At 37.3% G+C, this 72089-nt stretch overlaps 3 protein-coding genes across 14 annotated transcripts in view; all 3 read right to left on the reverse strand.

Annotated features, from left to right (window-relative positions):
• Window positions 1-28396: 28396 nt before the first annotated feature.
• Window positions 28397-35256, reverse strand: LOC306848420 (tumor necrosis factor receptor superfamily member 14-like). 2 transcript variants are annotated; one of them, XM_079382961.1, is made up of 9 exons: window positions 35144-35256; window positions 32388-32788; window positions 32144-32269; window positions 31905-32060; window positions 31676-31763; window positions 31408-31595; window positions 31262-31314; window positions 30287-30330; window positions 28397-29726 (listed from the first exon to the last, which is right to left on the reverse strand). In XM_079382961.1, the coding sequence occupies exons 2-9, from the start codon at window positions 32503-32505 to the stop codon at window positions 29666-29668; spliced, it is 834 nt and encodes a 277-aa protein (XP_079239087.1). In that variant the 5' UTR covers window positions 32506-32788; window positions 35144-35256; the 3' UTR covers window positions 28397-29665. The 2 variants fall into 2 exon arrangements, 1 of the variants encoding a protein (XP_079239087.1); XR_013782241.1 differs by having other exon boundaries at window positions 28403-29726; window positions 29816-30330; window positions 35144-35232.
• Window positions 35257-43738: 8482 nt separating this feature from the next.
• On the reverse strand, window positions 43739-56251 carry LOC306848165 (tumor necrosis factor receptor superfamily member 5-like). 2 transcript variants are annotated; one of them, XM_079382539.1, is made up of 8 exons: window positions 56095-56251; window positions 53099-53410; window positions 50342-50467; window positions 47146-47301; window positions 46906-46993; window positions 46641-46829; window positions 45790-45829; window positions 43739-45576 (listed from the first exon to the last, which is right to left on the reverse strand). In XM_079382539.1, the coding sequence occupies exons 2-8, from the start codon at window positions 53223-53225 to the stop codon at window positions 45562-45564; spliced, it is 741 nt and encodes a 246-aa protein (XP_079238665.1). In that variant the 5' UTR covers window positions 53226-53410; window positions 56095-56251; the 3' UTR covers window positions 43739-45561. The 2 variants fall into 2 exon arrangements, 1 of the variants encoding a protein (XP_079238665.1); XR_013782210.1 differs by having other exon boundaries at window positions 44438-45576; window positions 45918-46829.
• A 7215-nt stretch (window positions 56252-63466) lies between these two features.
• The window catches only part of LOC306848167 (mitotic spindle assembly checkpoint protein MAD2B-like), an 8693-nt gene continuing 70 nt past the window's right edge, over window positions 63467-72089 (reverse strand). The window contains exons 1-10 of one of the 10 annotated variants that reach the window (XR_013782211.1): window positions 71860-72089; window positions 71592-71710; window positions 71388-71459; window positions 71188-71288; window positions 71006-71100; window positions 70821-70894; window positions 68459-68551; window positions 67905-68083; window positions 67123-67260; window positions 65192-65365 (exon numbers count right to left, since the gene is read on the reverse strand). The exon at window positions 71860-72089 is cut by the window's right edge and continues 49 nt beyond it. Coding sequence is in view for 8 of the 10 variants with exons in the window: in XM_079382541.1 (XP_079238667.1) it covers window positions 63584-63779; window positions 64007-64088; window positions 64447-64599; window positions 64691-64816; window positions 65192-65318 (684 nt within the window). In the remaining 2 variants the exon portion in view is untranslated. Of the gene's footprint in view, window positions 63780-64006; window positions 64089-64446; window positions 64600-64690; window positions 64817-65191; window positions 65366-66105; window positions 66198-66711; window positions 66839-66990; window positions 67261-67315; window positions 68084-68458; window positions 68552-70820; window positions 70895-71005; window positions 71101-71187; window positions 71289-71387; window positions 71460-71591; window positions 71711-71859 lie in introns of those variants that run through there. The other 9 variants (XR_013782212.1, XM_079382544.1, XM_079382546.1 and 6 more) reach the window with 9 other exon arrangements.

Below are 72089 nucleotides of genomic sequence, written 5' to 3' on the forward strand. Positions count from 1 at the left end.
TGTGTGAGAAATTTGAAAATATCTGCATTTAAGTATATAATAATTAGTCAAAGGAATACATAAACAGAAATGTTATCGTAGTGACACGCCCCTCTGTGACGTCATCCCAACATGGCGGCCTACTTGAGCCGGTTGCACCATGTGTCTCTCCACGTCTCAAACGTGGAAAAAGTTGCTCACGAGCTCGTGTCCCGGTTCCAGTTTAACGTGTTCGCGGCCCGACTGACAGACCGAGCGAAGCAGCTCGCGCTCCGCCGGGGATCCGCCGTGTTCGTGGTTAACGAGCGGCAGAGCGACGCGCCGCGGAGGTTGAACGGACATCAGTCACGTGAGCACCGGGATTCGCAGTGTCTGTTTGGAGCCGACGCGCACTATCCGGTGGACACGGTGAGTAACGTGTGCTTCGAGGTGGAGGACGTGCAGAGCGTGTCTGCTGCGCTGCGGGATCGGGGTTCGTGCGAGTTTCTCCAGCCGCCCACCGAGCTTCAGGATGACCGCGGGCTGCTCCGCTTCTCTATCGTCCGCTCGCCGGTGGGTAACGTGTGCCACACGCTCATAGACCGCTCTCAGTACCGGGGGCTCTTCCTGCCGGGCTTCCATCAGGTCGACTCGGGCTCCCAGACCGCGGGCCGCTCGCAGTGTCCCATCACGCACTTTGACCACATCACCTTCGCCTGTCCCCGCAGCAGACCGCGGTCAAGTGAGCCGCCATCCGTGAATACCCGGTCAAGCCAGCCGCCACCTGGATTCTGCTGCACGTCTGTTTGTAGTATTACGGTACGGAGACATGAAGCGGCCAAAAAGCTGACGAAGACCTATATTTCAGCGGTTATGAATTAAATGTGCCCCAAAACACAAAAGATAAAATATACAGTTATATTATGTTCAAATATATTATACTGTGGAGTTTTCCGTAAAAATAAAGTCTGCTAAAATACATTATAGCATTGATTATTTCCTACTATTTTCTACATGCATTATTCAAATTCCATCAGAGTTAATACGGAAATGTCAATAAATTATTTTTCAGAACGACCAAGTCTCTATCTGTGTAAACTTTCACTGGGTTTTACTGTAGAATTTGGAAGAAAATGAATGGCAAAGTCTGTCACAATGCATTATAGCACTCCTTGACATTTAGACAGGCATTATTCAAATTCCTTCAGAGTTAACAATAAAATTGGAATGAATTCTTTTTCAGGACACCCAAGACTCTGTCTGTGTCAACTTTCACTGGGTTTTACTGTAGAATTTGGGAGAAAAATAAAGACAAAGTCTGTCAAAATATACAGGACATTGATCATTTCCTGCTTTTTCTAATGGCATTAATACAATTCCCTCAGAGTTGACATGACATTTTCTATAAATCCTTCGTCAGGATAAACATGGCTCTGTCCATGCCAAGTTTCACCAGGATTTACTGTACATTTTGGGAGAAAAATAAAGACAAAGTCTGTCAAAATATTTAAGACATTGATCATTTCCTGCTTTTTCTAATGGCATTAATACAATTCCCTCAGAGTTGACATGACATTTTCTATAAATTCTTCTTCAGGATAAACATGGCTCTGTCCATGCCAAGTTTCACCAGGATTTACTGCACATTTTGGGAGAAGAATAAAGACAAAATCTGTCAAAATACATTATAAGGGTGATATTTCCTGCTTTTTCTAATGGCATTAATACAATTCCCTCAGAGTTGACATGACATTTTCTATAAATTCTTCTTCAGGATAAACATGGCTCTGTCCATGCCAAGTTTCACAGAGTTTTACTGTAGAATTTGGGAGAAAAATAAAGACAAAGTCTGTCAAAATACATTATAAGGGTGATATTTCCTGCTTTTTCTAATGGCATTAATACAATTGCTTCAGAGTTGACATGACATTTTCTATAAATTCTTCTTCAGGATAAACATGGCTCTGTCCATGCCAAGTTTCACAGAGTTTTACTGTAGAATTTGGGAGAAAAATAAAGACAAAGTCTGTCAAAATACATTATAAGGGTGATATTTCCTGCTTTTTCTAATGGCATTAATACAATTCCCTCAGAGTTGACATGACATTTTCTATAAATCCTTCGTCAGGATAAACATGGCTCTGTCCATGCCAAGTTTCACCAGGATTTACTGCACATTTTGGGAGAAGAATAAAGACAAAATCTGTCAAAATACATTATAAGGGTGATATTTCCTGCTTTTTCTAATGGCATTAATACAATTCCCTCAGAGTTGACATGACATTTTCTATAAATTCTTCTTCAGGATAAACATGGCTCTGTCCATGCCAAGTTTCACAGAGTTTTACTGTAGAATTTGGGAGAAAAATAAAGACAAAGTCTGTCAAAATACATTATAAGGATTATATTTCCTGCTTTTTCTAATGGCATTAATACAATTGCTTCAGAGTTGACATGACATTTTCTATAAATTCTTCTTCAGAATAAACATGGCTCTGTCCATGCCAAGTTTCACAGAGTTTTACTGTAGAATTTGGGAGAAAAATAAAGACAAAGTCTGTCAAAATACATTATAAGGGTGATATTTCCTGCTTTTTCTAATGGCATTAATACAATTGCTTCAGAGTTGACATGACATTTTCTATAAATTCTTCTTCAGGATAAACATGGCTCTGTCCATGCCAAGTTTCACAGAGTTTTACTGTAGAATTTGGGAGAAAAATAAAGACAAAGTCTGTCAAAATACATTATAAGGATTATATTTCTTTTTCTAATGGCATTAATACAATTCCCTCAGAGTTGACATGACATTTTCTATAAATTCTTCTTCAGAATAAACATGGCTCTGTCCATGCCAAGTTTCACCAGGATTTACTGTACATTTTGGGAGAAAAATAAAGACAAAGTCTGTCAAAATACATTATAAGGATTATATTTCCTGCTTTTTCTAATGGCATTAATACAATTGCTTCAGAGTTGACATGACATTTTCTATAAATTCTTCTTCAGAATAAACATGGCTCTGTCCATGCCAAGTTTCACAGATTTTTACTGTAGAATTTGGGAGAAAAATAAAGACAAAGTCTGTCAAAATACATTATAAGGGTTTATATTTCCTGCTTTTTCTAATGGCATTAATACAATTCCCTCAGAGTTGACATGACATTTTCTATAAATCCTTCGTCAGGATAAACATGGCTCTGTCCATGCCAAGTTTCACCAGGATTTACTGCACATTTTGGGAGAAGAATAAAGACAAAATCTGTCAAAATACATTATAAGGGTGATATTTCCTGCTTTTTCTAATGGCATTAATACAATTCCCTCAGAGTTGACATGACATTTTCTATAAATTCTTCTTCAGGATAAACATGGCTCTGTCCATGCCAAGTTTCACCAGGATTTACTGCACATTTTGGGAGAAAAATAAAGACAAAGTCTGTCAAAATATTTAAGACATTGATCATTTCCTGCTTTTTCTAATGGCATTAATACAATTCCCTCAGAGTTGACATGACATTTTCTATAAATTCTTCTTCAGGATAAACATGGCTCTGTCCATGCCAAGTTTCACCAGGATTTACTGCACATTTTGGGAGAAGAATAAAGACAAAATCTGTCAAAATACATTATAAGGGTGATATTTCCTGCTTTTTCTAATGGCATTAATACAATTGCTTCAGAGTTGACATGACATTTTCTATAAATTCTTCTTCAGAATAAACATGGCTCTGTCCATGCCAAGTTTCACCAGGATTTACTGTACATTTTGGGAGAAAAATAAAGACAAAGTCTGTCAAAATACATTATAAGGATTATATTTCCTTCTTTTTCTAATGGCATTAATACAATTGCTTCAGAGTTGACATGACATTTTCTATAAATTCTTCTTCAGAATAAACATGGCTCTGTCCATGCCAAGTTTCACAGATTTTTACTGTAGAATTTGGGAGAAAAATAAAGACAAAGTCTGTCAAAATACATTATAAGGGTTTATATTTCCTGCTTTTTCTAATGGCATTAATACAATTCCCTCAGAGTTGACATGACATTTTCTATAAATCCTTCGTCAGGATAAACATGGCTCTGTCCATGCCAAGTTTCACCAGGATTTACTGTACATTTTGGGAGAAAAATAAAGACAAAGTCTGTCAAAATATTTAAGACATTGATCATTTCCTGCTTTTTCTAATGGCATTAATACAATTCCCTCAGAGTTGACATGACATTTTCTATAAATTCTTCTTCAGGATAAACATGGCTCTGTCCATGCCAAGTTTCACCAGGATTTACTGCACATTTTGGGAGAAGAATAAAGACAAAATCTGTCAAAATACATTATAAGGGTGATATTTCCTGCTTTTTCTAATGGCATTAATACAATTCCCTCAGAGTTGACATGACATTTTCTATAAATTCTTCTTCAGAATAAACATGGCTCTGTCCATGCCAAGTTTCACCAGGATTTACTGTACATTTTGGGAGAAAAATAAAGACAAAGTCTGTCAAAATACATTATAAGGATTATATTTCCTGCTTTTTCTAATGGCATTAATACAATTGCTTCAGAGTTGACATGACATTTTCTATAAATTCTTCTTCAGAATAAACATGGCTCTGTCCATGCCAAGTTTCACAGATTTTTACTGTAGAATTTGGGAGAAAAATAAAGACAAAGTCTGTCAAAATACATTATAAGGGTTTATATTTCCTGCTTTTTCTAATGGCATTAATACAATTCCCTCAGAGTTGACATGACATTTTCTATAAATCCTTCGTCAGGATAAACATGGCTCTGTCCATGCCAAGTTTCACCAGGATTTACTGTACATTTTGGGAGAAAAATAAAGACAAAGTCTGTCAAAATATTTAAGACATTGATCATTTCCTGCTTTTTCTAATGGCATTAATACAATTCCCTCAGAGTTGACATGACATTTTCTATAAATTCTTCTTCAGGATAAACATGGCTCTGTCCATGCCAAGTTTCACCAGGATTTACTGCACATTTTGGGAGAAGAATAAAGACAAAATCTGTCAAAATACATTATAAGGGTGATATTTCCTGCTTTTTCTAATGGCATTAATACAATTCCCTCAGAGTTGACATGACATTTTCTATAAATTCTTCTTCAGGATAAACATGGCTCTGTCCATGCCAAGTTTCACCAGGATTTACTGTACATTTTGGGAGAAAAATAAAGACAAAGTCTGTCAAAATACATTATAAGGATGATATTTCCTGCTTTTTCTAATGGCATTAATACAATTCCCTCAGAGTTGACATGACATTTTCTATAAATTCTTCGTCAGGATAAACATGGCTCTGTCCATGCCAAGTTTCACCAGGATTTACTGTACATTTTGGGAGAAAAATAAAGACAAAGTCTGTCAAAATACATTATAAGGATGATATTTCCTGCTTTTTCTAATGGCATTAATACAATTCCCTCAGAGTTGACATGACATTTTCTATAAATTCTTCTTCAGGATAAACATGGCTCTGTCCATGCCAAGTTTCACCAGGATTTACTGCACATTTTGGGAGAAGAATAAAGACAAAATCTGTCAAAATACATTATAAGGGTGATATTTCCTGCTTTTTCTAATGGCATTAATACAATTCCCTCAGAGTTGACATGACATTTTCTATAAATTCTTCTTCAGGATAAACATGGCTCTGTCCATGCCAAGTTTCACCAGGATTTACTGCACATTTTGGGAGAAAAATAAAGACAAAGTCTGTCAAAATATTTAAGACATTGATCATTTCCTGCTTTTTCTAATGGCATTAATACAATTCCCTCAGAGTTGACATGACATTTTCTATAAATTCTTCTTCAGGATAAACATGGCTCTGTCCATGCCAAGTTTCACCAGGATTTACTGCACATTTTGGGAGAAGAATAAAGACAAAATCTGTCAAAATACATTATAAGGGTGATATTTCCTGCTTTTTCTAATGGCATTAATACAATTCCCTCAGAGTTGACATGACATTTTCTATAAATCCTTCTTCAGGATAAACATGGCTCTGTCCATGCCAAGTTTCACCAGGATCTGTCAAAAATGAACCCTTTTTTAAAAACAACTGTAAAATAACGACATCTACAGGTTACTACGAGTTAGAACGATTTTCTTCAAAGTGTTAAGAAAAAATTTGAGTTATAACGTAATGGAGGACTAAACCTTCAAAAACAATAAAAAACTAAATACACAAATACATAAGTGAATACATCAATACATCAATATGGTCCTGCATAAATAAATATATAAATAAACATATATATGTATTTTTTTCCTTCTGATTTTCCCGCCTTGTTTGTTCTAAATTATTTATTGGGTGGTGATTATGGAAATTAAGCGTTGTCAAGCATTTTCATTAGTCCAAACTTCTGCTGTGATTGGTTAACTGCTTTAAGGCGGTCACTCTGAACAGCATAAATAGCACATAGTAGACTATATCTGGTTTCAACGGTGTTTGCTGGTCTCTGGTAATTGCAAGTTTAGCTCCTTTATTTTCGCCCATCTGTACGTTAATGTGCCAGGCACTTTCACATCGGTCAGCCAAAGTTTTAGTTTAACTGATAAGTTTTTTGGTGGGGAAATCAGTGTTGCATTTTGCCAATTATTTATTAATTATTGTTTTATTTAAAATATTTATTTTTTCATTCATTCAAGCTATTTTATATGCAGGAACATGTGGGTTTATGTAAGCTACTGGTTATTTATCTTTTGTTAGTGTCTATATTAATTAATTGCTTTTGCAGGTTTCATCCTGCAGTAGGCTACAGTCTACTCCAGTTCTCACCTAATTCAAGAATGAGTACACACAGGTCAGCATCCAGTTAACCAAACTAAAACGCTCTGTTTATTATACACAACTGAAGTGTACATATTGCAAAACATAGCCTACATATGTTCTAATGCTGTTTTTTTGGTATGTATTTTTTAAATCATTATTATCAATAATTTCATAGTTGTATATTAATTTAAGCAAAAACAAATCTCAGTTTCAGCAATGCTGACCCGTCCCTTTGCGCCACCTGGTTCTGCTTTCGCTTTTAGCGAAGGTTTTAGCCAGTGACAGGCAATAGGGTGGCAAAGATGCAGAGCAGTTATATGACTAATGGAGCCTGGGATATTGCTGATAAGCAACATGCACATGAATTATTGACATTGTACCGTTTTGCAGATCTTCATTTAGGTCACCATAAATGTAATTATTTTTACTTCTAGTTCATTGAAATAGTATATCCAGTATATATTTAACTGCATTTTGAATTGATAGTCCAAGCACGTTATTTGCAGTATTAAGCCATATGACACACATATGTGTGTATAATTTCTTTAATTTCCTATGTATTTTGATTCCAGAATCTGCACTTTCAGCACATTTGGAAAGGCAAGTGTTAAATTAAACACACAACAGCCTACTTTAAAAAAGTGCATCCCCTCATGAAACCATTGCATTGCTTTTGTTTATCAAATCTATTTTTCAGATGGAACACAATTTACCGTAGTGTCATGCAGTATTTGCTTTTGTGTTTAATTTCAAAGGCACGGAGAACTTCGAGAAATCTTGAAGATATTATAGCAAGCACAAATAAATTTGTTGTACCTGGGACCAAAATAAATGCCTACAGTGTTCACAATGTGGCTGGCTTTTGGTACAATGTTTGCAAAGATTTGCAAGTGCCAAATACACTTGCAAATCGCAAAAAAATTCTTCAGGCATCCCTACTTTTGAAGGTAATTTGTTATTAGATTGACTTGAAAGACTCAACAATGCTCTATATTAGTAGAGCATAGCGTCACTGTTATCTCACGCATGAACACTTAATTTGTGGAAGAATTCTAGGGGTTCAAATAATTTTTCTTCACATTTCTATATGTTTGGTACAAATATATGGTCTTGTTTCATGTTAAAATGTGCCCCATACACCATGTTTACCACTGTTTACCAACCACTGGCACACCTATTGGCTCAGGGCCTTATTTGTCTTATTTTATTTTTGTATGTGTCTTTTATCGTCAACCTATATTTTTACAATTAACTATGCTTTCATTTTTTTTTCATTAAACATTCATACAACGTTTTCAAGCCTACTTTAAACCATTACAAAAGTGAAATTTCCTTAATTTTTCTATAGAGCCCCTCTGCAGTTGAGAGTCCTTTAGAAGAGACGAATGTCAATGTTGAGGAGAGACCTGTTGGGGAGAATATTGGTACTGTGGTAAGTTAAACTGTTGGTTAAGGTTTTGGCGGGGTGGGGTGTCTCCACCAGACCTTATTGTGAGTAATTTCCTGCTCCTTTTCATTTATTTATTTGCTTATTTATTAAGGATATTATTGGCTGCATTCAGCTTTCAATATTAAATCGACAATATTAAATCAACTAACAATCACAATAAGCCTATAATCATGAATGAACTGCGTTATCTCTTCAGTGAGCAAATGAAAAACGAGCTTTGAAGGCGCAGTGGAGTTCAGCGACCTATGGTAGATTTTCCTTGATTGATGTTTCAGCCTGCGAGGTTTTAAACATTCATTCCTTAAATGCAACTCACACGAGCTCGTAATGTTGCTGTCACTATCATCATCATCATCATCATGGGAAAAGACACAAAAGCGAACTTCTAAGATAAATCAGACTTTATTAATGAAACTGAACATCAGGGCTACATTCTAGATCTTCATTTTTCATTTACGCGCTGAAGCCATTCGCCTGAGGTTGCAGTCATTGGATAAATTCAGATATACACGTTAACGAAATCGTTACACTGACCATTTGAATTTTCATCTGCTGACACTGTCATAGGTGTTGATTTAAATGCCATTATTTTTATTTCTCCTTTCTGGCCTTTTGGTTTTCAAAGAATTGTTTAACTTTGCTAGGCTATACCTTAATAGTCGCTATTGCCTGTGCATTTATTTGCAATTGTTTGGTAATTAAGAATTAATACTCTTTTTGGGAAATCTTTCAAATACTTAGGATGACCAAGATGCTGGAGACAGTGACTTGTCTCCATACCAAAAAGAGGCTGAATGTCCATCTGTCAAAATGGTGACTTTTTATCTTTGTGTGCTATCCATTTGGTGTACTTTGTTTAACATTGTTTTAGAAGTGACCCCACTCTCTTTCTCTTGTCAGGATGTGTGGGAGACTTGCGGCAGTGACGTTGTCTGTAGTCCTTTAACAGGCGACTTGGAATCAAATTGTGGTTCCACAAGTGAAAAGGTTGACTGCACTTGTTCTATTAGATGTAACAAAATGTATTTAATTCAGAATACTATGACACATGTAATGAAGTCAATACTTTGGCATGTGAAATCTAAATCTGTTATCCTTTGCAGAGTAGGCTAATTGTAATGTGTGAGGAATATAACTTTTTTTCTCTCTCTCTCTCAGTATTCAAGATTCAAATATAGCTTTATTTCCATGGTGACAGAAATCTTTACATTGCCAAAGCTTTAATAACACTATACAATAAAAATAAATAATAATAATAAAATAATAATGAAAAAAAGAAATCTAGAGTAAAATATAATGGAATACAGATAAAATGATTTAAAACAATTATAGATATAAATATCTTATAATATTTATAGAAGTGCCTCTAGGCGTCTGTCCCATGCTACAAAGTTATTTGGATAAATTAAATATCTAAAATATAAAAATCATGAAAAAGAAAAATAGTAGGGTACAACGGGGCTAAAGGCGCCTTTGATATTATTATTTTCATCTAAATCACTAGATGCAGAGTCGATCCTCCCTATAGGCAGAATACACAAGCTGCGTAGGGCCCCTGAAACACCAGGGGGCCCCCTTGCTCTCAGAGAGGTTTTAATTTTAGTTTCGTTTTTGAGTTTGGCCAGCGGTTATTGAAAACATGAATGATCATTTATTTCAATGCAGTGCGCTGTCACCCTCTCTACGTAAAAAATCAGTCAAAACATGTAACGTGAATGTCGTACAGTCTCTTGCTCAAAACTAAAAAAACGAGTTGAAAACGCACCAAGCCGCGGAAGAGATACTGTTTCTCGAGTGCTTTCCACGAGCGCGATTCACAACAAATGCGTTACATCCATTCTTTCAAACCCCCCCCACCCCCCCCCCCCCATATTTTAATGACAGTATATTTATTGAACAAAAATTATTTTTTATTTTTCTAAATAAGCAGAAAATAGTACAAACTTTGCACAGATTGTTTTGAACAAGCATTAACTTAGACATTATACAAAATAGCGAAATACATTATTTTAGCTGAAGTATTTGTATCAATACCGTGGGCTTTTTACCCTGTGTGTGGGGTAAAAGGCACCCCTTGCCACCTCATACATTTATAAGATTTTGAAACAAAATACACAACTTGAAGAATTTGTTTTCACACAAAATTTGTTGCTCCATTATTGTTCAATACAATGTAATTTTTTTTCTTTCTGCAATTATACATTTTAGGCGCAGTGAATAGTGCATTTTTTATTAAGGTGGGCCTTTTGCCCCGTTGTACCCTACTGTAGAAAAAGTATTCTTATTTGGTTTAGTAATTAATTTAGGTCTGTGTTGGGGTTCTCAGGGGAATTTACCTCTTTAACATATGGCCAGTTGTGAAGGCTTTTATTTCCTGACACACAAACCTAAGCTGTAGTTTGAATTTCATATGAACACAATGGAATGCCAGCTATTGAACATGGGAGAAGGACATAAAGGACAATAGAAAGTGAAGGAAAATAAAAGACAGAAGTAAGCTTTAGATATCAGAAATGTGTGTAAACTTTTTATGTATTTTAGTTCTTTTCCTCTATTACAGACTTGGGAGAAGGAATTCCCTCAAAATGTATCCCCTTCAACACACACCAGTGAGGAAGAAAAATGCTTCACATGTGCTTTGCCAGCTCAGCCCTGTTTCTTTTTTATAGAACAAAAAGAATGGCAGGCACTAAGAAAACACCAGTATGGCCGACTTTTTCAAGGTCTTCAATGGACCAACATAATTGCCAAGGGCATCAGGTCTGTGCATCCATACTGCAGCTTCGGGTTTAAGCGGCACAGTGTCAAAACCCTGCTCTCACAGAAACCAGGACCAGTTTTTACATGTGTGGGCTACTGCCGGTTTACAGATTGTCCAGTGAGAGCACATGTTGAAGTCACTGATGAGTGCACCCTAAAGGCAACAGTGGTTTTCTCTGGAGGTGATGTGTGTCATAACACACACGAGCTCAAGAGAAGGCCAGTGCGTGCAGATGCACGTCAGTTCACAGCAGAACTCCTACAAACGAAACTCCCTAGGAGTTTATACTTGGAGTCTATGCACAAGCTTCCTCAAATGGTCATTGATTCTGGTTGCAGGGACAATGCGCCATCCAAAGACGTGCTAAAAAACATCACTTGGAGTGAACGAAAACAAAAACGACCACATTTTGATGAATTCACCAGTTTAAAAAAAATCATTGATGAGCAACCTGGCACGGACAATGATGTTCTACAGAAGGTTTTGATGCAGCCGAAAGGGATAATGCTGTGGTCGAGGAAGACACTATCTGTATTTTACAAGAGGTCTAAGGAGGATATAGTGTATCTGGATGCAACAGGGAGTGTGATTCAAAAAAGTGCACAAAATCCACCATATTATGTGTATGAATTGGTGGTAAGAAATCCATCCAGGGGGGCTTCACCTTTACCTGTTGCAAGCTATGTTACATGTGATCACACAACAGCATCCGTCACATACTTTCTGCAGTCTTTCCAAACAGACCTTATCAGAATGTATGGAACTGGGGCAAGCAAAAGGCCAGTAATGATTATATGTGATGGCTCCCTTGTGCTTATGCACTCCATATCCATTACATTCTGCAGAACAGGTCTGGAGGATTTACTGCAGAAATACTTCCTGCTGATCACAGGACAACATCCTGCAGATACATTTGACCTCCCCATTCTTCATAGATGTTTAAGTCACATCATGAAGAATGCCAAGGATCTATGCAAAAAACAGTAAGTACGTTTTGGAGTGTAATTTACTCTTTGAAAATAAATTTACTCTTTGAAAATAAATTTACTAAGATAATAATGTTGTTCTTGATTGCTTTCTTTGTAGGATTCCAAACCATTACAAGCTAGCAATGCATGTATTTGGCCTCCTTACGTGCTGTTCAACGCTTAAAGAAATGGATGAGGTGGTTTGTAGTTCTGCAGTCCTTTTTTGCAGTCCTTGCAGTGGAGCAAATATACAAAAACACTACAACAACTTACAAATGCTCATGCAGCAAAGAGGGAGCTTTGAACATGAGAAAGACGTCATTGCTGAAGACTACAGGGTATTAAAAATAATGTTAATATTACAAGACCTTTTTTTCAGCACACAATCTCACAGCTATAATGCATACAGTATACTGTGTAATAAAAACCAACCAGACCTGCTAAAGCCTTTGGTTGCTAAATATTATGTGTGCTGAGTAAACAAGTGGGTTAAAGTTAAGTTTCTGTCTATGAGTTATCCGAGTAAATTAACACCGGTCAAGGACGTATCATGCATCTTAATTCAGGTCAGGCAGGCATAGATGAGCCACATTACTGTTAAACAGAATAAATTAAGAATTAACACACATTTGACATTTCTACAATTGTGAATATTGATTTTCAGCATGATGTCGGAACCACACCCCTCATGACTTATTTCCAGGTGACAATCAGTAATGCATCTCTTGATCTTGATGGCCCATCCAACATCTATTACGCACCAGAATTCATTTCTGGTTTGGCCAAATACTTCCTCCCGTATGCCACCCTGTGGTCTGGTATGATGCTAGGTAAGTTTAACTCATGTTAATACATTTCATTGATTTAAGACAGGTACTTATTAATCAGTACATCAATACAGCATTTGCTTACTTTCACAATTCTTAAATCACTTTTAGGAGATCTAGGACGTCATGGGACAAGTCCAGTCTACCAGAACTTGAGTAAGTTCTATAAGAAAGTCAGACAGTCAAAGAAACAGGTAAACTGTTACAAGAAGCATCTGCTATTTTTCTTTTAAAATCATGTTATACTTGTTCTTAGAATGTCAACAGATAAAAGATGTGCAATAATGTTTCAGAACTTCACTCAAGATAATCATACGCAGGGGATAATGGAGAAAAGCCAATGGGACCTAAAAAAAATTAGGTTCCAACGAAAAAGGCTAAGAAGACTTGATGACTTCGTTCAAATTTATCAAAAGATGCACGATGCGCTGATTCTGGAGTATCAAGATGTGGAAAGATGTAGGAAGAAAGTATGGAATACTTTCTGTTTTTTGATTGCTACTTTAACCTGCTCACATTTAAAAAAACAATATACGCTTGAGCAAATAAAAATGGGCATTTATGTTTTAGTCTGTGTTTGTGTCTGACAACACATCTTTTTATAAGTCTTTTCGAGTGGATCTGGAAGTCTGGAGGAAAGGTCGGAAGCGCAGAGGAGTTTATGTTTCACCTTTAGTGCTGGACCTGTCACTCAAGGTAATTATTAAAAGATGTTTTAAATGACGCAGAAATACACAAAAGCATGTGTTGTGATTTTTAATATTTCTAAATCCTAATTGGTCTACAGTAATTTTTTTTCTCTAAAACCAATGTATCCAAGATGTTTTAAATCTGTTGTAGCTATTACTGTCTGACTTAGTAAGCTAAGTTTTCATTTTTAGGGGTCTATTTTGTAGTTATGCTTTGTTGGGAAAAGTTTTTATTTTTTAAACAGAAAACAAGAGACGACTCTGCACAGCCACGTTTACCAGATGAACAAACTGAAGTATTCATGCAAACACAGGTGTTTATTAAAAAAATGTGATTTTAGATATATAGAATAGAATGTCACCTTATTCCTGCCATTTTTATTAACAGAGTTCAGAAAACATGACCACATCTGAAGCTCCAGCCACATTAAACACGACAGAGCATCAAGAGGAAGACAGAAGTACTCAAAGAACCAATGATGTACAATCACAGGTGAAGTTAAATAAAATTAAGGATTGTCAGCAAAATGCCTGCACTGATTGTTTTGGATGTGATGTAGAATCTTGGAAAAAAAACATTATCATTACTTTTATAAATTTTTCCAGGATTGTTTCTGACAGTAAATCCAACATTATATCACAGCACATTAAGTCTACATAACTTAATTCTGTCATGTACTTATGGAAAATCTATAGCAATATGTTTTCTTGACCCTCAGCTAACTGAATTATGGGAGAAAAACGACACAGAAGTGGTTGTTTCGAGGATCCCCTCTCAAATAAGAGGGAACAATTCCATCATCCACCACTCTGAGCTCCGATCACTTAGACCGCACAATTGGCTCACCGGTGAGGTATGTAAGCCAAATGGTACTGCAGCATGATCATGTAGTCACTGAAAAGTCGCAGTGACGTAATCATCTAAATGCATTAATGAAATAGGCTACCTATGTTATGCTGCCCTCATAACAGTCATTTCAATTTAATTATTTGTAAAAATTTGTTTTTAAATGCTTCCAAATTTGCAGACTGGGGAATCCAAGTTTTAATACCAATGCCAGTAAATAAGCCAATACATAATCAATTTGTCTGTGCACCTAACCATGGTCATAAGTGATAAAAAGAATGTAAAAAGAAAACAATTTATCATGAGGGACTTGCCTTTGCATCCTGGCTCGTGCTCTGTCAAGTATAGTGGCATCCAGCTGCCTGTCTCTGGAGTTAATGGTTGGAGCTTGTTCTAGTCCATGTTTAGATACTGGGATATGATTTGGGTGTGGTTGTTAATGTAATGATTTCTGATATGCTGTCTCTCTAAATATTAAATGTGATGTTAGATAATCGAGGTCCTCTTGCATCACACTGTGAATCATCTTCATTTGGAAAAAAACATCTACATAATGAACCATTATACAGCGGGTGTGATCCTCTCTGGAGACAGAAAAGCAGTTAGGTGTCAGAGTTTACCGAAGGTAAGATTTATTTGTTTCTACAAAGGGTGAAGAGTTTGATAATGTACACTATGATGAAGCAAAACCAAAATTAATGTAAATGATAAATGTTAACAATGTCTTTTGTGTTTATCATATTCTTACCATAATTTTTGTGTAACAGGTTATCTTTAATGACTACAAGGCCATTGTGTCTTTTATTAACGTACAAAATAGGCACTGGAAGTTTCTGGTTAGTTTATATTTAACAATTTATATTTATGTACATTCACTTTTGTTTCTGTAGTTGTTAATATTTGTGGAATTATGCTATTTTTCTTGTGGTTACAGTACATCAATGCAACAGAAAGCAGAGTGTACTTAGTTGACCCATTACACAACTCTGCAGAGCAGGCAGAATCGGACCATGCTGCCAATAAATTCAAGTACTTATGCAATTTCAGCTATTAAACCTAATCATTTACATTGCATTACATCTATCTATGTATGCTATTAGTCAACAAAGGATTGTGGATGTAGACAGATGGAATTTAATTAGGCTATGGTCAAAACAGAAACACAAATAACAAAATCTTAATTTTAAAATCATCTGGGGCTCAGTGCAAAGAAACTGATATGGTCAAAAAGTAGTGTTTTTCTAAAACCGTATACATTTTAGATTTTAGTAATTGGATATTAAATATAATATGCAAATTAACATTTTATTCTCACACAGTGAATACTTTCAATTGAGGACCATCCGCCACCGCAAGAGAGACTGGGCTGATGTTAAGTTCAGTGGAGCTGTCATGACACATCCAGTCCAGCAAGATGGAAGTAGTTGTGGTGTGATCGTCATCATGGTACAATAAGATTGTCAGAATGCAACTATTTCACTAAATATCAATGATCTGAATCAATTCAGCATTTGTATTTGAAGTCAGTTTTGTGCATATTGTGCATGGTATACGTATATTTGGACAAGAGCTATTTACATTGGATAATTGTTACCTACTAATATAAATAGTGTAAATCACATATGTTTTTAGATGGCAAAGGCTGTGATGGAGGCTTTTCCAAAACTGCCCAACATGGAATTTGGCACCACAAAAAAAGAAATGGCGCTGGAACGTAGAGCTTTGGCACTGACAATCCTTGAAGCATCAGGTGTGTGGCAGTTTTTCATATGCATTTTTACTGCCATATTTAAATACTCAATCTAAAAATTGCTTTTCCATTTCCATCAGTGTTTGATGCAGAGCAAAATTGCTCTATGTGTTCAGTAGCCAAACTATCAAGTCCAGGGCCTTCCATGACTGACTGGGTAAGTTGTTGTTTTTCATTTTGTTCATTTTGCACTTGTTGATTGATTGAAGGGTTTACATTTTGTGACTTTAATAGAAAATGGACATCAGCCAGGAAACAAGGGTATTGAAAGACTGATAATGACATGCCACCATACATGCAATCCAAATGGAGTCATAAGTTATCTTGTTGTTTGTCTCTCTGCATCCACTCTTCACTATTTCAAACACAAACCTAATAGTGTACAGAGGTGATCGTGATGAGTTTTTAAACTGGGTATGCCATCTAATTTATTAGAAATGCATGACAAACACAATAAATAGCAGGCATCAATTTAGGGCTACTGCCAGAAGTAGCCATTAAGTGGCAGTGTGTACCCTAATTCTCTCTCTCTGTCACACACATACACACACACACACACACACACAAACATGCAAAAATACTAAGTTTTGCAAGTTGATTAGTTTGCTCCGGCATCTTGCTAAATAACTTGTACATTCAACATTTGTCTACGTCAAAAAGGCTTTCAGTGTTTTCAGAGAATCTTTTAAGCAGTTGTTAAATTAATATTAAGAAGTAAAGAATGGCAGCCAACTGCTCTAAATAATAAATTAAAATCTGTGACCATGATAGTACAAATGTAACATTTGGTGAAACAATAGTAAGCAATTGTACTAAAGGTGTTGTATTTGTCCCTTTACAGATACAGTGCGACAGCTGTAATCGGTGGTTTCATACTGAGTGCCTCCAGATGAACACACAACAACTAGAATTTGCAAAAAAAGCAGCCTGGGATTGCTGCTTGTGCGAAGCTTAACTTTTTTTCTTTCTCTTTCTCTCTCTCTCTCGCTCTCGCTCTCTTTTGTTAGCACAATTAAACTGCACACTTTTTGTCTGTTTTGTATTTGTTTTTTGGCTCTTAAAAATAAATTTTGACAGATTCTGTAACACTCTCACAGTCATCTTGAAGAATCCATTGGAAATGTCACGTCAACTCTGAGGGAATTGTATTAATGCCATTAGAAAATGCAGGAAATGATCAATGTCTTAAATATTTTGACAGACTTTGTCTTTATTTTTCTCCCAAATTCTACAGTAAAACTCTGTGAAACTTGGCATGAACAGAGCCATGTTTATCCTGAAGAAGAATTTATAGAAAATGTCATGTCAACTCTGAGGGAATTGTATTAATGCCATTAGAAAAAGCAGGAAATATCACCCTTATAATGTATTTTGACAGATTTTGTCTTTATTCTTCTCCCAAAATGTGCAGTAAATCCTGGTGAAACTTGGCATGGACAGAGCCATGTTTATCCTGAAGAAGAATTTATAGAAAATGTCACGTCAACTCTGAGGGAATTGTATTAATGCCATTAGAAAATGCAGGAAATGATCAATGTCTTAAATATTTTGACAGACTTTGTCTTTATTTTTCTCCCAAAATGTACAGTAAATCCTGGTGAAACTTGGCATGGACAGAGCCATGTTTATCCTGACGAAGGATTTATAGAAAATGTCACGTCAACTCTGAAGCAATTGTATTAATGCCATTAGAAAAAGCAGGAAATATAATCCTTATAATGTATTTTGACAGACTTTGTCTTTATTTTTCTCCCAAATTCTACAGTAAAACTCTGTGAAACTTGGCATGGACAGAGCCATGTTTATCCTGAAGAAGAATTTATAGAAAATGTCATGTCAACTCTGAGGGAATTGTATTAATGCCATTAGAAAAAGCAGGAAATATCATCCTTATAATGTATTTTGACAGACTTTGTCTTTATTTTTCTCCCAAAATGTGCAGTAAATCCTGGTGAAACTTGGCATGGACAGAGCCATGTTTATCCTGACGAAGGATTTATAGAAAATGTCATGTCAACTCTGAGGGAATTGTATTAATGCCATTAGAAAATGCAGGAAATGATCAATGTCTTAAATATTTTGACAGACTTTGTCTTTATTTTTCTCCCAAAATGTACAGTAAATCCTGGTGAAACTTGGCATGGACAGAGCCATGTTTATCCTGACGAAGGATTTATAGAAAATGTCACGTCAACTCTGAAGCAATTGTATTAATGCCATTAGAAAAAGCAGGAAATATAATCCTTATAATGTATTTTGACAGACTTTGTCTTTATTTTTCTCCCAAATTCTACAGTAAAACTCTGTGAAACTTGGCATGGACAGAGCCATGTTTATCCTGAAGAAGAATTTATAGAAAATGTCATGTCAACTCTGAGGGAATTGTATTAATGCCATTAGAAAAAGCAGGAAATTATCAATGTCTTAAATATTTTGACAGACTTTGTCTTTATTTTTCTCCCAAAATGTACAGTAAATCCTGGTGAAACTTGGCATGGACAGAGCCATGTTTATCCTGACGAAGGATTTATAGAAAATGTCACGTCAACTCTGAAGCAATTGTATTAATGCCATTAGAAAAAGCAGGAAATATAATCCTTATAATGTATTTTGACAGACTTTGTCTTTATTTTTCTCCCAAATTCTACAGTAAAACTCTGTGAAACTTGGCATGGACAGAGCCATGTTTATCCTGAAGAAGAATTTATAGAAAATGTCATGTCAACTCTGAGGGAATTGTATTAATGCCATTAGAAAAAGCAGGAAATATCATCCTTATAATGTATTTTGACAGACTTTGTCTTTATTTTTCTCCCAAAATGTACAGTAAATCCTGGTGAAACTTGGCATGGACAGAGCCATGTTTATCCTGACGAAGGATTTATAGAAAATGTCATGTCAACTCTGAGGGAATTGTATTAATGCCATTAGAAAATGCAGGAAATGATCAATGTCTTAAATATTTTGACAGAATTTGTCTTTATTTTTCTCCCAAAATGTACAGTAAATCCTGGTGAAACTTGGCATGGACAGAGCCATGTTTATCCTGACGAAGGATTTATAGAAAATGTCACGTCAACTCTGAAGCAATTGTATTAATGCCATTAGAAAAAGCAGGAAATATAAACCCTTATAATGTATTTTGACAGACTTTGTCTTTATTTTTCTCCCAAATTCTACAGTAAAAATCTGTGAAACTTGGCATGGACAGAGCCATGTTTATTCTGAAGAAGAATTTATAGAAAATGTCATGTCAACTCTGAAGCAATTGTATTAATGCCATTAGAAAAAGCAGGAAATATAATCCTTATAATGTATTTTGACAGACTTTGTCTTTATTTTTCTCCCAAATTCTACAGTAAATCCTGGTGAAACTTGGCATGGACAGAGCCATGTTTATTCTGAAGAAGAATTTATAGAAAATGTCATGTCAACTCTGAGGGAATTGTATTAATGCCATTAGAAAAAGCAGGAAATATCACCCTTATAATGTATTTTGACAGACTTTGTCTTTATTTTTCTCCCAAATTCTACAGTAAAACTCTGTGAAACTTGGCATGGACAGAGCCATGTTTATTCTGAAGAAGAATTTATAGAAAATGTCATGTCAACTCTGAGGGAATTGTATTAATGCCATTAGAAAAAGCAGGAAATGATCAATGTCTTAAATATTTTGACAGACTTTGTCTTTATTTTTCTCCCAAAATGTGCAGTAAATCCTGGTGAAACTTGGCATGGACAGAGCCATGTTTATCCTGAAGAAGAATTTATAGAAAATGTCATGTCAACTCTGAGGGAATTGTATTAATGCCATTAGAAAAAGCAGGAAATGATCAATGTCTTAAATATTTTGACAGACTTTGTCTTTATTTTTCTCCCAAAATGTACAGTAAATCCTGGTGAAACTTGGCATGGACAGAGCCATGTTTATCCTGACGAAGGATTTATAGAAAATGTCATGTCAACTCTGAGGGAATTGTATTAATGCCATTAGAAAAAGCAGGAAATATAAACCCTTATAATGTATTTTGACAGACTTTGTCTTTATTTTTCTCCCAAATTCTACAGTAAAAATCTGTGAAACTTGGCATGGACAGAGCCATGTTTATTCTGAAGAAGAATTTATAGAAAATGTCATGTCAACTCTGAGGGAATTGTATTAATGCCATTAGAAAAAGCAGGAAATATCACCCTTATAATGTATTTTGACAGACTTTGTCTTTATTTTTCTCCCAAATTCTACAGTAAAACTCTGTGAAACTTGGCATGGACAGAGCCATGTTTATTCTGAAGAAGAATTTATAGAAAATGTCATGTCAACTCTGAAGCAATTGTATTAATGCCATTAGAAAAAGCAGGAAATATCACCCTTATAATGTATTTTGACAGATTTTGTCTTTATTCTTCTCCCAAAATGTGCAGTAAATCCTGGTGAAACTTGGCATGGACAGAGCCATGTTTATCCTGAAGAAGAATTTATAGAAAATGTCATGTCAACTCTGAGGGAATTGTATTAATGCCATTAGAAAAAGCAGGAAATATCACCCTTATAATGTATTTTGACAGATTTTGTCTTTATTCTTCTCCCAAAATGTGCAGTAAATCCTGGTGAAACTTGGCATGGACAGAGCCATGTTTATCCTGAAGAAGAATTTATAGAAAATGTCATGTCAACTCTGAGGGAATTGTATTAATGCCATTAGAAAAAGCAGGAAATGATCAATGTCTTAAATATTTTGACAGACTTTGTCTTTATTTTTCTCCCAAAATGTACAGTAAATCCTGGTGAAACTTGGCATGGACAGAGCCATGTTTATCCTGACGAAGGATTTATAGAAAATGTCATGTCAACTCTGAGGGAATTGTATTAATGCCATTAGAAAAAGCAGGAAATGATCAATGTCCTGTATATTTTGACAGACTTTGTCTTTATTTTTCTCCCAAATTCTACAGTAAAACCCAGAGAAAGTTGACACAGACAGAGTCTTGGGTGTCCTGAAAAAGAATTCATTCCAATTTTATTGTTAACTCTGAAGGAATTTGAATAATGCCTGTCTAAATGTCAAGGAGTGCTATAATGCATTGTGACAGACTTTGCCATTCATTTTCTTCCAAATTCTACAGTAAGACCCAGTGAAAGTTTACACAGATAGAGACTTGGTCGTTCTGAAAAATAATTTCTTGACATTTCCGTATTAACTGTGATGGAATTTGAATAATGCATGTAGAAAATAGTAGGAAATAATCAATGCTATAATGTATTTTAGCAGACTTTATTTTTACGGAAAACTCCACAGTATAATATATTTGAACATAATATAACTGTATATTTTATCTTTTGTGTTTTGGGGCACATTTAATTCATAACCGCTGAAATATAGGTCTTCGTCAGCTTTTTGGCCGCTTCATGTCTCCGTACCGTAATACTACAAACAGACGTGCAGCAGAATCCAGGTGGCGGCTGGCTTGACCGGGTATTCATGGATGGCGGCTCACTTGACCGCGGTCATTTATTGGAGGAAGAGGGGTTTCAAACAGAAGTCAGTCATACAGAATCTTATCGGATGCCGGTGGTTTTTGTCCAAGTCACATCAAAGAGTGGAGGAAATAGACCACATCCGTCACACTTCAACTACAGCACGCATTTCACGAAGTAGCTACACATTTTAGAACATAATGCTTAGAACTTTGCAGTCAAAACTGTTCAAGTCCAGCAGCTGTCAATGCATACCAGAGTAGAGTCTGGACGGTGATGTCCAGAGATGTTCTGAAGCAGAACAGCATCGTATAGTCCCATATTCAGTTTTGATTTTTATTAAATCATTAAAACTGTTCTCTTATTTCCGTTACAATTACATTTAGAAGTCTTCTATTTATTCAGATTTGAGTCACTCTTAGACTCTTTATCGTGTATATTTAGGCCACTTTGCCATCGTAATTGTGGTGTATTTGAAGTAATGTGTATAGTAATTACTTGATTGATTGTTTGGCATCAAGCCAGTATTTAAGTCATGTGATGTGTTGCAGTGCATGACGGATGTGTTCACCGAAGTAAAGTATGTTGATGGCATTGGTTGGTGGTTTGCTTCGTTAATATATAACATAAACTGGCGACGAGGAAAAGTTATGTGAATGTGAAGAAGTATGGCCCAAATTGGAAGACTGGATGAGTATAAACCAGAAAATGAATCCTGGTCTGCATATATCGAGCGAGTGGAACTGTTCATGACTGCTAATGATGTGGATGATGCAAAGCAAGTAGCGACGTTGCTTAGTGTTATGGGAGCTTCTACGTATGGATTGGTACGGAATCTGGTTCAACCTCAAAAACCAAAGGATAAAACTTTTAGAGAAATTGTTAGTATCCTGCAGACCGATTTTGAACCAAAGCCATTGATAATCACTGAACGCTTCCGATTTCAGCGTTGTGTACAAAAATCCCATGAAACGGTGTCCCAGTATGTTGCTGAACTCAAACAATGTGCGTCGAAATGTGATTTTGGTGCAAGTTTGGACGAATCCTTACGTGATCGCTTTGTGAGCGGAATTCAAAGTGAAGCATGCCAACGGAGATTGCTTTCGGAGGACGCGCTCACTTTTGTACGAGCATGTGAAATTGCTCAGCATGGAAACAGCTGATCGGGACACGCAACATCTGAGGAGAAGAGAGGATTCAGTGGCAACGGTGCATAAGGTAAATGAGAAAATTATCCACCACCAGAAATATGCATGCTATCGTTGTAAAGGCAGAAATCATAATGCCCAGGAATGTTATTTTAAGAATGCTAAATGCCATCATTGTGGAAATACGGGCCATATAAAAAAAGCATGCAGAGTAAAAGAGAAGTCACATGTGAATAAATCTCAGGAGCAACAGAATAGGCATAAAACTACGGCCTATATGTATGCTGAGGAGCCAGAACTGGAAATGTCCTCGCTGTTAAGTGATACGGAAAAACAAACGTTCCAGGTGAATTTTACTGTGAATCAGCAGGATTTATTGATGGAAGTTGATACAGGAGCGGCTGTGAGTATAATTTCACATGCAAGATATAAGCAGTTATTCGCTCATGTGCCACTGGAGGGAGCTCGAGTAAAGTTAAAAACCTATACAGGTGAAAACATTCCAGTTTTGGGCCAATTCACAGTTACTGTGCAATATGAAGATCAAGTAAATGAGTTGCCGCTAATTGTAGTGGAAGGAAATGGACCAAATTTGTGTGGTAGGAATTGGCTCCAGAAAGTTAAGTTGAATTGGAAAGCAGTTCGATTTGTGAGTCAAACTAAACAGCCTGGGTCTATTCAAGAAGTGCTTGAGAAATATAGTGAAGTTTTTAAGAATGAATTAGGCACTCTAAAGGACATTAAAGCTACCATTTCAGTGAAACCAGATGTTTCGCCTAAATTTCATAAAAGTCGCCCTCTACCTTTTGCTATGAAGGAACGTGTGGAGAAAGAAATTGATCGATTGGAGGAAGCAAATATTATATCTCCAGTCAAATTTAGTGAGTGGGCTGCTCCAGTCGTCCCTGTGATTAAAAAGGATTCTACAATTCGTTTATGTGGGGATTATAAAGTCACCGTTAATCAAGCTGCCAACACGGAAGTGTATCCTTTACCACGAATGGAAGAAGTCTTATCTGCTCTCAGTGGAGGGAAGGTGTTTTCTAAGATTGATTTAGCTCAAGCATATCAACAGGTTTTGCTGGATGATGATTAAAAAAAATATACAACAATTAATACACACAAAGGACTCTGTTTATAATCGTTTGGCATTTGGCATTAGCTCAGCTCCTTCTATTTTCCAGCGGATTATGGAAAATTTGATGAAAGATCTGAAAGTTGTTGTATATCTGGACGATTTGCTTGTCGTGGGTAAAGATGAGCAAGAACATCTAGCAACCCTTGGTAAAGTTCTACAGCGTCTCCAGAACTCGGGATTAAAAGTAAAACAATGCAAGTGTGAGTGGGGGCAGACACGAGTTGAATATCTGGGGCATGTGATAGATGGAAGAGGAGTGTATCCAACAAAGGACAAGGTGAGGGCTATTCAAGATGCACCAGCACCTGCAAATGTGAAAGAACTACGAGCCTTTTTAGGCCTGGTAAATTATTATGGACGCTTTGTACCACACCAGAGCACCGTGCTTGCTCCACTGTATAGGCTGTTGAAAGAGCAAGTGGTTTGGCTGTGGGGAAAGAAAGAACAATGTGCGTTTGAGGAGTGCAAAGACCTGTTGACCAGTGACAAAGTGTTAGTGCACTATGACCCTTAGTTATCTTTGACTTTGGCATGTGATGCTTCATCTTATGGAATTGGTGCGGTGCTGCAGCATACGATGCCAAATGGTGAGGAACATCCTATTGCATATGCTTCCCGTACCTTGTCTCCTGCGGAAAAGAAATATTCACAAATTGAGAAAGAAGCATTGAGTGTCATTTATGGAGTTAAGAAGTTCCATCAATATCTGTGGGGAAGATCATTTAATCTGATGACTGATCATAAACCTTTAGTGACTTTGTTTGGAGAACATAAGCACTTCCCAACGATGGCTGCGGCTCGCATTCAGCGTTGGGCTATTATCTTGTCAGCTTATGATTACCACATTTGTTATCGGAAGTCGGAAAATCATGGGAATGCTGATGGCTTGTCAAGAGTTCCTTTGCCTGAAATTACGGATGTGGGCACAGAAGCTATTTCAGCACATATCAATTTCTTTCTGACTAATCATCTGCAAGAGGCCCCTCTTAATGCATTACAGATCGCTAGAGCAACTAGAACGGACCAAAAGCTTTCTAAAGTTTATCAGTATGTAATGGAAGGCTGGCCGAGTGAAGTGGCAGATGATTTGAAAGTGTTTCGCACTAAAAATGACGAATTATCAGTAGAACAAGGATGTGTGTTATGGGGGACACGAGTGGTTGTCCCATTCAAATTTCAGAAATCAGTGTTGCATGAAATTCATTCAGGACATCCTGGCATTGTTAAAATGAAAGCTTTGGCTCGTAAATATGTGTGGTGGCCAAAAATTGATTTGGATGTGGAAAGAAGCTGTAAAGAGTGTGCAGTTTGTCAACAAGAACAACGAATGCCAAGTCAAGTTCCTCTTCATCCGTGGGAATTTCCGGGAGAGTGTTGGAGACGGTTGCATATAGATTTTGCTGGTCCTTTCCTGAATAATATGTTCATGCTTGTAGTGGATGCTTTTTCCAAGTGGTTAGAAGTCTTTCGTATGTCGCAAATTACTTCGCAAGCTACAATTACCAGATTGAAGAGATTATTTTCTGCATATGGATTACCTGAACAAATAGTAACTGACAATGCAACTACATTTACTTCTGATGAATTTCAAAGATTTGTGAAACAGAATGGTATTTTGCATACTACTGCTGCACCCAGACATCCAGCCACCAATGGATTGGCTGAGAGGTATGTCCAGACATTTAAGATGGGCATGAAAAAACTGAATAATGAACAAATGTGCATTGATGATAAGCTATCTTTATTCCTATTGCGCAATCGTACCACCCCAAATTGTACCACAGGTCAGTCACCGTCTGATCTGTTTTTGAAGAGACATGTCTGCACCAGATTGGATTTTCTGAAACCAAACATTCAGGAAACTGTTCGCAGAAAACAATATTTGCAAAAAAATCTGCATGATTATCAAGCACGAGACAGATCTTTTGCTGTGAATGAATCTGTTTCCTTGCGTAATACAGTGGGAGGAGATCCAAAGTGGTTATCTGGAGTGGTTGTGCAGCAGACTGGACCTGTGTCTTACAAGGTGCGTGATTCATTATCGACCACTGTTTATAGACTGCATGGTGATCAGCTGAGACCACGCCTTTCTTCTGCTTCGGAGACTTATGATGAACAACTGATGTCACGGAGCTCAGGGGAGACTCAAGAGCCCGAAAAAGAGATGATTGAAATCAGCAGCTCAGGGTTGGTTGAAACATCAACAACTGTATGTGAGCCTGAACTACCAGTTGAACCACCTGAATCCCTGGTTGCAAGCCCAGTGGGTCTGCGACGTTCTAAACGGACTATTCAATTACCACAATGTTTTAGAGACTGAGTAGAAATAAATTAATGTATGGGATAATGTGGTGTTAATTTTAAGGGGAAGGTGATGTGGTGTATTTGAAGTAATGTGTATGGTAATTACTTGATTGATTGTTTGGCATCAAGCCAGTATTTAAGTCATGTGATGTGTTGCAGTGCATGACGGATGTGTTCACCGAAGTAAAGTATGTTGATGGCATTGGTTGGTGGTTTGCTTCGTTAATATATAACAGTAATCACTTAAATAAAATGAATTAATGAATATAGCTGCACATTTAAATCTTGCCCTTTATAGCGCCAAAACCCCGTCACTCAAGATTCATCACATCTCACCAACATAAAAGATGGTAAATTGATTGACAAGTCTCTGTTAAACTGAACCAATTAGGGTTGCGTTAGACTATGGAAAAATGAGTTGATGACTGCGCTACACATTATTTTACTGTGATACTTTGAGTTTGAACATATAAAAATATGATTAAAGATAAAAGCGAAGAAAAAAGCAGCTTGGGCGGGTTTTAATTTTTTAAAAGCAGCCCAAATTTTGTCAACCCGCCCAATGCGCTATTCTGGCGGAAAGATCCCCCTAACCGCTTCACTAACGCTAGGTGGCGAGAGTAGCCGCTTGGAGTCGGGCGGAATTAATTTGACAGCTAATATATTATGTCTGTCTTTAAAAGGACAGCAACAAATTAAATTGTCATCTATATTTTGAGTTGTTGCTCCCTTGATCTAATGTAGTCCAGGCTTCTTCTGGGACGATCTGTTAATACAATTAACCCCACAGCAAGTCATTATGACAGTGAAATAATCCCGACACGGCAGAAATGCTAAGATTAGTGGCTGGAATTTATTTATTTTTACGATAAATTAGCTGAGGTAACGTGACGGCTAACAGACAGCAGACACACGGCTAATGACCACAGCAGCGGGAATCCACCTGTGACTCAAACGTGGGCACACCCTTAATTATGCAGAACTTTAAGGATTAATCAACTAAACGGACGAGTTATAAAAAAATTCACCCCCCTCACAGTTGTCATGAAGGGCAAAATTAGCTGTATAGACCAAAACACATTCAGACACCAGGCTGTAAACACGTTTTTTTCTGCTGTAAAAGTTGGCATTTTAACATGGAGGAGATACAGATTTGACTCACTTCTGACACCAGCCTCAAGCGGCCAGTCAACGAATTGCAGTTTAACTCACTTCCGTGTTGGTTTCAAGAGAGAGACGGGGAGGTTGCCGCTTGGTCGAACACTTATGTGTAAATCGTCAATCACTGACAGACACAGAGCTATTTCAGTTTGAGTGAGTCCCTGATCAAAGTAAAAGCGAATACGATCTGCGATGATGCTGCTTCTATAGCATTTTCTCATGCCGAATACACAGAGAAAATTAAGTCGTCGTGATAACGACAAAACAACTTTCGTTATGTCCAGATCACGAGAAAATTAAGTCGTGATCACGAGAAAACAAGACAGAAAAATTATAATAATGCATGGCCGCTTAGAACTTCTGTACACATGTCCGTTTATAACCCTAATATTTCTCCCCAGAATGAAGGTCTGTTATTGTCTTATTTGGCAGGGACATGAATAATAATGAGCTCTGCTCTGATTGGCTGTTTCACAGTGCTGCTCAATGTTGAGCTCTGCTCTGATTGGCTGTTTCACAGTGCTGCTCAATGTTGAGCTCTGCTCTGATTGGCTGTTTCACAGTACAGCTCATCAGCAAGAAGGAAACACAGGGAGGAGAATATATATTTAAATACTTTCTCTCGCAGTTATATCGTCGGGTAATTATACTGTATATAAAACGCGGGCATCAGGGAGCCGTTATTAATATGCGAGGCATTGAAACTGCTTTTAATGTTGCTTTCACACCGAGCACGAAACGAATGTTCGCCTTCTACTAATTCACGCCTGCACGCTAAGTGGTGCTGCTGATCACTAATGCATTTTTCCTCAGATATGTATCTGCGTATATGGATTTAATATCTAAATTAAGATTAACAAAATTTGGTTCTACACCAGAAACACAAGCTATCTATAATGCTTACAAGAGTAGGCTACATCCTAAAATATAATTAGAAGTACAATTCGCATCAAGCTACACTTGAAAATGTATTTAATTTATTAATGTATTTGCTTACCCACTTTAAACCATCACCGAGTGCTTGTAATGACTTCTGATTGTGATTTATAGTTGATTTTGATTCTATAATACGCAGACACATGCACACTTGTATGTTTAATAACGCTACACTGTTAATATTAGTCATAAACATCCTTTATTGCTATAAAAAATACCATGAGCTGCATACAAAACACATACAGAAAATATATCGTCATAATCATGTCTATTTGTATTCATATTTCATGTGTAGAAAAATGTTTCACTCAATTTTTTTTAAATACGGAAGATCTAGAGAGTGAACGCGCTGACTCATAACACTCACGTACGTGGAAGAAAACAGACAAGATCACATGATTCAGTGGAGAATTATTCGAAATTATATTCTGTATGAAGAACATGTGAGAATAAATCTGTTCTCAAATACCAATGATAACAAGAACTCAGTATCCACTCCGGGATACTCTTCTTCGTTGTTTGTTTACACTAGTTTTCGAAACAACGCCACCATTCTCACCCTTTTGTGCAACAGCAGCTGCTCCGGTCACGTGATCCTAGCTCAAATCTTATTGGACGGCCCGTGTTTTCGCTTTGCGAAACTGAAAAGATTCGTCGGACTGGACGAATTTTTTTTTTTTTTCGCTTTTTCGGTGCGTGAATGTTCGCGGTCTGTGTGGAAGCATCCATAGGAAGCTATTGTTTTATTCCAGCGCGTCATCGCGGGCGAAATTCGTTTAACTTTTTCACGCTCAGTGTGGAAAGGCCTTAACAGGCTAGCGCTAGCAAGGAGCTAACCATGTCCCTTTAGTGGCTCGCGTTATTTTAGTAGAATGCGTTATTTGCTTTCAGTGCCTTTCTGAATACAGACACCAACCCATCCCTGCACTTCACATCCTCTGCACAGCTTGGAACATCTGCCATTTTCGCTGTTGTCCTCGCTTGTTTCTTCACAATACCTGCAGAGCTTCTGATGATTCGGCTGTGCAGGTTCTGCATGCGGCTGATTTAGAACTAGGGTGGATTTATGCAAATGTTGGTTCCATGCTGCTTTGCTAAAGCTGTAAGACATCCGGGATCCAATCGGTTCACCATAATGATGATGCAGTGTTTTCCATCTTCATTTGAGTTCCAATGTCATATAAGTTCAACCAATGGAAAGTGGATCTCAGGTATGATGGGTGGATATAGTGGGTAGGGACGAAAAAGACTTGCTTTACAGTGAGAGCGTGCTTGCATTGGATTGATCGCTCAGATTGACAACTCTTGCATTTGCCATTTACCACAGAAGAAAAGCGGTAATTAAGATGAAGCCTTTTAGATTTGCTCATCAGCTGTTTATGGAGTCTTCAGGTTATTTGGTAGAACTTTTGAATTCCTTAAGACCAAGATTACATTTCTTTTAATATCAGGTCACACATTTCATGTCTCCACTTGAAACAGAACAGGCAGCTGATTGATGTAAAGGGCTGAAATGACAAAATGACAATTTTGTGTAATGTGCTGCTTTAAAGGTGTATCAAATTTGCATGTTTAAATTTTGCTGGTTCTTACTTACCCAAACAACTGATATGACGACTTAATCCGCGAATAATTATTTTCCATTTATGCATTTGGCAGATGTTAACACATTCATATAAAGTTCAAATTCAAGTTATTGCTGCTCTCTCTGCTCTCATCCATGCTAGGTTGCATGGATGCACAGGGAGTTCTTTCCCAGAACGGAACCATACCACCAATCCAAACTGTATGCTAATTGTCAGTCATCTTTGGCGATAGTGGTCCTGACAGAAATATTACTGATCTGCATCTGTTATACTAGCATCAAGGCTTTACTGAAATATTCTAGCAAAGCATAATGGTAGCATTCAAGAAGGCAAAATCAAGTTATTTTATTGACTTTACTGAATTTATTCATTTATTTTTACTTAGCAAATAAACATATTTAATACCTGCTAAAAAGCCTGTTCTGAAATTTGGAGACTGTTCTATGCTAGAGCAAGGTTTTGTAGAAGTAGAAGGCTCTTACCTACTAGTGTTGAATATAAGAGGAGTCACTGAGTCTGGTGATGTCTGTGAATAGTTAATTTAATTAAAAACAATTCAATTTGACACATAGCACAATACCAGTATGATATCACTAATATCTATATAGAATTTTTGCAGGGGTTTTCCAAATTTCTTTACTTTGCTTTGTGCACTCATGTTATAAAGGAGTGCTTTGCCGGCTGTGATGGAATCTGTGGGTTTACAGTTTGTTTGCAAAGCATACATCACACTGTGTTTACAATATAATCTGTGATAAAACTGGTTTTACCCAGACTGAAATGTTGCAGTTTTTGCAATAAATTTCAGCTGCTCATTTCTTTCATTTGGAACTATATATAGAATAATGGGTGCTATGGATAGCCTTGTTATCTAGAAGGGTCAAGTTTCTGAACACCAAACAAATGCAAAAATCAACTCTTTTATCCCATAATAACATGTAAAGTTTGTTTGCTAGTGTGGCGAGCCGGCCAATGTGGTATCAACGTCGCCTAGGAAACAGCACTTGCACAGCAATCACTGTGGAGTGCGTGTTGATTACCGACACCTGAATCCCATCAGCAGCACAGTTTTTAAGCAGAAGGAAAGAGGAGGAAGATGAGCTTTGACTCCAGAGCAAGACTAATGCTGTGTTCTGGTTCTATTACAGAGTCAAGCTTCAGCATGTCACCCCACTCATATGGATACTTTGCTACTCAACTAGGATCTACTGCACCGGAGCACATCAGTACACCGTTTCACAGTATACCTGCTCTTTTCGTTCAATAAACCGCCCTCCGGGGAATTTATTGCACTTCTGTTGTCTGTGTGATCACTCTCCAAGCTACACTTGTGATATGACCCTTTTAATGCACTAAATTGTATTTTTCCCCCCTAAATGTTTAATACTACTACTATTAATAATAATTAAAATATAAATAAATATGATATAATGCGCTCAGTTTAATTTTTCACTTACTGGTTCACACTGACCATCATGCTCTGGTATTGGCACTGAGCAAAAGTTTATACCTAAAACAGAAAAAAAAGTATATTATCACTTGCACAACCCCTTAACATTTTATTTTTATACATATATATTTTTTGTAATAATTATAGTCTTACTTCTGTCAGAAGCCTGTCTCTTCTGTTTTAATTTGCAATATATTTTTATCCCAACAGCAGTCACCAAAGCACCAACAATGACTCCAACAACAGCTCCAACAATGATAGTAATTGGAACTGACTTCCCACATTCCACATCAGATGACATTGTTCCTGGTTTTAATTCTTTAAGGCCTTTAATCTCACAACTATAAATGTGAACATTGTTAGAATATCTGGCAATATTAGAATATCTTTTAACACTTGTGAATCTATGTTAATCACTCACTTTGAATGTGGTTGACAGGCAGTGAAAGAGCCATTAGAGTAAGTCCCTTCTATGCAGTTACCACATACAGTATCAGTAAATACTGTTCCTGTAAAGATATTAAGATAATGACTGTATTAATGAGAGTTTGTCATTACAAGTATTACTGGTATTGTTCTTTCTGAGTCAACGTTTTTAGAAAAACTTGTTCTTCCACTCTATGGCCATTGTTTCTCTGTGTTATATTCACCTGTTTTTTTGACATATTGTCCAGGGTAACATGCGGAGTGCTTCACAGCAAATCTACAGCTGTCTTTCTTTCGCTCAGTGCAGTAGAATCCCTCCAATGGCTCACAAATAGTATCTCCAGAGCGTGTGCAAGTTTTCTTTGTTCTTAGACCTAGTCCTGTGAAAAAAAATGCTTTCTTATTTAAACAAATATACTAGAAGTAATTTCTGTATTTTAAATCTTCATTTTGAAATACATACCTGCATCACACACAGAGCAGGGAAAGCATTTATCCAACCCGTTGGGTTCATCAATGTAAGTTGAAGCAGGACATGGAACACAAGTTGTGCTTGTGTCTACAGTACAATGCCAATACACATGGTTCCCTAAAAATGTTTTAAAAAAATATCTTTGAAGGGACAATTCATGGGAGAATTAAATATTACTATAAAAATATTATTTTTTGTTCTTTGGGTCACACTACACTGCTGCTAAACAATGTACCTGGTGCACACATGGGACAGCATTCTCCATGTATCTCATATTCAGCATGAGCACACGCACTGAAACACTTTTGGAAGTTCAAAGCAGCAATGAATAACATGATCCATAAATTGATCATGTTCACAAAGTGCAAGAAAGGTATATTTGAATGCAGTCAAATGTTTCTTCTCCAGACTTCATAAGCTCTGTTATGGGTTCAACAAAACATTAGATGAAGTAGTGGATTTTTGGTCATAGATACATTGGTTTCTCTCCGCCTTGTGATGCAATTAAGCTCTGTAGGTTCAAACTTGAGAGCAGCGAGGTTCAGTTCATCAACATATGAAGGATGGTTGAGGTAATGAATTTGAAGCCCTCATCATCTGTGGAGTCTTCAAGTTCACTGGTAAATCATTCAGATCCTAAACACCAAGATTAGATTTCTTTCAGTTTAATTACATTGCATGTTTCCACTTGAAACAGTTGATTTATGCCAGGAGCTGATATAATGGGTGCATCTCAATGAGCTCTATAGTTCAGTGCACTGATCAGGGTATCAGCCATTTTAAGGGCTGTGTCAATCACAAAATCCTCCCAGTGTACTGTAGTGTTTGCTCCCTGAAAAAACCCACTGCAAAAACCAGGGAGCATCAGTGCTCACTATGCTCCCTTACTGAAAATTACATCACATTTCTGAAGCGTGAAACATAAAATGGCAAAAAAGGCATGAACCAACTCAACAAATATAATAACATGTGATAAAAGATGTGAGAAGACAAATATTTTTTTCATTAGCATAAACACACATTGCTAGTTAGGTAATGAACACAGTTAACACTTATAATTCATATTTAACTGAAACGTTGTTACGGACGCGCGTGACAATGTGGTTGGGCTTTATTGTGGAGCGTGGTCAAACAGGCATGGTCAACAACAGCAAAAAAAAAAAAATAGCAGAAACAAAGCAAAAGAGTAATCCAGATAGACAAGCAATGGTCAGGATAGGCAACAAGCAAACGTAAAAAACCAAGAGACGAGTCCAGAGTAAAAAAACACAGACAGGGCAAAGGGCGAGGCAAGGCACAGGGCAAAACAAAGGCAAGGCAAGGCTAGGAAAACAGGGAACAACGCTCAGAAATAGAGTGAGTAAACCAGACTTTTATATGGTAAGACCGATGAGGTAACGACATACAGGTAAATGCAATCAGTGATGAGTCCGTGCTAAGGATTATTGGGAATGTAGTCTGTGAAAGTGTGACAACAGTCTGGGGTGGAGTGCCATCTGGTGACCATCAAGAGCACTCCAGCAGGTAATTGTAACAGTTGTAGGGATATGTAACAACACTTTGTTTAAAGAGCATAAAATGAAGAAGAAAAAAAAGATATAGGTTCTGCTTTTTGTTTATTACCAATGTCTGTTGACATTGTAGTCATGTTGCTGGAAATTGAGTAATTATAGTCCCAATGTGTAGTGAGTCAGGCTCCTCATCTGCGCCTGGTTTCATGTCCATGACATACTGATTCACAAGCAGTGTTGCCAATTTAGCTATTTTGTAGCTAGATTTAGCGACTTCCCTGCCCCTTTTGAGACTTTTTTCAAAATTTTAGGGACAAATATAGCAACTTCTTGGACAAACCTTATCTAAGTTCTCATCTTGACCACTGATCTATATTCATCTTTATATAGTGGCATTTAGCTACCAGTTTTAGTTGAAAGCAGTTGGCAACAGTGTTCGCAAGCTAGGGAGCTAACTGAGACACACCCGATAAAATGACAGTGTTGTGTAAAGTGCTGCTTTAATGGTGCACCTAGTTTACATTTTTATGTTTTGGTCCTAAACAACTGATATGGTGATCTAAGCCCAGAATGATTGCTTTACATTATTCCCTTTGGCAGACATTTTTATTCAAAGCAACTTGCATTGCATTCAGGTAGGCCTACACATTTTATCAGTAGGCCTACTGGGAATCGAACACATGATGTACTGTTTGAACTAGGCTCAAATAAAAAAGGGAGGGCAACTACCACTATGAAATATGTCTAATATCACAATTAAAATTAATTTTGAAAAAGGGCAGGGTCTCAAGACTGAAAAAAAAAACTGATCAAAGCAAACATAAAGGTATTTATAAAAAGGTTTCATTTTCACCTACAAACACTGCGGAAAACACCTAACTCTCAGGTGTGCTATTGTAAATAAAGTAGGCCACACAAGTGCTCTTTGTTTCATTTACTGAGAAATCATATTATCAGTACCAAAAAAACAAAACAAAACAAGAACTCTGTTCTCTGTTAACTTTCTATTTCATTTCAGAAAACATAGGATTAACACTTTGAGACCATGTCAATATTGCTTGATACAACTGTAAAAAATAACAAGTTAATAAATTAATTAATTAATCACAGTTACTCTAAATCACTTGAGACAATAAGGACAACTTTAGATTTTAAAATAATAAATGTATTTTATAATAATGAATAAATAGCTATAGGTTAATGAACGACTTAACTTGAAACAAGCCAAATAAGTATAATCTACTTTTTAAGTTGAACATGTTCAATTTAGTATTATGTATTAAGAGTATTTACATTTTAATTTATTTTCCTCATATAAAGAATTGCGATAGTCTGCGTTACGAGACAAAGCCGAACCTTAGTAAAAACCCGAACCTTTATACAGAATATTTACTCTATGAACTATAAGCAAGTAATCAAGTAGTCACAACATGTTAAAAAAAAAAAAAACACACACACACACACAAAAACAAGATCTTACCGCGGAAGTTAGTGTAGTACGGATATGAATTCTTTTGAAACGAAGGAAAAATCCTGCTTCCTGGTTTATGCGTTCTGAAGACGGTGTATAGATAAACAAAGAATTATCACAAGGACATGCGCGTGCACGGGTGAGGCTAGATACAGCTACAGCCACTGGCATGCCAATATTGCGTTATTTCTGTCACGCAACAGCTGAAAAACAGCGGTTGGACGCAAAGACCGCTTCTGCGTGAATGGCTGCTTACTCACAGTATTCAGCAAAGCAGTAGCTGAATTTTTTTTAAAAGTTAACTTACAAAATGTAGTGTTTTGTTTCAGCTCTTTGTAGTTGATTGTCCACGTCATCTAGCACAGTTTGGTCTCTGTGTTCTTGTTTGTTTTACCGACTGAGAAACATCTAATGAACTAAAGGTAAGGCTAAAAGTAGTCTGTCAGTGTGTAATGTAACTATGCTTTTTAAGACAAGCACCAGATATGGGTGTCATGTCATAAAATATGTATCTGACTGAATTTATCTTTAACATGATCACAGTTTAATAAAAACATTGTAAGTTACTAATTATTTCATTATTTTATTTATTTTACATGGTTATTGAAACAGCAAATAAATTATACTGAAAGCGAGCAAAAAACATGAATATTATCACTGACTATAGTCTAGCACTAGTTTAAGCACTCTCAAGAAACTCCCATTATTACTCCCGTTATTATCAATGAATTTGTCTACACTGTGAAAAGAGTCTCTTACTTACATCATACTACATCTGCACTTGGTTCTTCATAATGGGAAAATTTGTGAGAGAGTACAGGACTTCAGTCAGTGAGCAAGTGCACTCACAAAACACATTCCAGCGATGACTAATCCGAATGCCTCTGATTGGTCTATGCATTCATAAACTCAACAGAATTGTGTGTGATTTGTTATAATGCACAAAGCCGTAAAGCATGTAAAAAGAAATATGATGCGATATAAACAGAGCGAAATGAAATGCCACAATCAACTCATTCATTTTCACTTTATTCGAGACAGCCGTAATAGATTTAGGCCCCATCCACATGGAGAAGCTTTAGCTGTAGGCTATATGCAACGTTTTTATATGAGACTGGGTTGCTATATGTAAAGATTTTGTACCGTGTGTCTGCGTTTCGTCCAGATGGATCCAGTGTTTTGGGAGCTTGAAACCGCTATTTTTGGAAACTGGGTCCCAGAGTGGATACATCTTAAAATGACACCCTTGCGTTTCCATGTGTACAGCCAATTAGTTTAAAGTGATTCCTAAGTCTAAGAGATTCCATGAGAGAGTGGTGCAAATGCATTCGGCCAGTTCACCATAAAGAGAGACCGACTCAAAATAATGATTAAATAAAGAATGATTGGTATCGCCGGTTCATTTGAACCAGAAATGCTGTACGTAAATAACAACACATGATGTACTCGTTACATCATAAGAAGAATGACATCTACACTAATATTTGTCTGTTTCTATTCTGTTTCTCAGTCCGTGTCCGGATCAGATGGTGGATGGGCGCCGGGAGATGATGTATGTGGCCCTGATCGTCGGTGGAGGCAGGGACATATGAAGACCTCAACTTAAAATACAATAAAACTTGAAATAAAACAAATAACTAAAAATATAATAAAATATCGAACTACATAATACTGTTATTGTTAGAAACCGCAACAATATAAAAATAGAAATATAATACATTTATACATTTAAAATTTTAATTAAAACAAAAGTAAACAATAAATAAACAATAATATCCTGGCCAGGGAAGAACTGGCCCCCCGACTGAGCCTGGTTTCTCCCAAGGTTTTTTTTCTCTCCATTCTGTCACAGAGGGAGTTTTGGTTCCTTGCCGCTGGCGCCTCTTGCTTGCTCAGTTGGGGACATTTAATTTCTAGCAATTATCCTCAATTTGATTTCACAGATACTATTTAAACTAAACTGAGCTAGACAATGACATCTCTGAATCCAATAATGAAATGCCTTTAACTGAAAATTGAGTGTTTAATCTTATTATTATACATTACTGACACTCTATCCTCCAATTTGATACTGTTAAGTGCTTATCTGTATTGTTAAAAGCGCTATATAAATAAAGGTGACTTGACTTGTAATGTATATGTACGTTACCTGAACTACATTTTTTGCAGATATTAATATGTTTTAAAAGAAAACGAAAAGAGGCAGTGGTGTTTGATATCATATTTTGTCGAATTGTAAATACATACAGTGAGGATAACCGGAGTAGCCAAGGCGAGCTGACTGACGTTATCGAGTACGCTGCTGTTCCATTTGCAGAATTACCAGACTTGCGTCCTCCCATCCTCAGGAGTTCGCACTCCCGAGTCCAAACTACCGAGAATGCAAGTCCGAACTTTGCGTAACTTACTTGGTTTTGAGAAACTGCCCTTAAGGCCTTTCCACACTGAGCGCGAAAAAGCGAAACGAATTTCGCCCGCGATGACGCGCTGGAATAAAACAACAGCTTCCTATGCATGCTTCCACACAGACCGCGAACATTCGCGCACCGAAAAAGCGAATGTTTTTTTTTCGTCCAGTCCGACGAATCTTTTCAGTTTAAAATAAAGTGATAGGAGTAAAATCTTTCCCATGCACTGCACTGGGACGGCTCGCAGGAGAGCTCGTGCGTGATTCCCGTTTATATCATGAAGCAGAGGTTCAAACTCCGGTCCGAACACCACTGGCCACGAGCTTTGGGCTCTGCTCTCACAGAGAATATTGATTTATAGCATATTTTATTTTAGATAAACTAGAAACAATGTTTAATTTATAAAGTTTTATTTTGAAATGTAAGTCAATAACAATTGGCTGACATTAGAACCAATGGTGAAAGTCTTTGCACGAATAGACCCCACCCCATTTTGGAGGTTCTGCCCACTTTTGGAGTTCACACCCCATTTTCTAGATCTCCAGCCTGCAGTTATACCTACTTGGAAATCTCGGCAGTGCTGAACATGCATCCTACAATACAAAACATTAATTTTATCAGACGCTCTGCAACAAACCCTCCTTTAATGTATCAATGGCCAATGAGGGTCATTTTTTGTTCGCGCTGAAGTAAATTTAAAATAATACTAAAAACATAGTCTGGCCAATCTGGGGGCCCTATAGGCTGCAGCCTAGGCAAGCCTGTGCATTAATCCGCACCTACTTGTATGGATCATATATACGTAGATGCATCATTAGTGACTGTTTTTATGGGCCGCTATACGTAAGCCGCCCACCATATTGTAGCGGTCAACTTGACGTCATTCACCATAGTAATCATTGAATATTCGAAAGATGCCACAGTCCTGCAGAACCGATGGTCTGTGAACCCAACGGCTCTGTGTGAACCTACATTATGGTGAATGATGTCAAGTGGACCGTTCCAAGATAGCGGCTGCATCTACATGCCTGGAGCGGTCGAATAGGGCGTCTATATATGTCTATGTGTAGATGCCTCATTAGTGACTGTTTCTATGGGCTGCGATTATAGACTGTAAAAAAAGGGCGCCGTAAGCCGTCCGCCATTTTGGAACATTCTGCGAACTATAGATCTGTATAGATTCCCCATTCAAACTATAATTCAACCGCTCCAAGCATGTAGACGCATCCGCCATCTAGGCTGCATCTATGCTGTGAACCCTCTAGCGTAAGTTGACTGTGTGTGTCTAATTAAACAGCAAGTTATACGCATGTACAACTACTAAAATTATTTGGTTAAGTGTGTGTGTGTTTCATCCATGGACTGTGCAGTATTGTGGCATCTTTGAATATTCATGATTATTATGGTGAGTGACATCAAGATGACCATTTCAAGATGGCGGATGCGTCTACGTGCTTGGAGCGGTTGAATGGGGCATCTATATGTCTATGGTAGGGATCCTCTTGAAACATTTCTGTTGTGGTCTTTGCTATTTGCAACACATTTCTGTATTTACAGCACCTGTTATCAAACTGTTAGTTTTCCTTATTTTTTTGTTGCAGTGTGTTGAGCTCTCTCGGCCACTGTACAAAAAGCATAGGCCTATTTACTGTGAATAATAAAGTGATTAAGACTTTTGCTAGCTGAAATGACCTATTTTCACAGTGAACCTAAACCATGAAACATTTTGAATGTAACAGCTGGTACACAACATGTCTGAATGAGAAATATTTCTAAACGTATAATGTGTGATGTACAAATATAAAATGGAGTAACAAATAAATTTAGAACATTTACAGAGATTCAGATTCAAATTGGGAAAAATATATATTTTTAATATATTTTAAAATATGTCATGTCACAAAAATTATTCACAAGTACTGTTATATTGTGTTCTAATTTCAACATCATGCAAGTAGGGTCAAAATTACTAATGAATGATTCATAAACTTTATCATGGTTATAGCCATGTGAGTTGATATCCATTTCAGTTTTACAGATGTAACTTAAGAAAAAATATTTTTATGATAGTACATTGTCCTCTTCTTGCAATCCTTTACAGTGTTTAATCTGTACTGTATTAATGTTAATACATTTTGTTATATAAGAGAACACTCACTCTCAGTGACCAGCTTGTCTCAGTAACAAGTAAAGTTTTTCTTTTTGTTTCACTTTGACAGGTTGAAATTTAATAAGTAACATTAAGTCCATGGATTATGTAAGTACTTTAAGAGCCTTCCACCAACATTTTGGACCTGGACGGACCTGAAATATTAAAGCGGTATAAAAATTCCATTAATCAGATGAATGTAAAGTACATTATAATGGGGGAAAACTGTCAAAGCCTTACCTTATCCCTGGACGAGCCTTTGGCTTGTGTTTGAATATAATAAAATGGGTTACTGAGACTCCAATAACAACGATATCAACAACGACTACAACACCGGTTATGATTCCAACAACAAGACCATTTGGAGTATGTTCACATTTAGCATCAGATGACGTTGTTCCTGTTTCTATTTGTTTACGACCCATACTCTGACATCTGTAGATATGCAACAGATGTTAGCAAGTCCAGACCTATTAGAATGAGAATTTAATGTAAAGCTTAATGTAAATCTACTCACATTGTATGTGGCTGACAAGCTGTGAAAGTGCCATCAGGGTAGGTGCCATTTGTGCATTCACCACACACAGTATCAGTGCTTGCGGTTCCTGTTAAGATGTTAGGACACTGAGTTATTTGAACATTAACTGTTTCATAAATTCACTCAGCTTAAATTCAGTTCAAAACACTACAGGGCATTTCACACTAAGTATTCAATGTTTATCTTTTTAACATTATCTTTATTCAATATTAAGAATGACCCAGTGTGAACAGTACATAATTCTAGTCAGTTATTCTAAAATTGGTAACAGTTGACAAAATTCACAAAAAAAGATGTTCCCGTGTAAGACTTTGTTTGCATAGTACCAAAAACTATGATCCACAAGATCCACTGGTGCTTGCTGAAGAGTGCAGCTACTTGCAATGTGGTTTAGATAGATATAAACTATACTGTAGCTAGAATTACTGTATCTGCAGAAAGTTGATACAGAGATAGCTGTAGCATTTTCATCACAAAAAACTGTGTATAGCAAATTAAATATATTAAATAAGGTCTAGTTTAGTAATTATTTAGTGTTCTTTTCTGCCTATTCTAATATACAAGTAGCTTGTGAGTATTATTTGCCAATGATTTGTGCACTCGCTTTAGTAACATCTACACCAAAAAATGAGAACACCCGCACCTTTTTGTTGGATGTATTCTCCAGGATTACATTGAGAATGTTTAACAGCTAATTCACAGCTGCCTTTTTCCCTGATCATACAGAAGAATCCTTTTAGTGGCTCACAAACGGTATTTGATAACCGTGTACAGGCCTTCTGTATCCTTAAACCTACATATATTGAAACAAAACATTTATTATTGAATAATGAAGCATATTAAATGATTGTATACATTTGGATATCCTGAATCCTCCGCTAAATATAAGGTAAAACCATCACCTGCATCACAGGTTGAGCAGGAAAAGCACATTTCAAGCCCATTAGGTTGATCGGTGTACGTGGATGCACCACAGGATGCACAAGTCGTGCTGGTATCCACTGTGCAATGCCATAAAACACTATTACCTTTAAAAAGTATATAGGATATTAGAAGGTTCCTTTTTTCAATGCAAACTTTTCTATGAAAGTTTTTCTTAGCCCCGAGCCAATCTTGCAGTTCTCCTTGTAAACAATACTACTAACTGGACTAAAAACTAAAGTGATTCTCTTTTATTATAATGTGAAGTATTCACTTACCAGGTGCACACATAGGGTAGCAATGTCCGTTTATCTCATATTCAGCGCTGGCACAGGCACAATAAGCTTGTTCTATGTATAGAAAGGCAAATGAAACAATATATAAAATAATCAACAAAAGTTGCATTTTCATAAAGATGTAAAATGGGTCAACTCAGTGTATCTGTGCAAAGAGCTGATAGTGAATTTAGTCTTTCTATCAGACTTCAGAAGCACTTCTGTGTGTTGAATTTGGCAGGTTCTGATCATTTTCTGATGGATTTAATTTTCTGTGGAGTGGGAAAAACAATCAGTAAATGACCCAAATAGCAGAGATTTCAGTAAAAACTAGTGTCACCTACAACCAAAAGTTTTGAATAAACTATTGAATATTGTTTAATACCTTTTTTCATGTAAACACATCATTTAATGCAGGGCTGTCCAAACTCGGTCCTGGAGGGCCGCGGTGTCCTGCAGAGTTTAGCTCCAACTTCTCTCAACACACCTGCATGGAAGTTTCTAGTATGCCTAGTAAGAGCTTGATTAGCTGCTTCAGGTTCGTTTAATTAGGGTTGGAGCTAAACTCTGCAGGACACCGGCCCTCCAGGACCGAGTTTGGACAGCCCTGATTTAATGTTAACATTTAGTATTCACATGCTTTCAAAAACTTTATTAGCCAAGGTTTCCTTTGTTAACATCAGCTAAGTTAACATGAACTAACAATTAACAATACATTTACAGCATTTATTAATATTAGTAATGTTAATCTAAAAATTTACCAACATATTTTTTTCAAATCAAAAGTTGTATCTGTTAACTAATGCACTGTGAACTAACATGAACATGAACATTTTTAACATTAACAAAGCTAAACAAGTGTTAAATCTATTTTTCATTGTTAGCTCATGTTAGTTAACACATTAAATAATGTCATCAAATGAGACCTTTTTGTAAAGAGTTAACAGTGATATTTTAGATTCTCATTTGAATATGGAAATATGATTCCTCCTACAATATTTCTATGAGTAAATCACTGACAGATAGCCAGCCCCCATCAGCCAATCCCTGGGCACAGTTAGTAATCTTGTTGACATCATCCATAGCAATAAGGTCAAACACACCCTTTCTCTTAAGATTTCTTTCCATTTCTTAGTAAAAGTTGCTCTCAGCAGGTTTGTGAATAGGTTTTAAGAGGAAACTTTTACCTAAGAACTTTTACTGATATTTAAGAGAACTATCAATTCAACAGCAATTCTTTTAAATCCCATAAACAATGCTATTTTTTCAAAGCAGCTGCTTCGATAAGAATACAATTTCTTTCTTCTCAAGATCCTAAAAATGTATATTTGGCATTACCCAATCAACTTGACAAGCAGTGAATATATTCATTAAACCCATTTACCAACACAAAAGCATAAGTAAAGCACTTACTTAAGATGTTTCTCACAGCTGCAGACCAATCTATTGAGAGGGGAGGCAACAGGAATGAAAAAAAGCATGTGGCTTGAAAGGGACTGATTGTGTACAATTCTTTGATGCAATGTATCCCATTGTTAAGATATTATTACAGTTTTTCAGTGGCTGTAATAAACTGAGCTTGAGCTTGATCTACTTTCAATCTTTAAACATGCTTCAGCTCTCTGAACACTGCTTAGTTGGTTAAGTTTCATGAAAATTTGACAAACCTGACATAACTAGTATGAAAACATTACTGCAAAAAGAAATATATTTAAATGTATTTTATTTACGATAATGTGTTTGTATTGTTTTGTAAAGCATTCACCCTGTTGGACATGACTTGACACTGGCACAGAAGGAGAAAGATGTGATTGTTTTAGCTGGAGAAAAGAAAAAAACTCAAACAATGACTGACTTGTATGTGGAGTCTTTTTTGTGTATCTGTAGTGTAAGCTTTGTCTGTCGGGTCAGAGAGAGTCCTTTTCATGTTCCCAGGATTGTGTGTTCCCCAGAATTACATGGCACATAACAAACACGACAAAATGTCCTACTGTGTGTTCACAAATTAGCAGGCAGCAGACACAAATACTGAAGGCTTTTTTCACCTTCAGCACAAAGTAATGTGTTCTACTGAGTAAGAAAATTGCTACTATAGCTAAAACAGTAAAACAAATACATTAAAATGTGTTTTTATACTTTACTTTGAACCGTTGCATCCAGCAAAAATAGTCCTTTATTGCTTATTATCCTGTGAAAATGTAATCTTGTCTCAATCAGAAGAAAAATAAGCAGAGATCAAGCACTGGGGATAGACTTGAATTGACAGAAAATTTACTTTTTCACTATGCTACTGACCACATTGACTGCTATAGTCAATGTCAAACACTGTTGTTTATTAAAATCAGGAAAGGAGTTGTTTGTTATAAAAGAGTTGAGATGACAAGTGTGACTGGAACGAACAGGAAATGGTACACCCTTTTCTGAAATGGTTATTTTGAACATGCATTTCCTTACTTGTACTCAGAATATACTAAGAAATATCATGTAACATGAAAAAAAATCACTTTTGCACCTATCTACAACATGCTGTATACTACCACTGTTACACACAACAAACAAATATTACTGAGTGCAAAACCAAAACTATCCCACAACAAGCATTTTTTTACTATGCAAATATAAAGCATTAATATCATTGCAATATACATTTGAAAATAGTCTAATTGAAATATGTTTTTGCAGTTTATTGGAATGAACTGGGGCCATTTTCACAAAACATCAAGGCTAAAAGTAGCTACTAACTTGCTGATTTAGAAGAAACTTCTAAAAAAGAATGGGTGCATCCATCCTAATTTTAGGACTCCTACATTTTTTGCTCTATGTTTAGAGTAAAACCAGCTAAAACAGTAAAACCAGCTAAAACAAGAGGACTCCTAAATCTACGATCAAATCATAAACAATCGTAAAATCATAACAAACATTTTAGAAACATTTCACGATTATTTCCCTTTAATTATGTCCTTCTTGAATCCTGTAACATTACGTCCAGGGAACACAGGACGCGGGAATTTCAATGAAAGTGAGTTTTTTAATAACGAAGAGCAGTGTGGGACAACGTCTCCAAGCAAAGGTTACAATTAAGACAGGACAATGAAACTCTAGAAACTAAAGGCTTATAAAGACATACAAACTAAGGCGCAAACCAGATGAACACAGGTGAGCAGACTTAACAATGATTTACTAATAATGAACTAATGATAAGAACCGGAACAAAACCAAATAAGGGCAAACAGGAAATTCAGTCACTCCCCCCTCCCGGAAGGTGCGTCCCACGCCATAACAGTTCCACCGGGGAGGGGGGGTGGGTGCCCTGGAGGCTGGTCCGGCGGCCATGGTGGGTCAGGGGAATCCGTGCCCTTGGCCTGGCCACTATGGCCATGACTATATGGCCCTCCCAAAAAAAAATTCTTGGGGAGGTCCACCTCTGGGGGGGCGCTCTGAAGGGCGCTCGGGAGGCATGGACACTTGGGGGCACTCTGGCAGAGCGGGTACTGGAGGGACTGGCCCTGGAGAAGCGGGCACTGGAGGGACTGGCCCTGGAGAAGCGGGCACTGGAGAGCGCCGACGAGGAGCGGACACTGGAGGGCACTTGAGAGGAGCGGAGCTGGCCAATCTGGGGAACTCAGGAGACAGAGGGCTACAATACTGTACAATACTAGAATACTGTTATTGCCTTTAAAGCTGACAAAATGTGATAACTAAAGCACTATAACAAAAACACACAGATAGGCTCAAATTTTAAGTGATTGCTGACTTTGTTTAAAAAAGAAGCTGTTATCATACATTTAAGTAATCCTTACAAAAATATTTAATTGTGCAAAAGCAACAAAATACTGTTTCTGTAAACAAGTGTCTTATAGAAAGTGATAATGCAGTTGTAATATGATGGCTCATGTACTTGTTGTTGTTATATTCAATATTACTATTATTATTTCATTAGTAATTGATTAATAGAAGATGGCAAAATCATTTAATGCTGTTTGACTTTTTGTTTCATTGACTGTGGCTCAAACTGCTAAATTTCAGGCTTGATAACTCCTTCAGTAAATGTAGTGAAATATCTGAGTAGTGTAGAAACTGTAGTCATTCGCAGGTTGTCAGGACTTGTTCTTCTGTTTCAAATAGTTCAACAATTTTCATGCCGCCAACAACTGAAAAAAACAGTGGAGCATTACTTTTCAGCTTGCAGAAGCACAAAGAATGTTTCGCATTAATTTAATTAAATAAACAGTCAAACGATGGAAGAGCAAACTATTATATAATTCACATAATTAAAATCTAATATTGCATTTTTTAAGTTTTTCAGCATATATATAAGCTGAATAACTGCATCTTGCATATCTTTGTCTATATGATATATTTACCTTTTGAACTGTCGTTTTCACATAAACCATTTCCTGTTTCCTTTTGAACAAAAACAGACATTTCTAAAACTTAGTAAACAAATGTTGTTTTAACTTCTCTTTCATGTAAAAAGTTGAATATACTGTACCTGTATCCCTGTATGAACAGAAGAGAGAGAACAGTATAAGTATTAATATAACTAATAATAAACTACCAGTTAAACGTTTGTAATAATTATGATTTTTTTATGTTTTAGAAATGCATCTTTTATGCTTTTATTTGCTCAAAACACAGTAAAAACATTAATACAGTAAAATATTATTACAATTTAAAAGAAGTTTTATATTTTACAATATTAAACATATGATGGTAAAGCTGAATTTTCAGCAGCCATTACTCCAAGTCTTCAGCGTCACAAGAACCTTCATAAATCATTTTAATATGACATTATTAAATATTTGTATTATTATCATGGTTTAAAACAGTTTTTGCTGCTTAATATTTTTGCGGAAACCCTGATGTAATTTATTTCAGGTTTCTTTGATGTATGGAAACATAAATGAATGACATTGATTTGAAACAGAAATATTTTTTATTGTCTTTTCTTTTTAATCTTACTAACCCCAAACTCTGAATGCTACTTTATCACAAAAATATTAAGCAGCACAACTGTAATCAACATTCATAATAATAATAAATCTGTGTAATCCTCTCTACAGCACCATCATTGTTAAGTGTAGTAATATAAAGTGTATATGAATGATTGTCAAAGTGCCCCAGCCTGACCTGATTGTTGGATTTTCATAGAAAATTCCATTATAGAAAAAACAACAATTATAGATCTCATACTACAAACATAACTGAATAACACTTACCTGAACTTTTAGATTGTTTCTTCTTCCAAATATGTTTAAATATGAAAACAATTATTACTATAATTAATATTAAAGTAACTATAAAACTAGGGGCCATTATTGCCACAGCTGTAGAGGGATTTCCACATTCAGTGTCAGATGAATATGTTCCTGGATTTGTTTCAGTAAGTCCCAGGGCCTCACATCTGTGAATAATATACAGGATAAGATTTGTTGAAAAATAACCAACAGCACACATAAACAGCAAAAGTGAGCCCTTACTTTGCGTGTGGTAAACAGGATGAGAAAGATCCGTTTGAATATGTGTCACCTGTACAGTCAGCACATATAGTATCTGTGGAGGCAGTACCTGTAGATACAGTGAGCAAATTATACTGTCACTGTTGTGTTTGTTTATTCATTTCTTCCTTCTTCTATTACATTTAATGCAGCACAGATAACAATAAACAATGTTTTGTTATGTTTATATAATAGGATTTTTATTTTTTTTAAATAATTTACCTGCTTGTTTGATATATTGTCCAGGGCTACATTCCGAATGTTGCACAGCTAAAGTACAGCTGACTTTCTTTTTTTCTATGCAGTAGAATCTCTCCAGTGGCCCACAAATAGTATCTGATGACCGAGTACATACTTTATTCACTCTTAAACCGTGGCCTAGGATAAAAAAATATTATGCGTTGCATTACTTGTCTTTTACGCCTTGTTCATACTGTCAGCCCAAATCCGATTTTTGTGCAAATCTACAGGGAGTCCGATTTTTGAAAATCTGTTTCGAACTACATTCGTATGTGGTTTGGAATCCTATTCAAATCACATTCCTGAAAATCCGTTTCAGTCTGAACAGATCAAATCTGTCAGATCAGATCAGATTTAACATGTTTCACACCATGTAAAACATAAACATGTCAGATGTTTTTGTAGAAAAACTAAAAAGCGTTGTTGCAGAAACAAGCTTTGTTGCGATACTGCAAGTCAATCGGAAAAGGACAATAAACTGCTAGTATACACCTCTTTGAGTTTTGAAACCAGCGGTGATGGCAGCACAGAATAAAGTCACACATTCCAGCTTCCCACGTTTCTGCCGCTGCCTCATAAGAGGAAATATTATCCAGCGTGATGGCAACATGTATCGTTATCGTTAAGCCCTGTTCACACCAAGAACGACAACTATAAAGATAACGATATTAGCATCCACACCAGCGAATAATATCGTCTGTTTATTCTAAGCGCAAATTCTCCAGCTCGTTATAGCAGGATGGATTCTGATTGGCTGTCAATGTTTGTACCGTTCATCAGCTAGAAAAAATCGTTCTGAAAGCGATTCCAAATATATCGTTTCTCTGTGACTTTATCGTTATAGCTGTGGTGTATACTCTGCTATTCTTCAATATTGAGAAAGATTTTTAGAACTATATCTTTAACATTATCCTTATAGTTATCGTGCTTGGTGTGAACGGGACTTAAGACAACATCTGTATTGCAAACTGTATTGCTGTTATTGTTGTTTTTAACATAGGCATAAAAATGCAACAGAATTGTCATAGAAACCAATGCACATTCTGTAAAACGAAAGAGTGCTTTTGGACACACAATCGGATATGAACAGTTGTGATACACTGTGTGGACAGTCAGTTATTCAAATCAGATTCCATCCGGATATGCACAAAATCAGATCTGGGCTGACAGTCTGAAGGAGGCTTTAGAAGAAACTTTCACCGTTACATCTGAAGCCACTTACACTATGTTCTTTTTCGGGACAGTTTCCCTAGCTTGCAACTCTTCAGTTCCCTTTCAGTCAGTCACTCTCAACGTCACGGATCTCGCTTAGTGAGACCAATCCACATTGAGTGTAAACTAAATGAGCCAATGCACATTGGCATGCGATGATTGCATCCAGGTGCCGCTGATCGCAGCGCGAGTACAATTAGCCAGCAGGTGCAACGCAATCTCAGCTTTTTGTTTCTGATCTTCTTGTTGCGAGCCCTGGCCTACACCAAAAAGGGGGCGCAGGAGGCTCGCACTGGACACTGGAAGGGGCAGCATCCATGGCCCTTTGTTAGGGATCCCAATTCTTCGTTCATTACCGACGTGACGTTGAGAGTGACCGACTGAAAGGGAACGTCTCAGTTACCTATGTAACCCTTGTTCCCTGAAGGAGGGAACGAAGACGTCACATCCCGATACACGATGGCTGCTGTACCACTGCTGAGCAGCCGGGTCACCGGCTCGTCTCCTCAGCGAAAACCTGAGTATCCTGCGATCCGCGGCGAAGTGGATTGGAATCTCTATGTGAGATCCCAATTCGTCGGTCATTACTGACGTGATGTCTCCATTCCTTCCTTCAGGGAACAAGGGTTACATACGTAACCGTGACGTTCTTAAATCACTTGAACAGACATGATTCCCTTTCGAGGGAACTCAAACTGCATCCTCTAGAGGTCGCCTTGACCTTCACGTGACCTGTGTTTGAAGCACATGCGTAAACACAACAATAACATTGGATGGTGACAGCCTGTGACGTCAGCATAGTATATAGTATAAAATGGCACCAGGAGAATACGTCATCCACTTCACTCTGGTGAGCTTGGGTTTTGTGGTCTACTTGACCTTCCCAATTAGGTTCTCCTCCTCTAGCAATGGTTTCAACAGGCTCTTTCCAAGCCTTGCTGTGTGGGATCCCCCTCCCCTTACTGAGGTATTAGATTGAGCATATGAGTTCTCCTCTCAATCTGAGTCAAGTAAGTACTTCCTCACAGAGCTCCCTCAATTTAGAGGGTTTCCTATGAGCATGCTGCTACCAGGAGCAGAGTTATGTGTGTAGTTTGAACATGTGAGGTTTCCTCTCAATCTGAGAGTCAAGTACTCCACTCCTGTGAGCTCCGTGAGGCAGTCATACCAGGTTCATAGGCCTTCATTGGCCTCCCTGATGGTCTGCCCTCATGGTTGAGTTTGGCAGTGCTCTTTTCTCTTCAGAAGGATCACCTATGAGCATGCTGCTCCCAGGCCGAGCATGCAAGTTCTCCTCTTGTACTGAGAGTCGAGGACTCTGCTCCCTAGAGGTCTCTGATGCAGTCATACCAGGTTGCTAGGCCTCCTTTTGGCCTCTCAGACACACTATCTTCATGGCACTGAGTGCTCTGTGCCCTTTCTGAAATCCATGTTTATGCCAAGCACACATGCTGAGCATCTTGTGCCCTTTCTAATATCCATGTATATGGTAAGGTTTACCAATGACAAACACTTCCCGCTTGGGCTGGGGTACGGTCAATGATTGCTGTCCAGCTCATGGGATCTGGAGAGAGGATTCTCCTTCTCTGGTCCAGTGGAAGGTGTTTATTTCTGGTACATTGCAATTGCCTTTGCACTGGACATCTTTTTGTCATATCAGCCCTTATCAGGCAAGCTATTTTGGGTATGTAGTTCAGGTATGTAGTGGATGACATATTCTCCCAGCACCCCATACTATGGTCGCGGTGGTAGTGAATTCATAGGCTGTCACCGGCCAATGTTACTGTCGTGTTTAGACATGTACTTCAGACACCACGCTGAAGGTTCCCCACAGCAACCGCTTGAGGATGTAGTGTCTTTTTCCCCTCTCAGGGAACCATGGTTACATGCGTAACCTGAGATGTTTTTCACCATCAGTCTTACATTTTCAGATGAACATATATCAAGTGGAAATGGAAACACTCACTTGCATCACATGCACTACAGGGAAAGCATTCCATGAGGCCATTTGGCTCATCAATGAAAGTTAATGAAGGGCATGGAACACAAGTTGTGCTGGTGTCATCTGTGCAGTGCCAATGAACACGGTTTCCTAAATAGGCAGCACATAAAATGTGTTGTTGATTTCAAACAATATTGAATAATATTTTTACCATTTTGGAAAAAATAAGTATCAAAATATCAGAGTATTTAGAAAGCATTGGAAAGCCCTTTATAATTTCATATAATTAATTAGATAATTAAGTAAAAGAAAAGCCCTTTATAATTTGTCTGCATATACACACACACACACACACACACACAGATATATATATATATATTGTGACGAGTCGGCTGCCTCCCCCCTGTCCATCATCACCACCCCGTCCCTTATTCGCCGCCCTTCACCAGGCTCCCGACGGGAGTGGGTGTGTGAGAGAGAGGAGGGGCGCTGAAACAGCCAGGGCTGGCGGCGTGTGATGAGGCGCACCTGACGTGAATGGAGCCTCATCACCGCCGCCGTTTAAACTCCGAGCGCGCCGCTCCTCGGGAGACCGGTCTCTTCCCCGTGCATGCACGCTGGTGTCCTCGTGGGTCCAGGAAAGGGAGCGTAGAGGGAACTACCTGCCGCCGCCAGAGACGCGAGCGGCCGGACCCGCAGTCCGGCCGACACTGCACCCGCGATACGGCCGTCGGGCAAGGACGCCGGGCCGTGGAATCCCGTCGAGCACCCGGGGATTAAGGAGTTGGACGAAGCCGTCACAGAAGCCGCCGTCACCCGCGCCCCGGGACCTCCAGACGGGAGCGCGTGCGGCCGCCGGACTCCGCCCCTTACCTGGACCCTTCCCTCCTGAACACTGCCCTCCTTCACGAGCCCCGCAGCACAACGAGGACACCAGATCCCTGTTTATTTTGGACACTTTTCCCCCTTTGGACACTTTATTTTAAATATTGTTTAATAAAAACCTCTCCGAGGCTTGACGCCACGCCCACTGTGTCTGTCGTTGGCTCCTCCCGCCACTATATATATATATATATATATATATATATATATATATATATATACAGGTGCTGGTCATAAAATTAGAATATCATGAAAAAGTTGATTTATTTCAGTAATACCATTCAAAAAGTGAAACTTGTATATTAGATTCATTCATTACACACAGACTGATATATTTCAAATGTTTATTTCCTTTAATTTTGATGATTATAACTGACAACTAATGAAAGTCCCAAATTCAGTATCTCAGAAAATTAGAATATTGTGAAAATATTGAAGACCCCTGGTGCCACACTCTAATCAGCTAATTAACTCAAAACACCTGCAAAAGCCTTTAAATGGTCTCTCAGTCTAGTTCTGTAGGCTACACAATCATGGAGAAGACTGCTGACTTGACAGTTGTCCAAAAGACGACCATTGACACCTTGCACAAGGAGGGCAAAACACAAAAGGTCATTGCTAAAGAGGCTGGCTGTTCACAGAGCTCTGTGTCCAAGCACATTAATAGAGAGGCGAAGGGAAGGACAAGATGTGGTAGAAAAAAGTGTACAAGCAATAAGGATAACCGCACCCTGGAGAGGATTGTGAAAAAAAAAAACATTCAAAAATGTGGGGGAGATTCACAAAGAGTGGACTGCAGCTGGAGTCGGTGCTTCAAGAACCACCACGCACAGACGTATGCAAGACATGGGTTTCAGCTGTCGCATTCCTTGTGTCAAGCCACTCTTGAACAAGAGACAGCGTCAGAAGCTTCTTGACTGGACTGCTGCTGAGTGGTCCAAAGTTATGTTCTCTGATGAAAGTAAATTTTGCATTTCCTTTGGAAATCAAGGTCCCAGAGTCTGAAGGAAGAGAGGAGAGGCACATAATCCACGTTGCTTGAGGTCCAGTGTAAAGTTTCCACAGTCATTGATGGTTTGGGGTGCCATGTCATCTGCTGGTGATGGTCCATTGTGTTTTCTGAGGTCCAAGGTCAACGCAGCCGTCTACCAGGAAGTTTTAGAGCACTTCATGCTTCCTGCTGCTGACCAACTTTATGGAGATGCAGATTTCATTTTCCAACAGGACTTGGCACCTGCACACACTGCCAAAGCTACCAGTACCTGGTTTAAGGACCATGGTGTCCCTGTTCTTGATTGGCCAGCAAACTTGCCTGACCTTAACCCCATAGACAATCTATGGGGTATTGTGAAGAGGAAGATGCAATACGCCAGACCCAACAATTCAGAAGAGCTGAAGGCCACTATCAGAGCAACATGGGCTCTCATAACACCTGAGCAGTGCCACAGACTGATCGACTCCATGCCACGCCGCATTGCTGCAGTAATCCAGGCCAAAGGAGCCCCAACTAAATATTGAGTGCTGTACATGCTCATACTTTTCATGCTCATACTTTTCAGTTGGCCAACATTTCTAAAAATCATTTTTTTTTAATTGATATTCTAATTTTCTGAGATACTGAATTTGGGACTTTCATTAGTTGTCAGCTATAATCATCAAAATTAAAGGAAATAAACATTTGATATATACCAGTCTGTGTGTAATGAATGAATCTAATATACAAGTTTCACTTTTTGAATGGTATTACTGAAATAAATCAACTTTTTCATGATATTCTAATTTTATGACCAGCACCTGTATATATACATACAAATACTTTATGGCAGAATAAAGCAGACAACAAGATTAAAAAATATATTAATAAAGTTTAGCACTATATGTTATAACTTGCAGTCTTACCAGGGACGCACATTGGGCAGCATTGCTTGTGTATCTCATATTCAGCATGAGCACATTGACAAGAACAAAGTTCATAGTTAAGAGAAATAGTAAGTGTAAAAATAATAATGATCCTAAAAGGGAACATAGTCACAGTCTAGATCTATTCAGTCAATGTAACACTTCTTGCATGTCATTAGTACTGTGCTGTTTACATCACAACCTTCAGAAGCTTCACATGCTGTGATGTTCAAGATTCTTCAAGACTCAGTTCTTGTACAGGTTGTGTTTCCACAAGCTTCTTGCAGACATATGTATTCTTTGGAAAACAAACTGAAACAGAAAAAGAAGAAAAAGGATCACCTCATTGTAAACCTCCTTGTTTATACACTTCAGAAAATTATTAAAAATTTCAGTAGCAAAAGACTGTAAATGATACTATAAAAACCTGTTAACTGTTTAATGGTACGTTTCCTTACTGTATATGGTGAAAAACTGTTAATAGTTCTAATGGGATTTCATTTTGTAATTTTACAGTAAAATGCTGCTAAATGTTCAGTTCTTGGGAGTGTAAAAGAACAGGTCATCCTATAATACACTGAAAAACATTCCCTGAATTTTCGAGTTAGGTATAAACGGCGGTCGGAGCCAGCTCCAAATGGGTGGGACTAGTTAATATACCCTACACCAAACCCAATCCTAAACCTACCCTCCCTCTCGGAGGTCTCCCAACCTATACTTGCGGCGCAAGTCCCTCCCACTTGGAGGTCTCCGGGCTGCAGCGATACATACTTGGAATTCTCTGTTTGTCGGCCAACATTTGTTTTTTTTATTTGAAATAACTACTTCATAGTTATTTTTCATCAGTTAAGCACATTATAGAGTTGTATGTTAAATCTTATGGTCTTATGGTAAAAATGAATGTTTACTGCATTATTTTAGTGTTGTTTGTAACCATGATGTTGTTTTGTATTTGTGAGCGATTTTAGTAATTTGGTATATGAACATTATTTCAGTTAATGAAAACATGTTTTTACTGTAAATTTTATAAAACTTAAAATGTTGCTACAATATTTTATGGTAAAATTCTGCCAACTGACGATTTTTCCGAAAATTTCACTTTAAAAAAAAACATTTTGCTTGTGGATATTCAGGAACTAGTTTCACCCTCTCACAGATTTACTTATTTGTCTACTAATAATGTCCAACAATAAACAGTCATACATCACAAGGTAATTCTGTAATTTTAATAATTTTCTCTAAAACATTACAAACATATAGTTTATGTAATGCAAACTGGACAAGAATTTGTGTTCTTTTATTTTATTTTAATTCTACTTAAAATGACATTACTCTAAAACAGTTATTAGCTGAATGTGAATACATTAATAAATGATAATTGACACTGAACATGAATAAACAGATAAAAAATAAAACACAAAATAATAACAACAAAAATAAATGTAATAAAGGCCAAGTTCCAGTGAATGTCCTTTGCTTCCATCATTATGTATTTTGGTGTAACTGTATGGCAGTTTCTCTCTGCAGATGACGAGGTTGTGGGATTTAACAGCATCTATGTACACAAACAAGTTCAGACAGCGACTCTCTTTCATAGAATCAAAAGCAATACAGTTTGTGAGCCCTTCACAATGTTAAAAGGAAAAAGTGATAGAAAGTACTGGTAGTGCAGGTTTATGCATAAACCCGAGTAAAAATTAAAACTGGATAACAATATGGATTAATATGCGTGTCACTTACCTGCTCTCCTCAGAACAGGAGAGAAGTAGGCCATCCTTATCTAAGCTGGTCAGAGCTGTTCACACATGTTTTGTTAAACTGAAAAATGAAAAAATGCATAATTGGTAGGAAACCAGTTACAATTTGAAGGTTAAAATTTATAGACATTTTAAGGAGGATATAAAGTACCTGTTGAAAGTGTTGTTGGATGGTTGAGCTCCAGAAAATCAAAGTATTTTTTGACAGTAAAAATGTTTATCAGTTTCCCTGGTAGTCAGCTGTATGAAGAATTTTTGGGTAGGCTATCTGTGACAGTTTACTTTATTTTGCTCCTCACGTACATTTGAACTAGTGTCCTGCACCCAAATGTGTCTGAATATTTGCTTTGACTGTATATGAAAAAAAACATAACTTTTGTGAAAGAAAATTCATTTTATGTTCATTTTATGCTTCTGTATTGCAAAAACCTTTTGGTATGGCTGTGTAAAATTACAAAGGGTCTGGAGATTTCTAGCCTAAGATGTATGGACGACAAGGGAGGGGTCCATGTGAGGGTGTTGGGGAGGAAACCAGACCCAGGGGAGATGGGCCAGATGTATGGTAATGACCTGAAAGGTTATTTGGGCCCTAAAATATAAGAAGATATGCTTTTGTAGAATGATATAGTAGAATGTTGTTTTTTACTTCAACATATGTGGAAAATTACAGCAGAGAGATGTTTTGTAACCTTGTGTGTCTAGAGTGTGCAGATATAAGGTAGAGGAGCACCCTCCCCTGTCGCACACACTCTGCAGCAACTGGTGTTTCTGTATGACTGTCTGTCAATTCTTTGCAAAGAATTAAACCATTCAAAAGACTAAGTGTGAGTTGTCTCTTGCCTGATGAGGTTAAGTTAAAATTTGCCACAACACTTTCATTTCGATACAAAGTGCTCAGAGTTGAAGAAACACCAATTTATTATGCAACACAGTCGGTAAAATATAGTCATGGAAGATGAAAACAGCTAAACTGGATGGAATCTACATGGGTGGAGGAGATGGGTAAAATCACTTTCCCTTTAGAAATAAATCAAAATGAAGTATATCAAGAAATAGTACGACCATACGCTATGATAGTATCTGGTGATACAAAGACTAAATGAACACAGGCTAGCCAATTTAGGCCTATCGGTCGATATTTTTCAGCTGCCTGAGAAAAAGTCTCATAATATGCTAATTTGGAGTTTAAACCTGCAGATCACGCTTTTTCCTCAATAATAAAACTTTAAAACCACTTACCAGCAAATACAGGGCTAACACAACTTCTTCTACTTTCAGAAAACATTAGTCAAAGACGTTGGTTGTCTTCAAATATAGCGTTTCAGTTTGTATTCCTGATATGGCGTCAGATAGACCAAGTTTATGTGTGTTTTGGGGATGACTGTCAAGGAAAACCGAAACTAACCTGATTGTAGATGAAGAGTGCCCTCTAATGGTCTGAAACAGATGTTTCCTGTTAACATTGTTTTTAGCTAACATATCCAATTAATTGAAATTTTCATCGTGGGCCTGATATGCAAATATAAATAATTAACATTCAGTAAAAAAAAAAAAATATATATATATACATTTATTTATTAAAATTATATATATATATATATATATATATATATATATACATACTGTACATATATATATAGCCTATATATAAATGGAATTAAATTATATAGAATGTTGAAACTTCCTTGTATGTCAGCACTGAAGTATAAATGAGCACATAGCCTACTTTGTGTAATTAAAAATAGTCTGCTTTAATATAATTTCCAAAAAAATCAATACATTTAATAAATCTTTAAAAATGTTTACTAACACAAAACAAATTAAACATACTGTTTCTTTTAAAAAGTGAATAATGCAGATATACAATATACAGTTTTGTAATATGGTTGTAATATGTTAGCTCAGATTCATATTGCTGCTGCATTTTTCTTTTTTGAGGCTCGGAACACACAATACTTCATAAGAAAATCCTAAGTGCCCCCTCAGTTTGTTTCAAGGGGTTTTTGTTGGGGTAGCTGCTGGATTTCAGACATGAAATCTCCTTCATGTGGACTTAAATAGGAAACACTGACGAGACTAATTGATAAACACACCTGACACAAATGAGGCACTAATGATAACCATGGGAACTAAGAAGCGGCGGGAACAGAACAAAAGGAGCCAATGAACATAACACAGTAACGCTTCACACTCCTGTCCAGTTGGTGGCGGTAAATGCACCATTTAGCTGGTTTGCCAACCGCCATAAAACTCCGAAAGAAGAAGAAGAAGAAGAACACAGAGTCCAAAACAGAACATAAACGTGACACAGTCGGAGATCTGTGCTATGAGCTTTAGCAAATGTTTGAGCCAACATAGTAGCCTTGTCTTTATCTGTGATAGCTACCTTCCCATTTTCCTCCATTACAGGTATTTTTTTAAAGCTGTTAATTCCATTCATCTTTTTAATCATACGCCAGACTGCATTTATTTCGGTTTCCCTCCCTATTGTATCGCAAAAGTTTTGCCATGCTTTCCTTTTTGTATTTTTAATAATCTTTTTAACATAAGCCCTTTTTCTTTGATAATCTAGGACTGCTTCTGGGGTGAGTGTTCTTTTTAAAAACTGAAATGCTTTATTCCTTTCTCTGATTGCTGCCGAGCACTCCTCTGACCACCATGGTACATTCTTTCTTGTACTTATACCACTTGATAGTGGGATAGACTGAGAGGCTGCAAAATAAATGCCATTCACTACTTTATTATATCTGTCATCAACACTACCCTCTACTGACAGATCTTTGAATTGTTCTTCACATAACATTTGAAGTTTTCCCCAATCTGCTTTCTTATATATCCATCTTACACCATAATTACATTTTTGTAGTTGAATCTTATTTTGAATTACACGTCACTGGAAAATGATCACTTCCTATATTATCCTTGGATACTGACCATACACATTTACCAGCTAATGATGCTGAAACTATTGTGATATCCAAACATGACATTCCACCTCTTGCTATGTCTATTCTTGTTGGATTGCCATCATTTAAACATACTAAAGAGTTATCTTCCATGAACTCTTCTATTATTTCTCCATTTTTATCTGTATTCCTACTACCCCAAATACAACTGTGAGCATTAAAATCACCACATATAATCATTTTGTTTGCCTTTTCTCCCATGGCACTTTTCAGGATATCTATTGTTAATTCTGAACATGGATTATAGAAATTTAACACTTTGACTACCCCCTGTGTACCCATTAATTCTATACAAATGCTCTCTGCATTACCTTCATTATTTCTTTGTCTATATATCACATTTTCTTTTATGAATGTTGCACACCCTCCACCTCTACCATTAATCCTGTCCTTCCTTATTACCTCATAGCCATTCAGCCTAAAATCCAATGACTTGCATAACCATGTTTCTTGTATACAAATGATATCAGGAGATTTATTCATATCTATAATATACTTTTTAAACTCCTGTCCATTAGCAATTAGGCTTCTGGCATTCCAATGAAGCAACAGGAAAGACATGATAATGTTATATATCATTACATTGAGATGCATCATAATTTGTTGTTATACTACCTTCTGTTCTCCCTTCTTTAGACTGTAGTATCTTGTGAATTTGCTCTGCTGATATACCGATGCAGTTCAAGAATTTGTTTGCACATTCTACCACAATTTTTATTTTATCAGATCTTCTTTCTACCTGCCCAGTGCCATTCACCACTGCACAGATAAATGCCACAAAATCAGTTTTGCTCATGTTAATGTTGTCATTTGAGTCATTCTTTATCAAGTTCAGCTGTTCCATTGACTTGTCTTTCTGAGAGGTTTGTTCCGGTCCAATATGTATTCTTGTATCGTCTACATGTTTCACTCTAGGAGCTGCTTCTGCATATGTTACATTCTGCGTGGATTTTACCTTTTGGATTTCACGAGCCTGTTGCTGTACTGGACATCCTGCATATGCAGCGCTGTGCTCTCCCCCACAGTTGCAACACTTGATCTCAGCTCCTTCCTGACACTTACCATAATCATGCTCCCCTCCACATTTTGCACAACGCATTTTCCCTTTGCAAACAGCAGCAGTATGTCCTATGCGCTGACACTTATAACAACGCAAAGGAGGGGGTACATACTCCCGTACCACATAACTGATGAAACCTATCTTCACCTTGACTGGTAGGTTGCTGTCTTCAAAGTGTAACAGCACAGAAAGACTATCATACTTTTCATTATCTTTCCATGTCGTCAATCTTCTAGCCAAAGCAACTTTGCCTCCAATCAAGTTTCCTTTTACTTCTTCCATAGTTACATTTAAGGGTACTGCTGAGATAACGCCACGTTTCTTCACATCTATTCCAGCACAATTTATTTTACCACCAGCTAGTGTTTTCAGTTTTAGAATCTTTGCTTTCTGATTTTCATCCTTACACTTAATCAAGACTCTTCCATTGCTCAGACATGTCGCCCCTTTCACGGATCCCACTTCTTTTTCTATCGCTTTTGATAGTTTAACAGGATGCATGTATTGCTCTGCTTGTTTGACAAATGTGATCATAACCTTTATTTCCTTTTCCTCACTGTTTCCCAACATCCTTTGCCCTGAATCCCTGGTTTTACTTGTACATAGTTTCTCATATTCAGACTCATCACCCATGTTACTTCCTTTTTTCCTTTTATTATATCGTACTTCTTGGAACTCCATATCTTGATTACCATCATCCGAATAATCGTCCATTATATCCACCTACTTCAACTCAAGAACCGTTCCTGTTTTGTCCTTTTAGAATCAATTAATTTGTCCTGACGTTTCCTGGAAACAAATCTCCCGCCAGCTCATCCAAGTCCTCCGGAAGTGACGTCTCCGACCTATCCTTCTCCCCCGCTCCGTAAACCGTCCTCCCCAACCAATGAAATTACTTCTTCTTCTTCTTTAAAACAAAACAAAACTTCTTCTTCTTCTTGGCTTTTGCAACTTGTATTTATTGCATATCGCCACCTACTGTACAGGAGTGTGTAGCGGGACTTGCCAGATATTTTACTTATCTAACTCATTTAAAGGGAGAAAGAGAGAGAGAAAAAACCCTTTTCGTTTCTAAATTTGTCTGATTATTATTATTGTCTGGCTATTTCTTTCCATCCCTTGTTCTCTAAGAATATCTTCAATTTTATTTTCTTCTTCCATTGCCTGCCATTTCTGCCTGAATTCATGGTATTTATTGCATCTAAACAATGTTCTACCTCTTCTTTGGTTTGACATATGGATTTACATAATCCATTACTCTTCGCTATCTGCAATGTATCATTCAATCCAGTATGATCTCAGCTTTGAATATACCACTTCTTCTCACCTGTTTGCCATATTTAACCTTTTTCCTCCTACTTTTACTGATAATGTTTAGCTTTAATCTCAGACTCCCATTCTTTTTGCCATATTTGCATTATTTCACAATTTATCTTGGCTTTAATCTCTACTTTTCTCATTGAAGTATTCATTTCTACTTGCTCTATATTTCCAATGCTTCTTTTGCTGTCTTATCGGCTTTTTCATTATCTTTGATGCCAACATGTGCTGGAGCCCAACAAAACTGAACTTCTCTTCCTAGACTTCTAATATTTAATAGTATATGTCTAGTTTCAAATGATTAAATCTTCTCTAACTGAATTATTGCTTTCTAAAGCTGCCATTGAGTCTGTACATATGACTCAATGGCTGAACCCGAAAACTGGAAACTGTTAGGAAGGCATCAAGTCACGTCCCAATCCAAAGTTAGCTTCACTTCCTGTCTCATGAGATACCTTCATCTGATAAATTTTTGAGGGCAGCATAGATGTATCCCTCACTGCCTTTGATATGCCACAAACAATTGATCTATTGGTAAGCCCCGCCGCCCTTAGTTACTGCTGCTTTCTCGGACAAAATTGAGTTGCTCACTGTCTTACAATGACAGCTGCAGTGTGAAAACCTTGTCCCATGATGTTTATCACCATTAGGACCAGCAAGTACCATCATGCTCCAAAGAAGGCAGTTCTCTTCATCAAAGCTGGAGAGAAACCCCGGGCACGCCCACAATTAACAACGGGCCTCCTCCATAAAGCCTCAGACTGGCAGCTGCAGGTTGACCTGGGAAAACAGCTGAGGTTTCCTCAGCATATTGTTACAACCAGTCTCCGCCCAGACATGATAGTTACCTCCGAGGTTTCAAAACAGCTGATCATGCTGGAACTTACGGTGCCCTGGGAAGAGCGTATTGAGGAAGCCAATGAGAGGAAACGCGCTAAGTACCAGGAACTGGTGGAGGAGTGCAGGGAGAGAGGCTGGAGAACCTTCTATGAGCCTATAGAAGCTTTGCAGGACGTTCACTTTGCAAAGTCCTCAGTCGTTTGGGTGTTACAGGGGTGGCCAAGAAGAGGGACATTCAGTCAGCAAGCGAAGCCGCAGAGAAGGCCACAAGGTGGCTTTGGATTAAGAGGGCTGATCCGTGGACTGCTACTGGGACGCAGGGCTTGATCAACCCTGGCTGGGTCGCCTGGGCGAGGGTGTATGATGTTGCGAGACCCGAAACACCCAATGATCCCAGGAGACATCACTGAGGATGCGTCCCAGTGCATCCACGAGATATTTCTTGCATAGTTTTTGCACAATTTTGGACACAGAAGGCCACCAAATGGGAATTAAATATTCCATAGATGGATTTATAAAATATAAAAAAATAAATACGGTGGGTAACTCGAAGCGAAAGTTTAAAGATCACAATACGAGTGGGAAAAGTTGCATATTACGGTCGGTCATCACGATCACGGATGACAACATGCAGGATCAACACTGTTCATATATTGCAGGGTACGATTACATTAATGTACATTTAACCAGATTAATATGGAGAGACACTGAAATGTAAACGTGTTTTTGACCTACACTGTACAAGGTGTGAGAACAGTTCGCTATTTAGGTTTGTATGTTAGCATGGACTCACTTTAAAACTAGAATTTTAACGTTTTAATGTTAAAACTTTAACGTTAGCTAGTTTTAGACAGAGATACCTTGCTGAAACGCAAGATAACATTAACGTTCTGCTTGAGCAGATGAAAACTGTAACTTAATGAGTGTATGACAGCCAGAAAATGAATGTTTTTTTCTTCATTTGTATTGGGGTTGAATGCTTAGGGACATTTTGCTCTGTTTTGTTTGGATTCAGGAAATGTAATAAAAATAAATTATATTGCCCATCCTCTCAGGATACCTGGAATCAGTGTTACAAATGACCCAGGCACATTGTTTTTCCATTTTTGAAGCAAAACCCCCATAAAACCGATGCAAGCTTCGGATCTTCCAATGTTTCTCTATGGCGCTGAAACTTAAAGATGCCCGAGTTCCGTTCCCCGTACAACTGATACTCGACTGCCATTGGCTAGTCTGCGTTCGAGGGGAGGGACTTATCGATAGGTCAATTGGAAATACTCAACCTACTCTCCCCTGAAACAATTCTACTCTGCCATCATTGAATCCATCCTCTGCACTTCAATAACTGTCTGGTTCAGCTCAGCTACCAAATCTGACCTCAGAAGACTACGGAGGGTAGTTCGGACTGCTGAGCGAATCATTGGTACAACCCTCCCCACTCTCCAAGAACTGTACTTATCCAGAGTGAGCAAAAGGGCTGGTAAAATCACTCTGGACCCCTCACACCCAGCACACTCCCTCTTTGAACTGTTACCGTCTGGTCGACGCTACAGAGCTCTGAGCACCAGAACGACCAGACACAACAGTTTCTTCCCTCAGGCAATCCATCTCATGAACACTTGACAATAAAATGCGGAACACACAACTCTATTATTTATTCACCACACTTGCTTACTTTTTTATCTAATTTTCTCATTTCAAATTTGCACATATCAGACCTGTACACACATAATTGTCTATATTATATATTGTGTTTTAGCTGTGTTGTACATTGCCTATTGGGATATTTGGATATTATTCTTTTATTATCTGTGTCCTGTCCTGTTGCTGTCTTTCTGTTGCACTGCGGAGCTTCTGTCACTACAACAAATTCCTTGTATGTGTAAACATACTTGGCCAATAAAGCTCATTCTGATTCTGATGTGTCCTAAACTCCTGAAACATTGGTGTCTCATATTTTAGAGCAGTCAATGCCATTTGGGAAAGAAATCAAATCTCTATGTGTGTGAAAATATTCAGATGTAACCCCCTTTATAATCATTAACATTTTCATAACTAATTTAAAATCAAGTAACTAATTTAATTACATATTTTTTTCTCAGTAACTGTAACAGATTACAGTTACTTTTATTTTGTAATTAAATTACGTAACTCCGTTACATGTAACTAGTTACTCCCAAACACTGCTCATTCAATCATTATATGAGATTATGAGAGCACACCATCTGATTGAAATACCTTGTGTGTCTATCGAATAACATCTCCTGTTGTGGGTGCACACAAACTCAAAGTAAAAAGGTTAACAGTAATCAAACCACATTGACCAAAACTGGGTCACTGAGTTTGTTCAACTGATTTTGTGGTACTCACTGTAAAAGTTTCAAACCACATATACAGGGTATAGAACATTTGGCAGAGGCTGAAAATAATCACAACAAGAAGGGGCTTTATTTCATTTGTCTCTAATTATAAACAATCTATTTACATAAAATGTACAAATTTCATACAAATGTAGAAATCCAAGCAAATTTTGGAAATTCCCTTATTCCTGATTTGCTTGATGACAATGCAGACATTTTTTTTTCTTTACAATAATTACAATTAGGCATATAGCAAATGCCAGAACACACACTCCAAACACAGACAGAATCAGTAAAAGTGAAGGTTCACCATTACTGCACTCAGCATCAGTCGTCTCTGTTCCTGCCTTAACTTTAGTTTTGCCAAGAGATTCACAACTGTTAGAGAGAGGGGTAGTGATCAAGTTCAACTTTAACTTGCCTTTGTGTTTATAAGAAGTTCTGATACAAATATCTATTGTGAAAATGTATGAAAATTAATCTCCAATTAACCCCAAAATCTGTTGATGCAGATTGTAAAACAAACTTTACTCTAAAACCTGTGGAAAATCAGTGTTTAAATATCAGATGATAAATATGAAAAATAGTTATGAAACGAGAATTACTTTGTATGTAATTTGCAGAGTGTACCATTTGAATATGAACCAGCAGGACAGTCATCACATACTGTATCACTGAATTCTGTTCCTACAGAAACACAAATAGAAATATAGTTAACATACACAATTAATTGAATATCTTTAATAAATGGTGTGATACTTGTAACCTTTAAACTAGGATAGCTCAGTTCTGTTCTAGCTGAAATTTCACTACCAAAACAACACTATACAATTTGTAACAGCGTTCACAGCTCTCAAATTAGTTAGTGACATTATTGCTCAGTAGCATCTGGCACACATGATTTGCCAAAACTCCCTAATCACAATTGAGCAGACTTTGCCAGATGATTTTGCTGTCAGTCACAAACAAACACAATGGTAAAAGCCTACTTTAAAAGAAATTAATTATATTAGACCATAGTTTAGACAGATTACAATAGACTAACCGGTTTGGTTGATGTACTGTCCAGATGAGCAGTTTGAATGTTTAATTGCCTTTGGACAGTTTGAGAGAAAGTCTATACAGTAATATCCTGACAGAGGTTCACAAACTGTATCTGATATTAATGAACATGCCTGCTTTACTCTCAGCCCATTACCTTTGACAAAAAAAGAAACAATAAGTCAATTGTAGGAAATCTGACAATGTAAACCACCATGACTCACTAAGAAATAAACAGTTTTACTCACTTGGATCACAGAATGAACAAGGCAGACATTCTGTCAGTCCATTAGGAGCGTTAGTGAAGGTCATCACAACGCATGAATCACATGTTGTGCTTGTGTACTCATCACAATGTTTATAAACTCGCTTTCCTAGAAAATAATAGTCTGGAGTAAATAATCAGAATAATAAAAAGGTATAAGACTTATGGCTGGGTAAAAATACAAAGGTCTTATGAAAAATTATATACTGACTCTGTATTGATCTTTTACTTTATGCCTATTTTTAACGAAACCTAAATAGATTTTACTAAATAACTTAACCTGCCCCAGTTGTTATGCCTATACCAGATGGAGGGAAAGCAATCCTTAAAGTTTTATTTCTGCCGGTGAGATTGCACCTGTTGCTTAGCATAACCCACAGAAAAACCACCAGAGTGGTACCAGGGGGGGAAAAAAAATCATATGACCCCTTTAAGTATCTGACTTCACCTGTTGTGGTGATGAGTGAAGGACCATCAGACTTACCTGGATCACACATTGGGCAACAATCTCCATTAATTTCATATTCTGCATTATTGCAAGTTGGCACACAGAGCACAGTGTTCATGATGAGAAGAAGTAGCATTGCTAATAGATGATTGAATATACACATATCGTGGAACTAGTGCAAAAGTGATCATTTTGCCTGAGCTGAAGAAGCTGAAAAAGAGACTTGTGTTAGATGACTTTCAGAAAAAACTGACTTAACAGAAGAAGCCTTAACAGACAAATTCTGCCAGACCCAAACATTAAACATGTCTCCAGTATGGTCAGTTGTGCTTTTGTCTCAATTACCCACTTGCCTTTTAAATCTTAACACTGACTTCCACATTCTTTTATGTTCCACTGAAGTCAGTAAGTCAGGTTTGAAACAGACAGCTTATCATATGAAAAATGAGGTGTCAGTGTGTTCTTTTAGTGTTCCTCAACTTTAAGTCACTTTGGAAAAATGCACCTGCTAAATTAATACATGAAAATGTAAATAAAAGAGCAGTTTTGATAAATGTGGGTGGTTGATTATATGTTAAAGAGGCTGACTGATATGCGGTCGATAAAAGGAAGAATAGGATCATAAAAAGTCGTATTCTGTTGATTCTGTCAGTGGCATCAAAAGATGTCACTTTATTTGCCATGTCACTGTTCCTTTGATTTGGTTTTGCAGAAACTCCACCCTCTTCTTGTAAATAAATGGGACTTGTGCAAAACTAAAACAAAAATAAATAAAATCTAATTACACTTTAAATAATTTTTCTCAAAGTTGGTTTCTGTCATTTTACTTTGTTCTTATCACGTTGATATATGTTCCAATTGTACTTTTCTAATAAGTTTGGTTTTAGTTATTTGATACTGTAAAAACGGTGTGTGGCTTTATGCTTGTGATTGATATATTTGGGCAGGACCTTGATTCCGCAGCTCCAACTCATGATTACCAGCAAACTCTAACTCCAAATGACATCAGTACATCAGCACAAAATGACTGTGGCCCACTGATCTATAATAGAGAAGATATTCAATATATAGTATATATATATATATAGATCAGTGTTGCGGCCATATATGTGAGATTTTGGCTTCATTATTCTATAGAAAGCCGCTTTACAATATTTCACATAGAAGACCAAGATGTGAATCGACTGCATGTTACAGTTTCGAGAGACTTAAAACTAAAACTAAACACCCTATCCCACAAAGTTTCTCACTTCTAGTCAGTTATGAATAATGCCTAAAACAGACATGAAACCTTCCTTTACTTCATCTTAAAAAGATCTGTTCCCATAAGAGCAGGCTTACATTTGTAGATTTTATGGGTCTGGCTTCAGGTGTCATCCACTTCCAGCTGTATTTAGCTGTACAAAACAGCTTGATTTGCTGCTTGATATTGCAAACTGGTGTGTCTTACCTTATTATTTTAATGTATTATCTTAATTATGAACACAATGGTTTGTAGTGCAAATAATTTCACCATTTACTGCACTTCGTTATTTCCCTAAAGCGGCTAATGAACCGGAGGTTTCACACATTACCAGAAAACGGCTTACTTCCCAATTGAAAAATAGCTCACCCAAAAATGAATAAAATCACAGCCAAGCAATACTCAGCCATCTCCCTACGATCCTGAGGGATGCTTCAATACTGTGGAAAGTAAGCGTTTACATACTGTGCACAGAACATTTCTATCCTTTTAAATAGAATGTTGACAAAAAGCTTATAGTGACTAAAGGACATAGTTTGAATCTAATGTAATGTAAAAGCAGTTTTAAATGTGTAATCTTTTAACTTTTTTTGTGTGCTTCCCAACTACATCCATTCTCACTTTGTTAATATGGAGCAGTCATAAAATTGTATTAAAAATAAAGACAATTTCAAAAAATACTGAGCAAACACATAAAACAGAGGCAAAAAATAGTTATACTTACTTAAGACACAATCCAGCTCAAACTTTCCTCATATAATGATTTAAACATTCCTGTTGTCCCATTTAAAAAACAAAATCCAGTCCCAATTTCCTTTGGAAAATCCCCTGCATTCGATTTCTCAATGGACCATTGAGTTTGCTAAAAAAAAAAAAAAAAAAAAAAAAAAAAACAGCAAATAATTTGTACAGAGGTTGTGTGAATAAAAACAATTTTTTTTAATATTTGCAAAAAAAAAAAAAAAAAAAAAAAAACCCCAATAAAAAACATTGTGGTTTCTGGTTCTGCTTATTCGGTCCTATGCAAAGCATGCTGAGAACTAAAGTCCACTGCCATATTGTAAAAGTTATCAAGAAAACTTAAGTGTATCTAAACTATTTTTTGTTGTTGTTTTTATTATTTTGATGTAATGATTATCAGTATGTCAAAAGCATGCATCAAAATAATGTTTGTGAATTAAAAATGTATAATTAAATCAATAAATCTGAATTACACTTCTGATTGTCTTTGACTTTATCAGGGCAAACACATTAAAACGAGGTTCAGTTTGTTATCATTAGTTGATGCTTTCATTATCATAAACTAATAATAGACAATAATTCCGCATCTTATTTTGTAAACATGTATCTGGAGTCCCGACAGATGTAGAAATGAGCAGTGAAAGATCAAAAAATTGTATTAAAAATAAAACAGGACAATTTTAAAATAACGACATACCTTGAGCAAAAACGTGATAAAAATAAAACAAAGGCAAAAGATAAGGATATACTGACAGTTCTACTTACTTAATAAAATGCACAGTCCAGTTCAATATACTTCTGCTATGTTATCCTAACGTAACTTATAATTAAGTTTGTTGTTCATGCAAAGAAATGGTGCTTCCTGTGGTAAACACCTGCAGATGCTTTCCTGTGTTTGCAGAGCATCAAGTTTTCAGTGTTCTTTCTTCTACGTAGAGCTGCACCTGGCAGACAGAAAAAAACATCATGTGATAATGTTAAGACAAGTTTAACGAAAACATGTCACTTCCCTTTCACATTGACAGCAGTGCTTGAGCTGCACGAACAAGTTTGGGTCATGATTTGAGAATGATCCTAGAGCATGCTCTAGTTCAGGGCTGTCCATACTCGGTCCTGGAAAGTCCTGCAGAGTTTAGCTCCAACCTGCCTCAACACACCTGCATGGAAGTTTCTAGTATGCCTAGTGAGAGCTTGATTCAGGCGTGTTTAATTAGGGTTGGAGCTAAACTCTGCAGAACACCGGCCCTCCAGGACCGAATTTGGACAGCCCTGCTCTAGTTGAAGCAAAGAACTGTACAGAAGAGCAGTGAATGTCTCACCTTGAGAATATCAGAAGTCATCGTTTTGAGAGGAATGAGTTTTGCCTCTTCCATGTGAACTTCCTGCTCATCTGCTACAATCCATGGAAAATCCTGTTAAATATACACAAAACAGGTAAGACAAGAATGTGAATTTTACTTTTTTTGTCATAAATTACTAACCCATATGTTGTTCTTTTGCAGAACACAAAAGAAGACATTTTGAAGAATGTTGATAACCAAACGGTTTTGGTGACCATTAACTTGGTCACCAAACACTAAGATATTTCTCAAAATATCTCCTTTTCTGTTCCACAGAAGTAATAATGTCATACTGGATTTATAATTGGAACGATATGAGGGTGAGCAAATGATGACAGAACTTTTATTTTTTGTGACCTATCCCTTTAAGTTGAAGGAGCAAACTGAATGCAAGACTTGAAACCCTATAGTGCAAGTCAGTGCATATTATCTAGCCAAGGGTACAGGAAGTGTGAAAACAATAGAAGGAATTATATAAGAGTTCACATCAGGTTTGCATGTAGAGCATCTTTTTGTGGAACATCAGAGAATAATTTTTTTTTGTTTTCAGGTTTCCCAGCAGTTCACATAGATATAGCTATATTAGGTACACCTGTTCAATTGCTTGGTAACACAAATTGGCTAATCAGCCAATCACATGGCAGCAACTCAATGCATTTACATTTATTCATTTAGCTTTTATCCAAAGCGACTTACAATTGCTATACATGTCAGAGGTCGCACGCCTCTGGAGCAACTAGGGGTTAAGTGTCTTGCTCAGGGACACATTGGTGTCTCACAGTGGATTTGAACCCGGGTCTCTCACACCAAAGGCATGTGTCTTATCCACTGCGCCATCACCACCCCCATCTAGGCATCCATGCCCCATGCCCCATTTAGGCATCTAGATGTGGTGAAGATGACTTGCTGAAGTTCAAACCGAGCATCAGAATGGGGAAGAAAGGGGATTTAAGTGACTTTGAACGTGGAAGGGTTGTTGGTGCCAGGCGGGCTGGTCTGAGTATTTCAAAAACTGCTGATCTACTGGGATTTTCACACACAACCATCTCTAGGGTTTACAGAGAATTGTCCGAAAAAGAGGAAATATCCAGTGAGCGACAGTTGTGTGGCTGAAAATGCCTTCTTGATGTCAGAGGAGAATGGGCAGACTGGTTAGAGATGATAGAAAGGCAACAGTAACTCAAATAACCACTCGTTACAACCAAGGTATGCAGAATAACATCTCCGAACGAACAACACATCGAACCCTGAAGACCACACCGGGTGCCGCTCCTGTCAGCTAAGAACAGGAAACGGAGGCTACAATTCGCACAGGCTCACCAAAATTTGACAATAGAAGATTGGAAAAACGTTGCCTGGTCTGATGAGTGTCGATTTCTGCTGCGACATTCAGATGGTAGGGTCAGAATTTAGCGCAAAGAACATGAAAGCATGGATCCATCCTGCCTTGTCTCAATAGTTGAGGCTGGAGTTGGTGGTGTAATTGTGTGGGGGATATTTTCTTGGTTCGTTTAAACGCCACAGCCTACCTGAGTATTGTTGCTGACCACTTCCATCCCTTTATGACTACAGTTTACCCATCTTCCAGCAGGATAATGCACCATGTCACAAAGCTCAAATCATCTCAGTCTGGTTTCTTGAACATGACAATGAGTTCACTTTACTCAAATGGCCTCCACAGTCACCAGATCTCAATCCAATAGAGCAGCTTTGGGATGTGGCGGAACAGGAGATTCGCATCATGGATGTGCAGCCAACAAATCTGAAGCAACTGTGTGATGCTATCATGTCAATATGGACCAAAATCTCTGAGGAATGTTTCCAACTCCTTGTTGAATCTATGCCACGAAGAATTAAGGCAGTTTTGAAGGTAAAAGGGGGTCCAACCCGGTACTAGCAAGGTGTACCTAATAAAGTGGCCAGTGTGTGTGTATATAGTGTTTATATATCTTAATGTATAGCTTATATCCATTTGTAATTATGTTCATAGTTTTTGCTCATAGTGTACATTTACTGCATAATCCATCTGTATAGTATGTTCATATCACCCATCTGTATATCATACTGATAGTATTTAAATATTTGTAAATTATGTCCATAGTACTGCCTTATCTGCATATTTCTGTACATATGTAACATATTGTAGGCACTGTATATCCTGTACCTCTGCTTATTGCACTTCTGGTTCGATGCTAACTGCATTTCGTTGCCTTGTACCTTACATGTGCAATGACAATAAAGTTGAATCTAATGTGTGTGTGTGTGTGTGTGTGTATATATGCTGATTTTTAAGATCATTTTATATATGTATGGTTTAAAACATACAGCAGCTTTAACACACCTTGATGACCTGAACTTTCTCCATGTTTCTTGTGGCAGCTTCCCTGGTGTGTACCAGCACTGTGAATGTGCATCCTGCAGAGTGGAAGAAAATCCATAATTTAAATGTAAATCTATTAAAACTTTGTTTAAGTGTGAGCTCAATTACTGGAATCGATCATTTTGTGGTAATAGCTGAGCTCCTACCTGGAGGATTGTTGTCTAGAACAGCATCACATACGCTGATTTTTAAGATCATCGCTCTCAGCAGCTGCTCCACATGAGACAGCAGAGTCTCTGAGCTGACACCGCAAAACCCGACACACACATATCAGAAAAATGCATAACTTTCACCTGGATTTTAAATCACTAAATCCACTGTCACTCACCTGATAGACAGCAGTGGAGGCTGTGAGATCTCAAACACAAATCTCTCCACTGGATGGTGCTCTTTATCCATGATCACCACCACAACCTTCTCAGCCTCATTCTGCACAAAACAAGGCTTAATTACGCACTGTTCAGATGGAAACCATACTAATCATATTGGTTACCCTGTTTTTAATCAAATTTGAAATAAAACCCTCACCTTCTCTATGAGTGGCTTGACACAATGGAGCGTGTCTTGAATGTACTGATTTAACTCTGGATGACATGACATCTGTCAAATTAAATAGAAGTGGTCAAATAACTTACCTTCAGCAACATTTTCTGTCGGTTTCTCTTTTCCCATTGCATGATGAATTAGCAAAGCAGTGCTCATTCGTACTGTCATCAATCTTAAAAACATTACCTGCACAGGCACGTTGTATTTCTTCCTTTTCTGAAAAATACCGGATGGATAAATCTCTCTGACATATACGATGAGGTGAATGGCCACTTCCAAAAACTCACACAGAATGTCAGCAACAACTGAAAATGACAAATTTATGTATATGTATATATATATATATATATATATATATATATATATATATATATATATATATATATAAATATTCACCATGACGTTATTTGAAAGCTGTACAGTGCATTACATTGACAAATGAAGTAAAAGTTACCTTGGCCAAAATTAAGGTCCTGCCTCGTCAGAGTGGCCATAGTGAAGTAGCCAAAATATATGCAACAACCTTTATAAAATATCAACAATCAAGCATGGTCGCTCCAAAATACATGTGAATAAGTGTTGTATTCAGAAAAAAAAGTGTAAACAGGTTCTCTGCGAAAACTATTACTGCAATACACTCTCAATACATAATGTTTATCATCCACAAATAAGCAGTAAATAAAC

This window comes from Barbus barbus, assembly GCF_936440315.1.
Source record: "Barbus barbus genome assembly, chromosome: 28".
NCBI classification, from domain to species: Eukaryota; Metazoa; Chordata; class Actinopteri; order Cypriniformes; family Cyprinidae; genus Barbus; species Barbus barbus.

Coding starts and splice junctions, on each gene's coding strand:
- LOC306848165 (XM_079382539.1), bottom strand. CDS start 53,225: ATGTTCCCTTTTAGGATCATTATTATTTTTACACTTACTATTTCTCTT. Junction 50,468..53,098: donor CTGCCCAATGTGCGTCCCTG/GTAAGACTGCAA, acceptor CTGCCTATTTAG/GAAACCGTGTTCATTGGCAC. Junction 46,830..46,905: donor TCCTGTTTACCACACGCAAA/GTAAGGGCTCAC, acceptor TATTATTCACAG/ATGTGAGGCCCTGGGACTTA.
- LOC306848420 (XM_079382961.1), bottom strand. CDS start 32,505: ATGATCAATTTATGGATCATGTTATTCATTGCTGCTTTGAACTTCCAA. Junction 31,596..31,675: donor GCCTGTCAACCACATTCAAA/GTGAGTGATTAA, acceptor TCACATTTATAG/TTGTGAGATTAAAGGCCTTA. Junction 31,315..31,407: donor GAGACAGGCTTCTGACAGAA/GTAAGACTATAA, acceptor TTTCTGTTTTAG/GTATAAACTTTTGCTCAGTG.